General features: G+C 33.9%; 5 protein-coding genes across 21 annotated transcripts; 2 read left to right on the top strand and 3 right to left on the bottom strand.

Annotated features, from left to right (window-relative positions):
* Positions 1–13444: 13444 nt before the first annotated feature.
* Positions 13445–17127, bottom strand: LOC137806608 (guanosine nucleotide diphosphate dissociation inhibitor 2-like). Of its 9 annotated transcripts, none has more exons than XR_011080379.1 (8): positions 16790–17127; positions 16424–16585; positions 16293–16340; positions 15644–15745; positions 15474–15533; positions 14730–14940; positions 14253–14327; positions 13445–13699 (listed from the first exon to the last, which is right to left on the bottom strand). XR_011080379.1 is itself a non-coding variant. In XM_068606819.1 (7 exons), exons 5-7 carry the CDS (start codon positions 14967–14969, stop codon positions 13646–13648), a joined length of 369 nt encoding a protein of 122 aa, XP_068462920.1. In that variant the 5' UTR covers positions 14970–15482; positions 15644–15745; positions 16293–16340; positions 16424–16585; positions 16790–17127; the 3' UTR covers positions 13445–13645. The 9 variants fall into 9 exon arrangements, 1 of the variants encoding a protein (XP_068462920.1); XR_011080378.1 differs by having other exon boundaries at positions 15398–15482; XR_011080381.1 differs by lacking the exon at positions 16293–16340 and adding an exon at positions 16200–16250.
* A 17878-nt stretch (positions 17128–35005) lies between these two features.
* LOC137806607 (ubiquitin-conjugating enzyme E2 2) lies at positions 35006–40542 on the top strand. 4 transcript variants are annotated; one of them, XM_068606815.1, is made up of 6 exons: positions 35006–35281; positions 36010–36143; positions 36268–36293; positions 37023–37112; positions 38913–39001; positions 40257–40542. In XM_068606815.1, exons 2-6 carry the CDS (start codon positions 36019–36021, stop codon positions 40383–40385), a joined length of 459 nt encoding a protein of 152 aa, XP_068462916.1. In that variant the 5' UTR covers positions 35006–35281; positions 36010–36018; the 3' UTR covers positions 40386–40542. The 4 variants fall into 4 exon arrangements, with proteins under 4 accessions (XP_068462916.1, XP_068462918.1, XP_068462917.1 ...); XM_068606816.1 differs by having other exon boundaries at positions 35095–35432; XM_068606817.1 differs by lacking the exon at positions 37023–37112 and having other exon boundaries at positions 35049–35281.
* Positions 40543–41197: 655 nt separating this feature from the next.
* LOC137806606 (probable LRR receptor-like serine/threonine-protein kinase At1g14390) lies at positions 41198–44976 on the bottom strand. 2 transcript variants are annotated; one of them, XM_068606813.1, is made up of 7 exons: positions 43190–44976; positions 42922–43055; positions 42568–42811; positions 42295–42488; positions 42161–42201; positions 41965–42076; positions 41198–41592 (listed from the first exon to the last, which is right to left on the bottom strand). In XM_068606813.1, exons 1-7 carry the CDS (start codon positions 44439–44441, stop codon positions 41359–41361), a joined length of 2211 nt encoding a protein of 736 aa, XP_068462914.1. In that variant the 5' UTR covers positions 44442–44976; the 3' UTR covers positions 41198–41358. The 2 variants fall into 2 exon arrangements, with proteins under 2 accessions (XP_068462914.1, XP_068462915.1); XM_068606814.1 differs by having other exon boundaries at positions 43196–44970.
* A 10167-nt stretch (positions 44977–55143) lies between these two features.
* On the top strand, positions 55144–60909 carry LOC137806605 (protein IQ-DOMAIN 29-like). Of its 5 annotated transcripts, none has more exons than XM_068606811.1 (7): positions 55144–55228; positions 55918–56062; positions 56278–56520; positions 57589–57777; positions 58006–58086; positions 59156–60131; positions 60625–60909. In XM_068606811.1, the coding sequence occupies exons 2-7, from the start codon at positions 55967–55969 to the stop codon at positions 60654–60656; spliced, it is 1617 nt and encodes a 538-aa protein (XP_068462912.1). In that variant the 5' UTR covers positions 55144–55228; positions 55918–55966; the 3' UTR covers positions 60657–60909. The 5 variants fall into 5 exon arrangements, with proteins under 5 accessions (XP_068462912.1, XP_068462913.1, XP_068462910.1 ...); XM_068606812.1 differs by having other exon boundaries at positions 55170–55542; XM_068606809.1 differs by having other exon boundaries at positions 55176–55285.
* A 5000-nt stretch (positions 60910–65909) lies between these two features.
* On the bottom strand, positions 65910–68454 carry LOC137839090 (uncharacterized). Its single transcript, XM_068648219.1, has 4 exons — positions 68401–68454; positions 67019–67285; positions 66678–66755; positions 65910–66589 (listed from the first exon to the last, which is right to left on the bottom strand). Exons 1-4 carry the CDS (start codon positions 68452–68454, stop codon positions 66491–66493), a joined length of 498 nt encoding a protein of 165 aa, XP_068504320.1. The 3' UTR covers positions 65910–66490.
* Positions 68455–71431: the final 2977 nt, after the last annotated feature.

Here is a 71431-nt window from a genome sequence, read left to right as displayed (position 1 = left end):
CCGAACCAAAACAAATCAAGAACACAAGGCAACATGAACAATTGAAAAAGAAGAAAGGAAGGAGAAGAGAATGCTCATGAAGATGGAAGAATGGTTGGATGATCACGCCACTAGAAATATGGATGCTCCTAGATGAGTGTGCAAGCCGCCACTTGAGGAAACCATGGTCGTTCAAGATAAGACTAGAGTAGAAGGCTCAAAAGCTCTCCAAATGCTCACTCCAATTTTGAGTATAGTTTCTTTAGATAAATTCAAATCTGAAAAATACAAAGAGAGCACCTCTATTTATAGCCTAAGGTGCTGAAATATAAGCTACACAAATTCAAAAAACTCCCTCCCAAAAAGCTTCTAGAATTTGCGCCTAAAACAAAGCATGAGGAAGGTGTGACCTCTTCCTTCACTTTGGCACCTCCTTTTCTACTCCTACACCTATCTACTAACACACCCCCCCTAAGACTCCTAACTAAAGACTAAAAGATGCTTTAACAATAGAGGTTTCTAATGTTTCCCTCTAAGCACCTTTCTAAACAATATTTATTTAATACTTGGCCTTGCCCTTCATGGGATGGACTTTGGGCTTTTGTGGGCTTTGGCCTTCTTGGGCTTGGGCTTGGGCTTTATCTTTTGCAAAGATTAACAAGTAAAACTTTAAATATGAAGGCGAATGATCTTGTTCTTCATTATAAAAAGCCACCTTTAGTTGATTCTCATCATACTCCCCGAGTTGGAGAGAATTCGCCCACGAATTCTAAATCCCTACATATAACAAAGTCAGTTTACTTTTACAATCAAAAGTGTAAGAATAAGGAATACATGACTTAGCAGATGGAACCAAAGGGATTGCAGAAAAGGAGGTCCTACAAATCGACCAAGTTGGAAAAATGTGTTTGGGAATGATGATATTTTTGGGAAAAAGACCTCTTAAATGGTGAAACCCATTAGGAGGTATGAAAAAATCATCCCTAACATATTTTAACCAATGTGGTGTTGAAATAGGAACCTTGGGTAATGAAAAAGATAAAGAAGAAGAAGACCTTGGAGGGTCCATTTGAGGTATAGCACGAGTCAACATGATGGATTTAGAGGAGAAAATGGTGTGACTCGGTGTAGTACTTACTTCTTTTTCTTTCTCATTTTCTCTTTTAGTTTTCATTTTTATTTGGTCCTCATGAACCTCTTTGGGAGAGAGGGGTTTTAATATAACCTTGCGCCCTAGGAAGGAAAAAGACATTGTATTGGATAGGCCATCATGTAAAACATGTCTATCATATTGCCAAGGTCTTCCTAAAAGAAGATGAGAAGCTTCCATGGGCACAACATCACATAAAACCTCATCTTTATACTTTCCTATTTCAAAGTTAATGAGGACTTGTTTATTCACCATGATTTCACCTACTTCACTAAGCCATTGTAATTTGTAGGGCTTGGTATGAGAGATAGTGGGTAAGGCTAACTTCTCCACAACTCTTGTACTAGCCACATTAGTGCAACTTCCCCCATCAATAATCAAGGAACATAACTTGTTGTTGATAAGACATTGGGTGTGAAAAATATTTTCTCTTTGAGTATCATTCAAAGATTTTGGAATTGTGCCCAACATACGTCTTACCATCAATAAGTCACCTTCACAAGGACTTTCACTCTCATTTTCACTTGATGGTCTAGAAGGTGAAGAATGCCTAGGTGAATTGGAATCATGCTCACTAACTACAATGCCTTCATGCATGTACATACTTCGTTTAGAAGGGCAATTAGCAGCAATGTGACCATATCCCAAACATTTAAAACACTTTTGACTAGACGATTTAATTGGGGATTTAGGCCTAGAAGTAGATGGCGTAGGATCCTTGGGTTTGAAAGAAGAATCTTTGGAAGGATGTTTAGAAAAAGAATTTTTGTTTCTCCAAGACTTGGAGTAGTATCCATCATTGGAAGCATTTTTAAAAGAGTTTTTCTTAGCAAGTTGGGCTTCCACCTTCATTGCAAGATGAACTAAAGAGCCCAATGATGAATACTCTTGTAACTCAACAATGTCTTGAATATCCTTCCTAAGACCACTCACAAACCTAGCAATCATAGCTTCCTCACTTTCTTCTAATTCAATTTTAAGCACAAGCGTCTCTAGCTCTTTATAATATTCATCCACATTTAGCGTGCCTTGTTGAAACCGTTGGAGTCTCAACATGAGGTCTTTCCTAAAATGTGGGGGCACAAATCTAGCGCGCATTTGATCCTTTAAAGAGTTCCAAGAGTCCACGGGAGGACCCTTGTGATAGATAATGTCCTTTACAATTCCATGCCACCATTTCATGGCATAATCACTAAACTCTAGGGTGGCTAGCTTAAGCTTATGCTCATCTTGGATCTCATGGATCTCAAATATTTGTTCACACTTAGCCTCCCAATCTAAATATACATTAGGATCACTAGAGCCATTAAAACAAGGAAGCTTGACCGAAGGTAGCCTAGCCTTTGCATCTTGGTAGTAACCATTGCCGTAGTGAGGTCTCTCCCCTTGGTTGTGATGTCTATGTCCAAGGAATTGGGGTGGAGTTCTCCTTCTCCTATGGTCCTCTTCACGGCCTATGTCATTGGAAGAACCTCTTGTTGAAGGTCTATGTGAATGATGCCCATCATGGATAGAAGGAGATGGTCTAGCTTGTTGGACCTCCATCTTTTGCATTTTCTCTTCCAAGCGTCTAATAGTTCTTTGTGCTTCATGTAATTCACCGAGGATTGAAGCTTTGGAAGGAGAATTCTGCTTGTATGATGCATCACTTGAAAATCCAGCCATTTGTAATTAAAAACAGCAAACACACAAAAACAGCAAACAAGTTAAGAAACAAAATTAGCAAAAACAGTGAGTTATGGCAATGAAACTGCCGAAGTGAAATGAGGCTGAAAAAAGAGATCACTCTCAAAGAAATAATGTTCTTGCACCAATCTGATCTTGAGGCCTTGGAATCCTCAAATGAAATATGTCAAAGCAAGCACACCAATCTCAAGAGCAACCACCACAAAACCAATGAAACAATAAAGACAAACAAGAAAAGGTATAAGCAAGGAAAGGTAATTGCAAAAGGAAAACTATATGTGAGACAAACTCAAAGAGTAAGAATGAAAGACAATCAAGAAAATAAAGAACTCAATGAGAAAAGTAGGCACACAAAAGAATACTTAAGGAAAAGTTCTAGAGTAGATGAAGAAAACAAAAAATTAGCTACTGGAAATTTTTTTTTTTTAAAAGACAAACTGTGCTTGATATTCACTGATTTAACTGGAATGATGTAGAGCGAACTGGATTATGAAATTTAAACCACAGAAACTTCAAGATGTTAACTCAATAATGGCACTGGAATCAATTAAAAACAGTAAGCCAATTGAGAGAAATAAATTTTTCAAAATCGCTGCCAGATTACCGTATTTTTTTCGGCAGAATTGTATACTTTTTTTATTTTATTTATCATTTTTTGTGTACTTCGTATTTTTGAATGATTCTTTTTTCTATTCTTTTCTAACACTTTGAATATCTCAAATCCAGAATTTCAGAATTTTCCAGTAAGTAAATCAATTGCAATAAGGAAAAACAGTAAGCACTTTTTTCAGAAACAGAGGAATCCTAATAGGAACAAAAAACAGAATTATGAACTAGCAAAGACATAATAGAAAATGATGTATTGGAACTTGTATAGGTCTAGAATACAAGTATGAACTCAATTCTAAAAAGAAAATGCACAAAGGATCAACATCAAATCAGAAAATTATATGACACCAAAGCAAGAAGCAATCAAAACAATAAAAGTACTACTAGAAGTAATGACATATATGGAATAACATGACTAAGACAAAACTTGACATGATTCAAAAATTAAAAGACACAACACAAATTGTAACAAGTGAAAGGAAGCTTAAGGTAAACTCTAGGAAAGATAATGCCATTCCAAAAGAGCAACCATACTCATAAGAATTATGAGTGCCATAAACCTTTCCACAAACACTTGGTGTAAAAGAAAAACAGCAAGAATACTCAATTAAAATTCTAAAACAGAAACTTAAATTGCAAGAAAATTAAAGAGCTCTTGAAATTAAAGTGCACACAACTCAACAATTAAACAAGAATGAACCTAAGACTCATGATACCACATGATGTGATTCCAATAGCCACATAGAACAAGATTCTTGACATTTTTAGGAATCACCTTGAGCTGGAAAATATAGAGGCACTTTTCTTAGAGTTGGATCATGGTTCTAAGTCAAGAACTCACCAATAACAAGTACCAAATCCCAAACTCATTTGGATGAACCAAATATTGTCAAATTGAATCAACAAAGGAATTATAAAATGGATTGACCGAACAGAATTAGGCAAGAAAACATATGAACCGAACATAATAGAAATTAAAAACAAAAACAGAACATAGGTGCTGGAAAATGGAATAGCCGAACCAAAACAAATCAAGAACACAAGGCAACATGAACAATTGAAAAAGAAGAAAGGAAGGAGAAGAGAATGCTCATGAAGATGGAAGAATGGTTGGATGATCACGCCACTAGAAATATGGATGCTCCTAGATGAGTGTGCAAGCCGCCACTTGAGGAAACCATGGTCGTTCAAGATAAGACTAGAGTAGAAGGCTCAAAAGCTCTCCAAATGCTCACTCCAATTTTGAGTATAGTTTCTTTAGATAAATTCAAATCTGAAAAATACAAAGAGAGCACCTCTATTTATAGCCTAAGGTGCTGAAATATAAGCTACACAAATTCAAAAAACTCCCTCCCAAAAAGCTTCTAGAATTTGCGCCTAAAACAAAGCATGAGGAAGGTGTGACCTCTTCCTTCACTTTGGCACCTCCTTTTCTACTCCTACACCTATCTACTAACACACCCCCCCTAAGACTCCTAACTAAAGACTAAAAGATGCTTTAACAATAGAGGTTTCTAATGTTTCCCTCTAAGCACCTTTCTAAACAATATTTATTTAATACTTGGCCTTGCCCTTCATGGGATGGACTTTGGGCTTTTGTGGGCTTTGGCCTTCTTGGGCTTGGGCTTGGGCTTTATCTTTTGCAAAGATTAACAAGTAAAACTTTAAATATGAAGGCGAATGATCTTGTTCTTCATTATAAAAAGCCACCTTTAGTTGATTCTCATCATACTCCCCGAGTTGGAGAGAATTCGCCCACGAATTCTAAATCCCTACATATAACAAAGTCAGTTTACTTTTACAATCAAAAGTGTAAGAATAAGGAATACATGACTTAGCAGATGGAACCAAAGGGATTGCAGAAAAGGAGGTCCTACAAATCGACCAAGTTGGAAAAATGTGTTTGGGAATGATGATATTTTTGGGAAAAAGACCTCTTAAATGGTGAAACCCATTAGGAGGTATGAAAAAATCATCCCTAACATATTTTAACCAATGTGGTGTTGAAATAGGAACCTTGGGTAATGAAAAAGATAAAGAAGAAGAAGACCTTGGAGGGTCCATTTGAGGTATAGCACGAGTCAACATGATGGATTTAGAGGAGAAAATGGTGTGACTCGGTGTAGTACTTACTTCTTTTTCTTTCTCATTTTCTCTTTTAGTTTTCATTTTTATTTGGTCCTCATGAACCTCTTTGGGAGAGAGGGGTTTTAATATAACCTTGCGCCCTAGGAAGGAAAAAGACATTGTATTGGATAGGCCATCATGTAAAACATGTCTATCATATTGCCAAGGTCTTCCTAAAAGAAGATGAGAAGCTTCCATGGGCACAACATCACATAAAACCTCATCTTTATACTTTCCTATTTCAAAGTTAATGAGGACTTGTTTATTCACCATGATTTCACCTACTTCACTAAGCCATTGTAATTTGTAGGGCTTGGTATGAGAGATAGTGGGTAAGGCTAACTTCTCCACAACTCTTGTACTAGCCACATTAGTGCAACTTCTCCCATCAATAATCAAGGAACATAACTTGTTGTTGATAAGACATTGGGTGTGAAAAATATTTTCTCTTTGAGTATCATTCAAAGATTTTGGAATTGTGCCCAACATACGTCTTACCATCAATAAGTCACCTTCACAAGGACTTTCACTCTCATTTTCACTTGATGGTCTAGAAGGTGAAGAATGCCTAGGTGAATTGGAATCATGCTCACTAACTACAATGCCTTCATGCATGTACATACTTCGTTTAGAAGGGCAATTAGCAGCAATGTGACCATATCCCAAACATTTAAAACACTTTTGACTAGACGATTTAATTGGGGATTTAGGCCTAGAAGTAGATGGCGTAGGATCCTTGGGTTTGAAAGAAGAATCTTTGGAAGGATGTTTAGAAAAAGAATTTTTGTTTCTCCAAGACTTGGAGTAGTATCCATCATTGGAAGCATTTTTAAAAGAGTTTTTCTTAGCAAGTTGGGCTTCCACCTTCATTGCAAGATGAACTAAAGAGCCCAATGATGAATACTCTTGTAACTCAACAATGTCTTGAATATCCTTCCTAAGACCACTCACAAACCTAGCAATCATAGCTTCCTCACTTTCTTCTAATTCAATTTTAAGCACAAGCGTCTCTAGCTCTTTATAATATTCATCCACATTTAGCGTGCCTTGTTGAAACCGTTGGAGTCTCAACATGAGGTCTTTCCTAAAATGTGGGGGCACAAATCTAGCGCGCATTTGATCCTTTAAAGAGTTCCAAGAGTCCACGGGAGGACCCTTGTGATAGATAATGTCCTTTACAATTCCATGCCACCATTTCATGGCATAATCACTAAACTCTAGGGTGGCTAGCTTAAGCTTATGCTCATCTTGGATCTCATGGATCTCAAATATTTGTTCACACTTAGCCTCCCAATCTAAATATACATTAGGATCACTAGAGCCATTAAAACAAGGAAGCTTGACCGAAGGTAGCCTAGCCTTTGCATCTTGGTAGTAACCATTGCCGTAGTGAGGTCTCTCCCCTTGGTTGTGATGTCTATGTCCAAGGAATTGGGGTGGAGTTCTCCTTCTCCTATGGTCCTCTTCACGGCCTATGTCATTGGAAGAACCTCTTGTTGAAGGTCTATGTGAATGATGCCCATCATGGATAGAAGGAGATGGTCTAGCTTGTTGGACCTCCATCTTTTGCATTTTCTCTTCCAAGCGTCTAATAGTTCTTTGTGCTTCATGTAATTCACCGAGGATTGAAGCTTTGGAAGGAGAATTCTGCTTGTATGATGCATCACTTGAAAATCCAGCCATTTGTAATTAAAAACAGCAAACACACAAAAACAGCAAACAAGTTAAGAAACAAAATTAGCAAAAACAGTGAGTTATGGCAATGAAACTGCCGAAGTGAAATGAGGCTGAAAAAAGAGATCACTCTCAAAGAAATAATGTTCTTGCACCAATCTGATCTTGAGGCCTTGGAATCCTCAAATGAAATATGTCAAAGCAAGCACACCAATCTCAAGAGCAACCACCACAAAACCAATGAAACAATAAAGACAAACAAGAAAAGGTATAAGCAAGGAAAGGTAATTGCAAAAGGAAAACTATATGTGAGACAAACTCAAAGAGTAAGAATGAAAGACAATCAAGAAAATAAAGAACTCAATGAGAAAAGTAGGCACACAAAAGAATACTTAAGGAAAAGTTCTAGAGTAGATGAAGAAAACAAAAAATTAGCTACTGGAAATTTTTTTTTTTTAAAAGACAAACTGTGCTTGATATTCACTGATTTAACTGGAATGATGTAGAGCGAACTGGATTATGAAATTTAAACCACAGAAACTTCAAGATGTTAACTCAATAATGGCACTGGAATCAATTAAAAACAGTAAGCCAATTGAGAGAAATAAATTTTTCAAAATCGCTGCCAGATTACCGTATTTTTTTCGGCAGAATTGTATACTTTTTTTATTTTATTTATCATTTTTTGTGTACTTCGTATTTTTGAATGATTCTTTTTTCTATTCTTTTCTAACACTTTGAATATCTCAAATCCAGAATTTCAGAATTTTCCAGTAAGTAAATCAATTGCAATAAGGAAAAACAGTAAGCACTTTTTTCAGAAACAGAGGAATCCTAATAGGAACAAAAAACAGAATTATGAACTAGCAAAGACATAATAGAAAATGATGTATTGGAACTTGTATAGGTCTAGAATACAAGTATGAACTCAATTCTAAAAAGAAAATGCACAAAGGATCAACATCAAATCAGAAAATTATATGACACCAAAGCAAGAAGCAATCAAAACAATAAAAGTACTACTAGAAGTAATGACATATATGGAATAACATGACTAAGACAAAACTTGACATGATTCAAAAATTAAAAGACACAACACAAATTGTAACAAGTGAAAGGAAGCTTAAGGTAAACTCTAGGAAAGATAATGCCATTCCAAAAGAGCAACCATACTCATAAGAATTATGAGTGCCATAAACCTTTCCACAAACACTTGGTGTAAAAGAAAAACAGCAAGAATACTCAATTAAAATTCTAAAACAGAAACTTAAATTGCAAGAAAATTAAAGAGCTCTTGAAATTAAAGTGCACACAACTCAACAATTAAACAAGAATGAACCTAAGACTCATGATACCACATGATGTGATTCCAATAGCCACATAGAACAAGATTCTTGACATTTTTAGGAATCACCTTGAGCTGGAAAATATAGAGGCACTTTTCTTAGAGTTGGATCATGGTTCTAAGTCAAGAACTCACCAATAACAAGTACCAAATCCCAAACTCATTTGGATGAACCAAATATTGTCAAATTGAATCAACAAAGGAATTATAAAATGGATTGACCGAACAGAATTAGGCAAGAAAACATATGAACCGAACATAATAGAAATTAAAAACAAAAACAGAACATAGGTGCTGGAAAATGGAATAGCCGAACCAAAACAAATCAAGAACACAAGGCAACATGAACAATTGAAAAAGAAGAAAGGAAGGAGAAGAGAATGCTCATGAAGATGGAAGAATGGTTGGATGATCACGCCACTAGAAGTATGGATGCTCCTAGATGAGTGTGCAAGCCGCCACTTGAGGAAACCATGGTCCTTCAAGATAAGACTAGAGTAGAAGGCTCAAAAGCTCTCCAAATGCTCACTCCAATTTTGAGTATAGTTTCTTTAGATAAATTCAAATCTGAAAAATACAAAGAGAGCACCTCTATTTATAGCCTAAGGTGCTGAAATATAAGCTACACAAATTCAAAAAACTCCCTCCCAAAAAGCTTCTAGAATTTGCGCCTAAAACAAAGCATGAGGAAGGTGTGACCTCTTCCTTCACTTTGGCACCTCCTTTTCTACTCCTACACCTATCTACTAACACACCCCCCCTAAGACTCCTAACTAAAGACTAAAAGATGCTTTAACAATAGAGGTTTCTAATGTTTCCCTCTAAGCACCTTGCTAAACAATATTTATTTAATACTTGGCCTTGCCCTTCATGGGATGGACTTTGGGCTTTTGTGGGCTTTGGCCTTCTTGGGCTTGGGCTTGGGCTTTATCTTTTGCAAAGATTAACAAGTAAAACTTTAAATATGAAGGCGAATGATCTTGTTCTTCATTATAAAAAGCCACCTTTAGTTGATTCTCATCAAAGTCCATGCATTTAGTCATGTCAGACATCATATTTCCTCTACATATACTTTTCCTTGCCTAAAAATAACCAAATTCCTTTGTTTTCATATCCCCAACACTATTGCTACCCGTATTCCTTTCCATGCAATGTTTTGTTTAGTATTGAGACCTATGAGATGGTAGTATTTGAAGTTTTGTTTTAGTTGGTTATGGTGTACTGATCTTACTCCCACCCAACTATCACCTTTTTTTCATATTCTTTTGGCTATTTTACAAGTTAGAAGGAGGTGAATTGTTGTTTCCTCTTGCTCCTCACAAAGAACGAGAAGAGTGACTTCTTCTACAATACTTTATATTATTTCATTAACAATAGTGCAAAATTCAAAAAACACACAACCACCTAGGACTTGTCTAGTCTTTTTACCATACAAGACAACTTTTGTTTCAATCTATATTCAAATATATTAAGTGTGATATTTGCCTTATCATCTCTCCACACATAATGAGAAAAAGTATCCAAGTCATTACTCCTACCAACTTTCATGTTACGGGATTTGAGTTACATAGGTAGATCTAAAGAAAATAGTCTTTTATGTATACTTTGGACTATTAAATAACATAATTCAACCTAGAGCTTACTTAATTTGGCATCATTTATGAGTCTTTGTGTATTTGTGCAAGGATGTTATTCTTTGATATATCAACCTCGGCTTCCTATCCCTATTTTTCCACATATCAACGCATAGACTTCATAGACAAAATTGGATGTAAGAGAATTTTTCCTTTTGGATTCCTGTTTGTTATCAAGTCCATTCATTTACTTAAGCAAAACTATAAATCTCCTTAGCATCCACCCTGTAACTCATAAAAATAATGTTATTTCTCTATATACATGTGTTCCATAGTATAACTACCCATTAATAACTCCATAATTGATTTTCTTTATAATTCAGTTCTAGAGTGCTAAAGTGGCTAAAATGGTGTTTTCGTATAGTGTTGAGTCATATTAATTCCAACCCACTTATTACACCTATCCTAAACACTTTCAATAACCTTACATGTGAAAAATAATTCGCATTTTTTCATCGATTGCCTCCCACATAACACATGTCCTACTCGCATCAGGTATCATTTTGTTAAATAAGTTATTCCAATGGCTACCTTTTTTTTGTATAAGTTTCAAAAAGAATAAGTGTGCAGATGGTAAGACTTTTATTTTCCATTACCTGTTGAACATAATCTGATGTGAGTTGATTTTAGATTGACACATTTTTAGAGGTTTCTCTTTTGATTAGCTTTTTGGGATTAACAAAATATGGTGAGAAACCCAAAGAAGATTCCCACTAGACACGAACTTAACAAAGTGGTTAAGTAAGTGTGAATGTTCACTTCTAGAGGGCAAAAAGAAAAACACAAATATATGGTGTGGATGATGCAATGGTGCAGAATTAAAGACAATGAACAAATAAAGAACAAAACCAAAGCAAAGACCAATTAAAGAGTAGAGAAAGACATATATGGAATGGAAAGTGGTGCAAGAAAAGAATAAAAATGATGAAGGGATGAAACTGATTTAGATTTTATAATAAATGTTTTCAACTACTGATTGGAGTATAAATGTTATGTTTTACGCTCCTAGCATTAACTTTACAAGATCAGTTTGTGAAATCAAGTTTTCGCCAAGATTGCTTTAAGGCTTTGGATATTTCTATAAGAGTGAAGTAGGACTTGCTGTATACTTTGATTTGATTTGTACCAGGTGTGATCAATCCTATTTTTTTATTCATTAGTAATTTTGTTAGTACTGGTGTTCACAGAGTCAAAGGGTGTTCTGATATGTGGTGTGATTGTGGCGTGCCAAAGGAAGCGTGTGTTCTTGAGGGGATCAAGATCACTTTTTTGGTGGTTGTGTGTTTGTAATCTGGTTTTTGATTACTTAGTGGATACCCAGAGGTTTCTGGGAATTGGATGTAGCTCTTGGTGTAAGAGTGAACCAGTATAAAACTGTTTGTGTGATTATTTTTTTAATTGTTTTTATATTCTACTGGTAAAAACAACTGATTGAATTGCAGAAACAACCGGTTGAATTTCTGGAATTCAACTAAAATTGTTTTATATCTTGTGTTCTTTTATTCCTTTGGCTGAGATTCTTCTTTGACTTTCTTCACACCTTCAATCTTTGCGAAAAACATTTGTAAAAAATTCACCCCCCTCTTGTTTAAGGCCTTCAATTCTAACAACTAGCATCAAGAGCTAGGTTCTTGAAAGATATTCAAGTTGATCAAATTCTGAATTGATGGCTGATAAACTACCTTTTGGGGAAGGTGCTTCTATAAATAGACCACCACTGTTTTGTGGTGTGAATTATCAATTTTGGAAGGTACGAATGAAAATCTTTGTTGAATCTATTGACAAAGGTATTTGGAATGCAATTAAAAATGGACTTTTTATTCCTATGGTTGAAAATGAAAAGGTTATTTATGAAAAACCTTGGTCCCTATGGACTGAGCAAGAAAAACCTTTTATTCATAACATTTGTTTGATTAATTCACGAATTGATTGACAATCTACACTTACAATCTTTTATTTGATTGAAAACGACAATGATCAAAGTGGAATTTTTGTTTGGGAATTCAATTAATTTTCATTTTCTAGTTTTCTTATTTTTCAACATATTTTATTTTTAATTTTTCAATTTTGTTTTCATTCCTGCCTTTTGCATTGATTACAATATGCTTTTTTCTAACAATTGGTTTGTTCAAATTATAACAATTTTAATAATAACATCTCCTTCATTTGAATGAGTTTTTCTTGAAATTGGGTGAAAGTTAGCGGAAGCTTAATGGAAGTAGTGAGTCAAGGAGAGCTCCATTGGAGCCATGGATTACTTGCACCCATGAGCCATAACACTCATATATTTGATCTTCCTTTACATGAGCTAAGCACCTCAAAATATAGGAGAGAGAGCTGAACATTTTGGAACCAAAATTTGAAAATTCAAAATAAAACTCTTCAATGGAAGGTGTCATCATGCTTTCCATGTTTAGATCACACCTTCCATGCTAAATCCTCTCCACTCTTAGGCTTCCATGTAGACGTCCATGTGCTCCTTACCAAGTTAATTTTTGTCCTACATTATACCCTAGACATTCTAGGGTTCAATTGGGCTCAAAGAAGTCCAATTGTTACCATAACTAGTCATTTTTAACCCTAACTAGACCTATTCTATTATTGGTCCAAATACAAACCAAAAAACCTATGCTACTTAGCCAAATATTTGGTCCAATTATTTTATGCTACTAGGTTCAATACATGGCCCATCAAATCCTAAATTTTTTTATATAATTTATTTAAGCTAACACTACAAAAAAAGTGTATATTGTGGCGGTTATTTTCGTATAAACTGGCGTTTATAACCGCCACAATATACGCTTGTGGCGGTCTCCCAAACCGCCATAGAACTGGCCGCCACAAAGTTTAATGTGGCGGTTTTACACTACCCGCCGCAACACCCGCCACTTTAAACATAGTGTAAGTAGTGACGGTTTTTATAGGTAAATAATGTTAGTTATAACTGTCACAATTTACATCCATTGAAAAAAATTCCGACACCATATTATACGTAAGTAGTGACGTTTTTAACTGACGTAATTTTAATTCTGAATAAATAAAATTTAACCGCCACTTTTTTATAATCTTTTTTACAATCTGTTTTATACAATTATAAAATTTAACCACTTTTTTATAATATTTTTTATAATCTATTTTATACAATTATAAAATTTAACCACTATTTTTTCATAATAAAATAAAATAATGTATAAAGTTATAATCATCCATTCATTTCATTGAAAATTAAAGCACACATAATAATGTTAAAGAGTTTATATGTAATTGAAAATTAAAGGACACATAATAATGTTCAAGAGTTTATACACATAATAATGTTCAAGAGTTTATATGTAATTGAAAATTAAAACAAATTAAAAGTTCATACATCCCTAATCAAGTTTAAAATTACAACACATAATTATTTGAAATTTGGGCATGATGATATAGTTTCAAGCAATCTCATTCTTCAGCTGCAGCACTTACGGCACTCAGGTCGACAAAAAGATCAAGAATCTGAAACAAAAGACAAAAGTGATGCTAATCAAGACAAGAAAACAAATCCAGACTTTATGACCTTTTCCTTCTTGAATATGATATTTTATTTATGCAACATTATATTTGGAGCTTAAATGTTTTTGTGCATGCAAATGCGGAATTCCAAGATCGTTTTTATCAGGTCCTCTAAAGGTATAGAAATTCTATGTTATATGAGGTAACCCTATACATGCTTTTTAGTTCAAATCTACAAGTGCAGGTACCATTCTATATTCTGGTTAAAATTTAGCTTTATTTTTTAAAATGCAATACCATAAATAAGGAGTAAAAACAATGAAATCAGTGTTAAATTCCAAGCACAAGCTTTTTTGTGTAAATGAAAGATACCTTTTATCAAAAGAAAGTAAAAATTACAAGTTTAGTCAATTAGAAATAGAGATCTATCAATTTCTTGGCCTAGTCGTTTTGCTATACCAGTTTTTTATTTATTTCTTGTTCTCAAACCTATAATTGTCATAGTATGTGATGAGATATGTAATGTGAATTGCATATTAAGTGAAAAGATACAAACCTTTCCAGTGATTTTACTGTACATCCCGACCACGTCTTTAACTGTGATTTCAAAGTGTGTGGTAGGATCATAACTCTGCAAGGATTTAATTTCAGATTATTACAATTAAAAAAAGAATACAAGGAAAGAAATTTCATCTAAATGCTGAAAAAGAAGTGTAATAAGATTTCGTACTTATCATGAAGGACACCAGGGAAAACCGTTGGATTCTAATTGTAAATTTACAGAACATGAGATGTTCATTACTTTATTTAAACCAAAATAACATTTGATTCTTTTTTTTTGCAACATGTCCTGACCATATTCATCAGTGATAGACTTTTGGATATTTACGAAAGTTAAATAAAACAAGCAACTTTGTAATGTGTTTGTATGACTATACTCTAGATAACCCAATCAAGTGCCGTAATGGTTTGGAAATAAGAAACAACCAAAGAAAATAAAATATGCTTGTGAGAGATTCTACTTAATACTTACAGTAGAGATGAAACAACCATCAACCTCATGATCATTGCAGGGTTCAAACCTGTCATACATGTCATAGAATATCTCATTTACAGATCCAAGAAGGTTAATACCAGGCTTCAAATCCTCCTCAGGTTGGTCGGTCTCTACTTCTGTTGTAACAAAAGCGATAAATTTTCCTTTGGGTGCTACATTATGAGCATAAGAGTAGCATAAGAGATACCTGCAATAATGAGGTACATGAGCAAACATAGCCAATAAAGTAGGAAAAAATAATCTTCATAGGTAAGAACTAATTTGAATTAACTTCTCATCAAGTACACCCAAACTCTTTCATATAACTTCTGAATAAGCGCCTATAAACTTAACAGAAATTTGCCTTCCAGTACTAAAAAAGTATAATATAAGAGTTTTAAGTAAAACTCTCACGACTTAGGAGCTAATCCAAACTAGAACTACATTCTACTCACTAATTTTAAAATTTCTAAGTTGTAACTAGAAACTGAATGAACCAAACTAATGGATAATGCATTGTTAGTCGGTAGTTTTTCCCATTGGTGTAGGAAACTATATTTTTTTCTTTTGCTTTTATGATTTTTAAAATGGAATTTTGAATTGAATTTTCCATTTCATAACATATTGTGCAGTATAACAAAACAATATCTGTCAGTTACAAATACTTTGTGCTGAGTGAGAGTCATGGGTTTGTGGAATAGGATGACTCATAATACATATTGCATGTGAAACCTTTCCAACCTTGTGAACCTGTTGAATGAATTAAGTAGTGTCAGATGGAGTGGAGGAGATCACACTTTGCTGCAATTCATGTTTTCAGACTTCAGACATTCATGTAAAGCTTGTCCAGTAACTAAATACAACACTTGAGAAAACTTAGCTCACAGTCCTTGTTATCATAGAAATCTAACCTTATCAGATAAATATGATGGATCACACACAACTTTCTTGCATTTGGTTGTTTCTCCTTTTGAATTCACACCATTGGCTTTCCCATTTTCGTCAAATTCTACCTGTGTACAACAAGGAACTTGAGAGTACTTTTGATTATATTGGTTAAGGAGCATTTAGTACACATTCAAATAGAGGCTTATAGATACTTAAAAAGTAAGTCTAATTGATTTTTCTATTTTAATATAATGTTTGTGATTAAATACTCTCAACTTTTGTTTCCTTAACCCATATTTGAAGAGTACTGAATAGCATTTTGCTCTGTATATCGTGGATTCTTCTATTTAGCACGTCTCAGGAGTTGAGCAACACAAACTAAGGTAATCATCAAGTTACAAAAACTGAAAGAGAACGGAATAACTAGTAAGGACAAAATTAACTATTTTAAAATGACTCCCAAAAAAACTTCAAAGTTAAAATAAAAGCTCTTGATACAAATTTCACAAGTAATTATAGAGCAATTGGTTTATCATACAGAAAATAAATAAAAGAATAGACAACTAAATGTGTATATACCTATATTAAGAAAGCAGAAAGTATATCTTCTCCCATATGCGTATTGTCTCCCTAATTAAAGAAAGAAAAATGAATTCAGACCAATGCATTTACCTCTATTACTGCAGAGGATGATTTCGGCCTTCACGTTATGAAATAATTCTGCGTCATACCTCAGTAAAATTCACTTTTGTGATGATTTTCTTTGATCAAATGAATCAGTTCTTTGAAAGGATTGTTATTACCTTGGGTGAAAGCTATTCTTCACAACTTTCTGACCATACTTCCTCCATTTGTAACCATCATCAAGCAGATCCACATCACTTCTTTTCTGGAAACAAAACTGTGGTTCTCTCAGCTTCATCCTTACTTTCACCTTGTTCTTCTCTGACCCTGAACTTCTCCACCTACCATCACATGAACACAGTAACATTTTTTTATGAGGAAAAAAACTGAATAAATTGCTATACAAAGTTAAACGGCTTTTTTTTTCTAAATCACTTCAAAGCAAGATTAATTAACCTTAAACTATACAAAGTTAAAAATAAAATTAAGAACAATCAAATCAGAGAACACTAAATGAATCGAACTCAAAAAGAATGTGAACTAACCTGAACAAATTCTTCTGCGGAGGCGCCAATGGTAGCGATTTCGGAAAATCGAAATGATTTCGTACAGCTTCGAGCGTTTAGGGTTCGTGACTGTGAGGAGCGTTTAGCATTTAGGGTTCATGACGGTGAAGAGCGTTTAGCGTTTAGGGTTCGTGACTGTGAAGTGTGTTTAGGGTTTCGAGTTTAGGCACAGAGGGAGAGGTTTGAGCGTGAGAGCAATTTGAGCGTGAAAGCGTTTAGGGTTTATTTTGCAAACGTTGAAAGATGTTCGTGAGGAGGGTGTTCGTGAGGAGAGGACTTCGAACCAAATTTTCAAAAATATTTTGGTTACCAAAATCATTTTAAAAAATAATTGAAAAGACAAGGAAAAATTGTTTTTATTTTGAAGGATTATTGTGGCGGTTGAAAATGACATATTTTGAAAGGTAATTGTGGCAGTTGAAAATGACATATTTTGAAAGATAATTGTGGCAGTTAGTCAAATGACGTATTATACTGAAATTTGTGGCGGTTATTAATAATCGACATATTAAAACCGCCACTTTTTACACGATTTTTTGTAGTGTAAAGCTTGGTCCAAAAATAATGTTGGCTAGTTAGTTGAAACTCAGTCTTCTTGTGTTCTTCTGACCAAAGCTCTAGTTTATGTTTTGATGAGTTGGAGATCTTCTTAGATATGCTTTGTACATTCCTTCATCATAGACCCATATTTCCAAATAAGTCCATAAACAGAGTATAAGTCTTCATCCTCCTTATTATGTTGTTGTGTGTGGTTGGGGGCTTTGTCATTATCTTATTCTTTTTATTTTTTGGTTTGATTATTGAGTTATAGACAATCAATGTTTTTTGTCATTGTTTTCTACTTGCTGATAAGTGCCTAATTTCAGTAATATTTCATATTAAAATATAGGCACTTATGAGGATTTATTGCTAATTTACATATAAAATAATCCATAATTTATGAATTTAAACCTTTTTACATTTTTATGAGCTTTATTTGAATAAAAACATTTTATTCCCAAATTTGGTGTTAATTGCAGATTTCTAGGGAAGATTGAAGATTTGGAATAAAGGAGAATAATTTGAGCTAAAAAGATAAAGCCGGAAGGTCCCAAAATGGAAAAAGATGAAAAGAAAGATTGGACCTTTTTTATGTTTTATCATTTAGCCCATTAGCGCGACACAGGAAACAACCTAACCCTAGAAAACTATGATAAATAGGGGGCTAGAGGCTAAACCCTAGTGTGCCAGATTGAGAGGAAAACACCATAGAGTGAATTGTAACCCAATTGGGAGAATGGAAGGTGCTAGAAGTATGCGTGGCTAATTCTACCCTTTGGGATTGGGAGTAATCTGCTCAAACTCTTATGTATTGAGGTGATATCTTATATATTAATATTTAGTTCTTGATTGATTATTGGTATTGTTGTTTTACTTTTAATTTTCCGTGACAAATTGAGAATCTTAAATCTGACCGGGAGGTATTTTTAGGGTTCGGACCTAAACAACAATACTTAACATATTTGAGTGCTAGGAATAGACTTGAAATGTTAATTGCTATTAAACGTCTGAGCTTCGTTCTAAGTTGTTCTTATAATTATGCGAGGGATCAATAGTTAGGGACATTCTTAAGGATTTTATATGCGAGGAATCAACATAAATGATTTTTATACGGGCATCAATTTCAATCAAAGAACTTAATATTGACATGCTAATCAAAATACTTGAGAGTGAGAGAGATGAAACTAATCCTTATTTTTCCAATTGAAACAACTAATTCTTTGTCTGTTTTCTTATTGATCAGTGCCAACACAATTAATTCAAAACTCTTTTAATTGTTCTGTTTTTATATTTAACGATTATTGTGCTCGATAATTCAATGTTCCTTGTGGGATCGATATCCGTCCTTAGGGACAATTATTACTTCTGACAAATGTAGTGCGCTTGCCGTAAAAAGTCATCACTTGCCCGGTATAAACGTCTACAAATAGACTGTCTAACACAACATCTATTAGAGCGTCTATTTTATTTTTCACTATATACTTCTCTTGATTTTTATTCTATTATTGATATCATGGCTAAGAGAAATCTAAGAGAGCTTGTTTCACCTGATGTTAGACTCTATATTTAATATCCCGAGACAAATGTGCCTTGTGAATTAAAATTTGGTTTTCATGGACTTGCAGGTGAGGACCCACACAAACACCTATAGGAATTTCACATTGTTTGCACCATTATAAGATCGTCTAGAGTTCCTGAGGAACATATCAAGCTTAAGGAATTTACATATCAAGCTTAAGGAATTTACATTCTCCCTGTAAGACTTAACAAAAGATTGGGGTTACTACCTTCCACTATGATTAGTCACTAGTTGGGAGAACTTGAAAAGGATGTTCTTGGAAAAAAATCCAAACTTAAGGCATTTCCATTCTCCTTGTGAGACGCAGCAAGGGATTACTACCTTCCACTAGGATTAGTCACTAGTTGAGAGAACTTGAAGATATTCAAGAGACTTTGTGCAAGTTGTTCTCATCACTGAACATTCAATTGGCTCTAGAAGATATTACAGGCGCAAGTCCCCCAGGATACAACGGGAACTTCCCGGTAATTTCTGAGGATCAGAACTGGCAAGTTTCTCTTTAAAAGAGTAATACCCAAATAGAACCCAGAATTATTATAATAATAAAATAATGAAGAGAGAGAAATTGAAAAGGGAAAATGGAGAAGGAAGAAGATGGTGAACGGAGGGTTTGAAGAAGATGAAGAGGTGAGTGTGTGAGATGCATTTTTTGAAGCAAAGGGATGCAGTATTTATAGATGGAGAAAACACACTGCCACATCTTCAAACCCTAAAGGAGCGGTCATGGCCGCCGGAGGTGGAGGAAGATCTGCGGGAATGGAGGAGCTAACCACCCACGAATCTAGCAACGTTCTTAAGATTCCACACGACCTGCAGAGCGAAGGCGTGAGCGTTCCCAGAGGTGCGGCTACGATTCAGGGTGGAAGGGGCAACGTCGCGCGATCATCTCGGAGCAGATCCAGTCTTCGCCAAACCTCCACGATTTCCTCCAACGTCACTGAAGAATTTTAGGGTTTGACTACTTACTCTGTTTTCCATTTCGCAAAAACGCACTCTGTTTTTCGTTTTGCAATATATACAGTTTTACAACAATCCCCCACATATTGCAAAAGATAAAACATAAAGATAAAGAAAGAAAGCTTTTGGGTTCATCTAAGATGTAATGCATCAGAGCTGGTATAGCAAACTATATGAACCAGTCTTAGATTGATGGACTTAACACATAGTGTAGTTGGTATAGCAAGCTATATGAACCAAGACACTTCGTATGTGTTAGAGGTTTTTCAATCACAATACACCCCCACATTACTTGTTGTTATTGCTGTGTTGCGCCATTAGGTCATGCGCGGGCCCGGTATTCATGAGTGCTATAGAGATCTTGCCAAGATCTCATGCAAGCGACCCCACTTGACACTCATATAGGTGATTTCATCAAGTGTATGCTACAAATTATACACCACCCATAGGGATATGAAAATCATTAAAACTTTGTAAATCATTAAAACTTTTTTATAGCTGAATTTTAACCACAAAGTTTATCCTCTCGATGATGCAGTAACTAGCACTTTCACATACACCATAGAAATGGAAAAAATTGATTTTAAATCAATATCAGTGCTAGCAGAACTAACAAGTGACTTATTTTTACCCATATGAACCTTATTCATGGGATCTCCAATCACAAAGGTTGGGTTTCCATCACTTGTTTGTTTGCAAGTGGCTTAAGTCTCATTCCCCTCGATGTTTCTAAAATCATTTTTCTCCCTAGGGGTTTAGTTAGAGGATCTGCCAGATTCCATTCTGACTTGACATAGTCAATAGAAATCATTCCACTCTTTAACAGTTGTTTCACCAAATTATGTCTCAATTGTATATGTCTATTCTTTCCATTGTAGCTTTCATTTTTAGCTATAGCTATTGCCGATTGGCAATCACAATGCATTGATACAGATGGGGTTGGTTTCATTCCTAAAGGAATGTTTGCTAAGAAGTTTTTCAACCACTCAGCTTCACTACTAGCCATTTCTAGAGCAACAAATTTAGATTCCATTGTTGATCTTGCAATAATAGTTTGCCTGGCTGACCTCCATGTAATTGCACCACCCCCAAGTGTAAATACATAACCACTAGTGGACTTTGTCTCATCTGAATCAGAGATCTAGTTAGAATCACTATACCCTTCTAGCACAGCGGGAAATCCACTATATTGAATGGCATAATCCATTGTACCTCTCAAATATTTCATGAGTCTCGCAAGTGCATCACAATGATCTTGACTAGGACATTGAGTGTATCTACTCAATCTACCTACTGCATAAGCAATATCTGGTCTAGAAAAGCTCATTAAATGCAATAAGCTCCCAATTATCTGGGCATACTGAGTTTGAGAAATAGATTCTCCTCTGTTCTTCTTTAATTTAGAGTTAGCATCATAAGGGGTACTCACTGACTTAAAGTCATAGTAACCAAACTTCTTAAGAAGTTTCTCAGTGTATTTTTCTTGGGATAGTAATATACTATCTCCCTTCCTTATGATTTTAACTCCTAGAATCACACTTGTTCACCCATGTCTTTCATCTCAAACTTAGATCCAAGAACAATTTTGTTTGAAAAACTATATCATTGCATGTACCAAAAATTAGCATGTCATCCACATACAAACATATAATGACATATTCACCATTTTCAGATCTAGAATACACACATTTATCAACATCATTGGTAGAAAAACCTTCACAAAGTAAAACATTATCAAGTTTTTTCATGCCATTGTTTTGGTGCTTGTTTCAAACCATACAAAGATTTTAAAAGTTTGCATACTTTTTCCTTTTGACCTGGAACTACACATCCTTCAGGTTGAGTCATATAAATTTCCTCTTCTAATTCACCATTCAGAAAAGTTGTTTTAACATCCATTTGGTGAATTACTAACTTATGGATAGATGCTAAGGCTAGCAATACATGGATAGAGGAAATCCTAGTAACAGGTGCAAAAGTATCAAAGCAATCTATGTTATGTTTTTGAGTAAAACCTTTAGCAACTAATCTTGCCTTATATTTCTCTATGGATCCATCAGGATGGTACTTCTTCTTAAAGATCCACTTACAACCAATGGATTTTGCTCCTTTAGGCAGATCTACTAAGGTCCACGTATTATTTTTCTTAATTGAATCAAGCTCAGTTTTAATGGCCTTATCCCAATGTTTAGCATCATGAGCACTAATAGCTTTTACAAAACTTATTGGATCATTCTCAACTAGATAAGTATAAAAGTCATCTCCAAAAGATGTTTCCTTTCTCTGTCTTTTACTTCCCCTAACATCCTCACTCAAGGTATCACTAGCACTATCTATAGGTTGTTCAGATGTACCACTACTCTTTAGAGGAAACATGTGTTCAAAGAACTCAACGTTTTTCGTCTCTACTATAGTGTTACGTTCAATTATATCACTATTAAGAACTAAAAACCTATAGGCAACACTATGTTCTGCATATCCTAAGAACATACAATTAGATGTTTTAGAGCCTATTTTCCTTTTCTTAGGATCAGGTAACATCACTTTTGCTAAACACCCCCACACTCTCAAGTATTTCAGATTAGGTTGATAACCTTTCCACAACTCATAGGGTGTTTTACCAGTTTTCCTATGTGGTATCCTATTTTGTAAAAAACACGCAGTAAGCAGGGATTCACCCCCATAAATTATCAGGAGCATTAGAACTAATAAGCATAGCATTCATCATTTCTTTAAGAGTCCTATTTTTCCTTTCAGCTACTCCATTAGACTCAGGTGAATACGGTGGGGTTACTTCATGAATAATACCTTCTTTTACACAATAGTCATTGAATAAAACATATTCACCACCTCTATCTGATCTAATTATTTTAATTTTCTTATTTAGTTGATTTTCTACTTCCGCTTTATAAGTTAAGAACATGTCAAAAGCTTCATCCTTATGTTTAATTAAATACACTTTGGTGTATCTAGAAAAATCATCTATAAAAGTTACAAAATAATTTTTACCACCTTTAGACATGGTTTGTTTTAAATCAGCAAGGTCGGTATGAATTAAACCAAGAATTTCAGTTTGACGTTGATGTGATTCCACTAGCACAATTAGAATGATTCTTGACATTCTTAGGAATCATCTTGAGTTGGTTAAGAGATAGGAACTTTATCATAGAAATGGATCAAGGTTCTATGAACAAGAACTCACCAAAACTAGTGCAAAAACACAAACTCATATGGAAGTTCCAATTATAGTCAAATTGAACTGAACAAAAAGGCACAAAAGCTAAGCAAACTGAAATAGAATGCTGGAAATTAAATTGTACCGAACAAAAAGCTGGAAAATGAAGAAGAAAGATGAAGAACAGCAAGGCACAATAAAAGAACCGAAGCAACACAATTAAAACTGAAACTGCCGAACCAAGTTCAACAAGGAAACAAGCTAAGACAAGGAAATAACAAAAGAAGAAAGGAAGGAGAAGAGAGTGCTCATGAAGATGGATGTATGGTTGGATGATCACGCCACTAGAAGGATGGTTGCTCCTAGATGAGTGTGCTGCCGCCACTTGAGGACACCATGGATCCTTCAAGATAAGACTAGAGAAGAAGGCTCAAAAGCTCTCCAATGATCACTCAAAATTTGAGTATAGTTTCCTTTCTCTAAAATTCAAATCTGAATTTTACAAAGAGAGCACCTCTATTTATAGCCTAAGGTGCTGAAAAGTAAGCTACACAAATTCAAAATTCCCCCTAAACATATTCTAGAACCGGCGCCTATTTACAAGGCATGAGGAAGGTGTGACTTCTTCCTTCACTTTGGCACCTCCTATTCTACTCCTACACCTATCTACTAACACACCCCCCCTCCTAAAGCTCCTAACTAAAAACTAAAAGATGCTATAACAAAAGAGGTTTCTAATGTTTCCCTCTAAGCACCTTCAACCAAAGAAATTACAAAAAGAGAAAATAAATGTCCCCTAGCTCCTAAAGCTTTGAACATGCTTCTTGTGAGCCTTTGAGGTGGGCTTTGACCTCCATGGGCGTCCTCCATTTGTGCCTCTACCTCTTCTTGATCTTGTTGATTGGCCTCCATGTCCTCTTGAGCTTGATCTCCATCATACTCCCCGAGTTGGAGAGAATTCGACCACGAATTCTGGAAACCTACAGAAAAAGGAGTTAGATCGCTGACATTAAAAGTATGACTACCTAAGAATGTATCAGGCATATCTAACTCATAAGCATTGTCATTAATCCTCTTGAGGATTTGGAAAGGTTCATCCCCTCGAGGCATTAGTTTGGACTTCCTTTGAGTAGGAAAGCGATCCTTCCTCAAGTGAAGCTAAACCCAATCGCCCTCATCAAACAACAATGCTTTTCTCCTCTTATTGGCAAGTTCAGCATACTTGCCAACCTTCTTCTCAATTCTCTTCTTGATGTCTTTATGCAAAGTTTTCACAAAAGAATCCTTTTCATCCCCATCTTTGCACAAGACATCTCCAAGAAGGGGAATAGGAAGAAGATCAAGAGGTGTTAGGGGATTAAACCTATAGACCACCTCAAAAGGAGAATGTGAGGTGGTAGAATTTACTACACGATTATATGCAAACTCAACATGGGGTAGTAAATTCTCCCACACTCTAGGATTCCCCGAAATAAAACATCTCAATAGTTGTCCCAAAGTTCTATTCACCACCTCAGTTTGACCATCAGTTTGTGGGTGGCAAGTGGTAGAAAATAAAATCTTAGTCCCAAGCTTGCCCCACAAGGTCTTCCAAAAGTGACTCAAGAACTTGGGATCTCTATCGGACACTATAGACCTAGGAATCCCATGTAGGCGAACCACTTCTTGGAAGAAGAGGTTTGCAATGTGGCATGCATCATCCACTTTGTGGCAAGGAATAAAGTGAGCCATCTTTGAAAAACGATCCACTACCACAAAAATGGAGTCCTTTCCCTTTGATGTCTTGGGTAAGCCTAAGATGAAATTCATAGATATATCTACCCAAGGCATTGAAGGGATAGGAAGAGGAGTATATAGACCATGGGGATGCATTTTAACTTAGCTTTGCGGCAAGCTATGCATTTATCACACAAACTATGAACATGTTTATGCATATGAGGCCAAAAGAAATGTTCATGCAACACATCCAAAGTTTTAGCAACCCCAAAATGTCCCCTTAAACCCCCCTCATGAGCTTCTCTAACAAGAGATAATCTAATAGAGCATTGAGGAACACAAAGACGTTTTCCTTTAAAAAGAAAGCCATCTTGAATAAAAAAGTCTTTGTGTCCTCCCTTAAGACACTCTTGATAGATGAGAGAAAAATCAAGGTCATCATGATAAAGTTCCTTAATGTGATCAAAACCAAGATATTGAGAGCTTAAAAGATTTAGTAAAGTGTATCTTCTAGAAAGAGCATCCACCAGAATATTTACTTTGCCTTGCTTGTGTTAGATCACATAAGGAAATTGCTCAATGAATTCCACCCACTTAGCATGCCTCTTGTTAAGTTTGTTTTGGCTTTTCAAATATTTAAGAGATTCATGATCACTATGTATCATAAAATCTTTGGGAAAAAGATAGTGTTGCCAAGTAAACAAAGCCCTAACAAGTGCATATAATTCCTTATCATAGGTGGAATAATTGAGATGACTTCCCTTCAATTTCTCACTAAAATAGGTTATGGGGTGGCCCTCTTGAAGGAGAACAGCCCCAATACCTATGCTTGAAGCATCACACTCAATCTCAAATGTCTTAGTGAAATTAGGAAGGGCCAAGATGGGAGCATTAGTCAATTTTTCTTTCAAAGTGTCAAAAGCATTTTGTTGTGCTTCTCCCCAATGAAAGACCACATCCTTTTTCACTATGTCATTGAGTGGTGCGGCAATGGTACCAAAGTTTGGGACAAATCTTCTATAGAAAGAAGCAAGTCCATGAAAACTTCGGACCTCTTTCAAAGATTTCGGTGTAGGCCAATTTTGAATGGCCATCACCTTTGTTTTGTCCACATGGACCCCTTTGCAACTCACAACAAACCCTAGGAATTCTATATGATCAAGAGCAAACATACATTTAACAAGGTTAGCATACAAATGTTCCTTCCTAAGGGTTTCTAAAACTTGCCTAACATGCAACCTATGGTCATTCAAAGATAAGCTATAAATGAGAATGTCATCAAAGTAAACAACAACAAACTTACCAATGAAAGGTCTAAGAACAAGATGCATGAGGCGCATGAAAGTACTTAGTGCATTAGTTAGGCCAAAAGGAATAACTAACCACTCATATAAACCAAAGTTGGTCTTAAAAGTCGTCTTCCATTCATCACCCGGTTTGATACGGATTTGATTGTAGCCGCTTTTAAGATCAATCTTTGAAAAGATTTTTGAACCATGTAATTCATCCAACAAATCATCTAGTCTAGGTATGGGATGCCTATACTTAATTGTTATGTTATTGATGGCCCTACAATCCGAACACATTCGCCATGTGCCATCCTTTTTTGGCACTAAGATGATAGGCATAGCACAAGGACTCATGCTATCTTGCACCCACCCTTTCTCAATCAAAGCCTCAACTTGTTGGCGAATTTCCTTGGTTTCACTTGGATTGGTCCTATATGTTGGACGGTTTGGTAAAGAAGAGCCCGGTATCAAATCAATTTGGTGCTCAATCCCTCTCAAATGTGGAAGTCCATTTGGAGGATCTTGAAACACATCTTGGAACTCTTCTACCAAATTTTCCAAGCAATGAGGACTATCAACAAGTGATTCTACTCTAAGAGTTCTAGGGATGGCTAAGAAAAGAGGATGATGAGCCACTATTTCCCTTTCAATGTCACGCCTACACACAAGGAGTGTAGGCTTAGAACTCTTATCTTTTTTTATCTTTTTTATCTTTTTCACTCTCCCTCTTTTTCTTCATGATAACTTGGTCCTCATGGACTTCTCTTGGAGAGAGAGATTTTAAAGTAACCTTGTGACCATGGAATTCAAAAGATAGTTTGTTGGTAAAGCCATCATGTAAAACTTTTCTATCAAATTGCCAAGGCCTTCCCAAAATAACATGAGTGGCTTCCATGGGCACAACATCACATAATACCTCATCTTTGTATTTTCCAATGGAGAAATGGATGAGGACTTGTTTATTGACAATTATTTCTCCTACTTCACTAAGCCATTGTAATTTGTAGGGCTTTGTATGAGAGATAGTAGGCAATCCAAGCTTATCTACTACTCTTGTACTAGCCACATTTGCACAACTACCCCCATCCACTATCAAGGAACAAATGTTGTTTTGAATAAGACATCTTGTATGGAAAATATTTTCTCTTTGACTTTCATCAAAAGGTTGTGAAACTTGTCCAAGAAGTCTTCTCACAACTAACAAGCCCCCTTCAAGTGGACATTCGCTCTCTTCCTCACTAGATGCATGAGAATGCAATGAATGCTTAGGATAATCCGAATCATGCTCACTAACTACAATGCCCTCATGCATGTACATACTTCGTTTGGAAGGACAATTTGCAGCTATATGACCATAACCCATACATTTAAAGCATTTAGTATTGGATGTTCTAGTGGGAGACTTAGGTCTAGAAGTAGATGGCTTAGTTTCCTTGGGTTTGAAAGAAGAATCTTTGGAAGGATGTTTAGAAAAAGAATTTTTGTTTCTCCAAGACTTGGAGTAGTATCCATCATTGGAAGCATTTTTTAAAGAATTTTTCTTAGCAAGTTGGGCTTCCACCTTCACTGCAAGATGAACTAAAGAGCCCAATGATGAATACTCTTGTAACTCAACAATGTCTTGAATATCCTTCCTAAGACCACTCACAAACCTAGCAATCATAGCTTCCTCACTTTCTTCTAATTCAATTTTAAGCACAAGCGTCTCAAGCTCCTTATAATATTCATCCACATTTAGCGTGCCTTGTTGAAACCGTTGGAGTCTCAACATGAGGTCTTTCCTAAAATGTGGGGGCACAAACCTAGTGCGCATATGATCCTTTAAAGAGTTCCAAGAGTCCACGGGAGGACCCTTGTGATAGATAATGTCCTTTACAATTCCATGCCACCATTTCATGGCATAATCACTAAACTCTAGGGTGGCTAGCTTAAGCTTATGCTCATCTTGGATCTCATGGATCTCAAATATTTGTTAACACTTAGCCTCCCAATCTAAATATACATTAGGATCACTAGAGCCATTAAAACAAGGAAGCTTGACTGAAGGAAGCCTAGACTTTGCATCATGATAGAAGCCATTGCCGTAGTGAGTTCTTTCCCCTTGGTGAGGATGTCTTTGTCCATGGACTTGGGGTGGAGTTCTCCTTCTCCTATGCTCATCTTCACGGCCAAAATCATTGGAAGAAGCTCTTGTTGAAGGTCTATGATGCTCATCATGGATAGAAGGAGATGGTCTAGCTTGTTGCACCTCCATCTTTTGCAATTTCTCCTCCAAGCGTCTAATGGTTCTTTGAGCTTCATGTAATTCACCAAGGATTGAAGCTTTGGAAGGAAAATTCTGCTTGTATGATGCATCACTTGAAAATCCAGCCATTTTGGAATTAAAAAACAGAAAACACACAAAAACAGCAAACAAGTTAAGAAACAAAAATTAGCAAAAACAGTGAGTGTGTCCAGCAAGAATGCCGAAGTGAAATGAGGCAGAAAAAGAGGTCACTCTCAAAGAAATAATGTCCTTGCACCAATCTGATCTTGAGGCCTTGGAATCCTCAAATGAAAGATGTCAAAGCAAGCACACCAATCTCAAAGGCAACCACCACAAAACCAATGAAACAATAAAGACAAACAAGAAAAGGTATAAGCAAAGAAAGGTAATTGCAAAAGGAAAACAATATGTAAGAAAAACTCAAAGAGTAAGGAATGAAAGACAATCAAGAAAATAAAGAACTCAATGAGAAAGTAGGCACACAAAAGAATACTTAAGGAAAAGCACTAGAGTAGATGAAGAAAACAAAAAAGTTAGCTACTGGAAAAAAAAATTTAATGCAACTGTGCTTGATATTCACTGATTTAACTGGAATGATTTAGAGCGAACTGGATTATGAAATTTAAACCATAGAAACTTCAAGATGTTAACTCAATAATGGCACTGGAATCAATTAAAAACAGTAAACCAATTAATTGAGATAAATTTTTTAAAATCGCTGCCAGATTACCGTATTCTTTTCGGCAGAATTGTACACTTTTTTTATTTTATTTATCATTTTTTGTGTACTTTGAATTTTTGAGTAATTCTTTTTTCTACTCTTTTCTAACACTTTGAATATCACAAATCCAGAATTTCAGAATTTTCCAGTGAGTAAATCAATTGCAATAAGGAAAAACAGTAAGCACTTTTTTTCAGAAACAGAGGAATCCTAATAGGAATAAAAAAACAGAATTATGAACTAGCAAAGACATAATGGAAAATGATGTATTGGAACTTGTATAGGTCTAGAATACAAGTATGAACTCAATTCTAATAAGAAAAAGCACAAAGGATCAAAATCAATTCGGAACAAAAAATTATATGACACTAAAGCAAGAAACAATCAAAAGCAATAAAAGTACTACTAGAAGTAATGACAATTATGGAATAACATGACTAAGACAAAACTTGACATGATTCAAAAAGGAAAATACTCAAACATATGATAGGCAAAAGAATTAAAACAGCAAGTAAACTCAAAATAAGCCTAAAACAGAAACTTAAATTGCAAGAAAATAAAAGAGCTCTTGAAATAAAGTGCTACACAACTCAACAATTAAACAAGAACACACCTAAACTCTTGATACCACATGATGTGATTCCACTAGCACAATTAGAATGATTCTTGACATTCTTAGGAATTATCTTGAGTTGGTTAAGAGATAGGCACTTTATCATAGAAATGGATCAAGGTTCTATGAACAAGAACTCACCAAAACTAGTGCCAAAACACAAACTCATATGGAAGTTCCAATTATAGTCAAATTGAACCGAACAAAAAGGCACAAAAGCTAAGAAAACTGAAATAGAATGCTGGAAATTAAATTGTACCGAACAAAAAGCTGGAAAATTAAGAAGAAAGATGAAGAACAGCAAGGCACAATAAAAGAACCGAAGCAACACAATTAAAACTGAAACTGCCGAACCAAGTTCAACAAGGAAACAAGCTAAGACAAGGAAATAACAAAAGAAGAAAGGAAGGAGAAGAGAGTGCTCATGAAGATGGATATATGGTTAGATGATCACGCCACTAGAAGGATGGTTGCTCCTAGATGAGTGTGCTGCCGCCACTTGAGGACACCATGGATCCTTCAAGATAAGACTAGAGAAGAAGGCTCAAAAGCTCTCCAATGATCACTCAAAATTTGAGTATAGTTTCTTTTCTCTAAAATTCAAATCTGAATTTTACAAAGAGAGCACCTCTATTTATAGCCTATGGTGCTGAAAAGTAAGCTACACAAATTCAAAATTCCCCCCTAAACATATTCTAGAACCGGCGCCTATTTACAAGGCATGAGGAAGGTGTGACTTCTTCCTTCACTTTGGCACCTCCTATTCTACTCCTACACCTATCTACTAACACACCCCCCCTCCTAAAGCTCCTAACTAAAAACTAAAAGATGCTATAACAAAAGAGGTTTCTAATGTTTCCCTCTAAGCACCTTCAACCAAAGAAATTACAAAAAGAGAAAATAAATGTCCCCTAGCTCCTAAAGCTTTGAACATGCTTCTTGTGAGCCTTTAAGGTGGGCTTTGACCTCCATGGGCGTCCTCCATTTGTGCCTCTACCTCTTCTTGATCTTGTTGATTGGCCTCCATGTCCTCTTGAGCTTGATCTCCATCAGTAGGTTTACATAGCATAAATAGGAGTGTTCTTAGTAATTTGAGTAGGGTGTGCTTAGTAATTTGAGTAGGGCGTGCTTAGTAATTTGAGTAAGGTGTGATTAGTAATTTGGGCTTGTGCCAAGTCCACCTTTCATAACAAGTGCTTCTAGGTTTGGGATTTCTTTAACCTACCTTCTAGAAGGCTTCTCACAAATGACACCCATACCCCTCTATCTTGTTCTCCAAGACGTTCTCTCCTATTAATAGAGTGTCTTGCCTCATGTATTGGACACATTCAAATTGAATGAAGTAAAGAAACTATGTGTGAGGATTTTTGTGAGTCTGAGTACTTCATTTATCTGGGTCTTATCTTGAGTGTAGTGCACTTCAAGTGGCGGCTTTGTACCACTTATCTTGGTGACTCCCACTCTCTAAGTGGCGTGATACCATCTCCATATCCATAAGCTTTCTTTAATCTTTTCATCTTTTCCTTTTATTCCTTGCGCCTTTTCCTTTTATCTTTATGTTCTTGTTTATGTCTTTACCATTTGGTCATCTTCATTCATTCTTTGCTTCAATTTTTCTTTATTTCCACACCATTGCATCATCCACACCATATATTTGTGTTTTTCTATTTGCCCTCTTGAGTTCTCACCTTAAATTGCTAATCTCAAAAAGCATAAACAAAATAGTAACCTATAAAAGTGTGCAATCCTAAAATCAACTCACATCACCTCTTGAGGTCCACAAGTATTCTTACACCTCTTGAGATCACCAAGTATTCTCCACCTTTTCAGGTACACCAGTATTCTACACCTCTGCACATACACTCATATTTTTACCCCTCTACAGGTTACCAAGTATTCTCTACCTATCTAGGAAACCAATCCTAATCTCCCCCTAAGATTAAGACCTCTTAATAATGAGAAAACCTATTTATTGAGAGAACAATGAAAACTCACAAGATATACTTCATAGTGTGAAAGATTTACAATGGTTTAGCTCACAACCTAATCTCACATATTCACTCTATAGAACAATATGTAACTGTATAACACTATTCTAATCATACAATTACGAAACATATTTATGTACTCTTAGAAAACTTGTATATCAATTTGTACACTTTGTTGTTGTGTTCTTCATCTTCAAGGTCTTTATATAGTCTTGAGAAATGTGATTGTTGAAGCATTATGTTCTTCACTCTTCAACATAGTCGTTACACGCTCAATATAGAAACAATTGCTTCTGATTTGATCTTTGCATGTCTTGAACGTGTAAGGAATTTCAAATACTTTCTTTATCTTCTTCTAATATGAACATTGAGGATTTAATCTTCATTAATCAAATATTTGCTCAAATCTAGCACATTGTTTTTCTTCTTCATTCCGCTAGACGCTTGAAATGGAAACTTCTAATCTAATGCATTATGTGTGCTCTTCAATCATTAAAAACATTTCAAAATGCTTCTATAACTATATTTGATTTGAAAGTTAAAACTTGAATCAATTATGCACTTGGATATTATCTTTCCAATTATATTCATCATCTTCCATGTGATGCTCAATATGGAAATATTGGCTTTGATGAAATATGTGTGTCTTTAACATGTATTTGCTCTTCAAACAACTTTCTTTATGTGTATGAACTTTGTCCATTGAGGTTTGAATATCTCTGGACTTGGATCTTTTCATTTTTCATTGTTCATATCCTTCTTCGTATCAGGCGCTCAAATAAGAAAGTTCTTATATAAACCTTTGATGCGTCATATCACTTGTATATGCTTTAATTCTTTTGTCTCTTTGTATATCTTTGTTTGTAACCGCTTGATATTACTTTGATATTTATCTGCACAATCTCGCTTCTCAGCTTCATCTCTTTTTTATCAGACGCTGAAAATGGAAGCTTTAGCTCTCTACTCTACTCGTGTCTTTATTTCCTTTGATAATTTATAAGAACAATATTATTATCAATGAACATTATAATTAACAATTTAAATAACGGGTATCACTAAAACAATATCTTTATAATATCTTCGAATTATCGAGACTTTCTTTTTTAAGATATTTTATTCTATGATTTTGAAATATGAAATAAAACTTGATAACCTTAAAACAGTGTTATAAAACATTCTAAGAATGTAAAAGCTTAATATGGACACTTCCGTGACGCAGTGGTTCATTTGACGAGTAGAAGATACTTGTATAGTTGATATGTGCAATCTTCAGTGTTCCTATGATGATTTTTAAGTAAGTGCTTTGATATCGTCTACCTTGTGATATCCAAAGAGTTCGTCTAATAAGATCTTTTGATGAGTTCATGAGGACTAGGATCGTTTGATAAGATCTTCTTAACTACTTTGTCTGATCCATTCAAAAGGGATCGTCTGACATAGTTTCTCGATATCATCTGACTCGTTTCTTGATATTGTCTTACACGTCTTTTTACCGTAATTGTGTGTCATTGGTTCATCTAACAATATTTTACTCTTGTATCGTCTGATGTGTTAACATTAGCGGGTCTTACTTATCTTCTCTTATGTTTTTGTCTAATATTATACTGCATATGAGTGAGCTTTGTTATACCATAACACATCTTATAATGTTTGTTATCATAAAAGCACATAGAGAATCATATAATGAAATCGTCTGATGGATATTAGATTGTTGAAACTCAAACCTTGTTGACTCAAAGAACCCGAAATTCATTACTTTAAGGGACACAATTAATCTGTGAGAAAACCCCCTCCCAAAATCCAGCATCTGGTCTCGCTAGGAAAAACGCCATGAATGATTAAGGACGTCTTCAATACCGGGAATTGGTGCATAAAAAATTGGATAATCTAGTGGGGCTTTTCCCTTACTCTGTCGGTGCTTACATTGTCTCTTTGAAGATGGAGACGTCATTCCTACAAAACTGAGACAATTTTTTTGGAGGCAATCACTGAACATTTGCATACAATTTTATTATGACAACCAAAACAACCATATAATAAATAAATAAATAAAGCCACATATTGGTTGGAATATATTATATTTAAATTAAAAGGAACTTTCAATTCATTCCATAAATAATATTACAGATCCAATAACAAAACACAATTTTTGCATAATTAAATACAAAAACAATGTAGATAGTTCAGGGAGTCTCAGTCATTATTTTAACGAGCTTTCTCATTCGTCACTCGAGAGACATGTCAAAGAGTTGTTTTCCACATTAGGGTGAGCAGACAAGAAGTCATAACAGTTATCCAAGATATAGTCATCCTGTATGTTCATCTACACAAACATTTCCTAGATATCAAATTCAGAGTACTGAAAAGCTGAAATGTGACAAAGTGTGTTCACGAAATATTTCATTAGGTTCTTCTTCTGCAACTCCATGCCGTCGGTTGTATTGCAGATTTTCTTTCGCAGCATGAGTCACTCATTGTGATGACATGGTTGATAGCTCCGATGAGATGACTTGTCGCTCAACAATATTTAGAGTAAAAAACTTTGACTGAGTGATTTCCTGAGTGTTCAAAATTCTCTGAGTCTTATCTTGCTAGATGCTTCAAGTGACGAATCTCTTTATCACTTATCTTCATCTCTTCAAGGTACTCAAATGCTCACAAACTCAAGATCAAGCTCAACAACTCCTTTCACACATTCTTCACCCATATTTAACACCATCAATGTTCTCACCTATACCCCTGAGCCACACAACACAATCAAACTCGCCAAGAATCTACACTATTCATTTGCATGCATGACAACCAACTTTTTGTGCAAGAATCTCACTATGCACTTGTGCAAGGAGTCACGATTTTGAATATAAAATAACCAAGGGTACAAATGTAAAATATTAATTTCTACTGTCTTTCCTCTCTTTTCTTCATGCATCAACGAGGAACTGATTTTGGAGAATGTACGCCTTTTCGCGATCACCATTCACTTTAAATCACTGGATACAAACGACGTGCATCATCAGAAATTTGTTTAGGTAAATAGTAATCATCTGGATCCAAAAATGCGTAAGAGTTATTTAAGTCTAGTTAATTACATAAAAATACTTTCTTACTAAAATTCAAAATAGTAATACTTTTTTAATTATATTTTTATTACACATTATTCATAATTAAATGTAATGAATATTTATCTTTAAATTTTTTTATTTTTTACCTTATTATCCGTATATATTTTATGTTTTTAAATTGATAAATGAATACAAATAATTTTTTTGGTTTTCAATAGTTGGTGATATTTTGAAGGTAGTGTAAGTGAGTGTGTATGCATAATAAGGTCTCATGGGTTGTTGGGAGTTTGTAGCAAGTTGCCAAGAAAAGCAGACATCACCACAAAGAGAGAGAAAGGGAGCGCATTTGGGATTGGGACCGCTCAGCTGACTGACCATTCTATAAAATCAAAATAATTGGAACAAAAGATTCTCTCTCTCTCTCTCATAGGAACCATTTCCTTCAAAATTCTCTATTCCCATTCTTTCTCTTCCTTTTCTGGGTTCTCCTCAATCCATTCAAAGCTTCAATCTTTTCTTTTCCTCTGCCCCCTGCACCTCCCCTCAAACCCTTCTTCACTCACAAGTCAGACCCCTTTCTTCCTCTCCTTTCTCTCCTTTTTCTGATTTCTCCTAAAAATCCGTTTTTCCTTTTTTGTGTATGCTTTTTTTCTGAAATTAATTCATACCCAGATTGTTAATTACTTTGGAATTTGTTTCAAAGAACCCCTTGTCTGGTGGGTAGCTTCTTGCTTGTTAAAATTTCTTTTGGTGTATGTTGTGGGTGAAGTGAAGAAATCGATCTGGGATATCTGATAAGGATATCGCTTTTGCAATTGTGTAAATAAAGTTTCTTTGGTGTTTAGAGACCTTTGATTTCTGTTTTTTTTGGTTTTGTTTTGGGCTTTTTAAGATGATCATATCCTCACTTCGTTATTCAGTTTGCTGGTGAAATGGTTTTTTTTTTCAACTCATTGATGCATGCCCTTAGGACTGTCTTATGAGTTCAGATAAACTCCTGGTATTAGGTTGTTAAATTTTGATTGTTTTTTGAAAGTTCTGGATTTTACTCAAAGTATTAGTCGCTTTATAATTGTTAAGCTCTGAGAATGTAAAATCAGCTCTAGTGTTCTCCTTATTTGCATTTTCTGAGCCCTTGATGTACTTTCTGGATATTATAAAATATTTTGTTGTTTTTCTAATCTTGTCATTCACTCGGTCTCCCTTTCTTTCTCTTAATATTTTTTTACCTCTGTATATAAACATGTCAATGGCTGATTGCTATTGTTTGAATTGTGCTTGATTGAGATATAGGTGGTGAAGATGTCGACTCCGGCGAGGAAGAGACTGATGAGGGATTTTAAAAGATTGCAACAAGATCCTCCTGCTGGCATCAGTGGGGCTCCCCAAGACAATAATATTATGCTTTGGAATGCTGTTATATTTGGGTGTGTAGTAGATTACAAATCCTTGATATTTTGTTTTCTTGAGTGTGTTTCTCTTTTCTTTGTCGTTTTGGAGATTTAATGTATAGTAAATATCTAATTGTGCTCATCTGTTTCTTTTTTCCAGACCAGATGACACCCCTTGGGATGGAGGTACAATTATTTTCTACCTTGTGTGTAACCGAGACTTTGTATTTAATTTGAATGTCTCCACATGTTATAATAATTTTGTCTGAGTTTCTAGTCTGTCTTTAACTGTTTGGAGATAGCATCTGTCCTGCTAAGCATTGTTATGATCAACATTGAATGTAGAGGATCAACCGGTTTTCATTAAAAATTATACAGATATGATTAACAAAACATATACATATACATTAAAAAATAGTTGATAGAAATGAAAGTTAAAGTATTGAACTGCATATCCAGTTCTATTATATATATGTATATGTTTTGTTGCTGCAATATTATTTAATCAAATAGTTTTTTCTTCTTGATTTTAATATTTTTTGGAGATGGAAGTTGAAGTATTGAACTGTGCATCTGTATATGTATGTTTTGTTTCTGCAATATTATTTAGTCAAGTAAGTTTGTTTTTTATTTTATAGAGTGTCTGCTTTGTGTTCAATTTGTATTTTAGTAACTAGAAAGTAGAACTATTCAAATTACTATTCAAAGTGTCTAATATGATGTTATTATTTTTTTTGACTCATACAATCATGCGTTCAATTTGTTGGCATGTCACACAAGGTTTAGCTTTTGATGTATTTTAGGTGCATGAAGATAATGGTTTAAATTGCCATGTGTAATGGTAATTTAGTTGTCCCTCGGTACAGATTCTTCTTATTACTGGATGTTTATATGACTGTCATCCTTGTCTTTCAGGTACGTTTAAGTTGACACTTCAATTTACAGAAGATTATCCTAATAAGCCACCTACTGTGCGCTTTGTTTCTAGAATGTTTCATCCGAACAGTGAGTACAAAACTACCCAGCAATTTCATTTCAGTGTTAGAAACTTAGAATTAATAATGAAATATTTGTACAATCAATACAGAAGTGTTATTGTTAACTAAAAGCTTCAAACAGAAGTGGGAAGTTTTTTATTTATTTTAAATTTACATAATTCATGTAGCTTTTGGAAGTCATTATTGAAACAACTTCTGTGTTGATTTTATCTACCTGGAAGCTGTTTTAAAGAATACTATGCCTAAAATATGAAGCATTAATTGTTTTATACTTTCAGTTCAGGCTTGAAACTCTCCTTCTGTTAAGGACAGTGAATGCATTTCCCCCTTTGATTTAGTTTGTCTTTTTGGTTATGGCATCATGTAATGCTATCGCTGGTTGAAAAGAAAACTTTTACATTCCAGATATTTATATGCTTGCTAAACATTTTTGTAGGAAAATCAAAATTTGTCTATATAGGATGAAGCTGTGTTCTCATATATCTGTTGTCTCTTTCATGCACAAGCTGGTTTTGGTATTGGTATGATTAAAATAGAAATCTTGAAAATTCTTACATGTGTTAATCTGTCAGGATATTCTTAACTTCCCAAGGATTTGATATTGTTCCGTGTTATCAAATGGTGGTTATGGCAGTGCCATAAAGGTATGGTATGGAGGTTTTGCCATCTCGCCATCTGCCATATGCTATTTTGAAGGATATAATGTCTTCTGCCATGGTGCCTGCCATGGACATGGGGTGCTGTGGCAGTTCATGTTGCTTGATATCAGCTTTTTCCTTTGTTTTTCATTTTTCAAAAACATGATTTTGGGCTTGGCCCCTTTTTTAAATAACCCCTAGCATTAAGATTGGAGAGAATGAGCCATCTTTTAGGAATGAGAACTTCCTTCATGGAGCGTGAACCCTATGCTGTGAAGGCATTAGAGAATGAGTCTTCTCCATCGTTGAGTCTCCTTTGAGTTGTCTATAGCAATAACTTACTCCTGCAACCTGAACCGGAGCGGTGACATAAGCTCTGATGACCTAAATATTGAAATCAAGCTTTTTTTTTCCGTTTGTGTTTTCTTGTTCATTCTATTTTTTCTTCCTTTCTTTCTTTGCCATTTGTTTTTGTCTCTTCTCCTCTTTTCACATGTTCATTTTCATCTTGTTGCTGCTCTGTTTTATCGATCTCTGTTTGTGTTTTTCAAAATTTCAGAACCAATTATTTATTTATTGTTCTTATGTTTGCTTAGAGAACACTGTTCCCAATTTTTTCCACTTAAAGGATAATGCAAGCATCCAAAAACAAAAAGCAATGCATCCTAAAGCTACTAAATGAAATATTAGTGTTTTTATGAGTTATGTTTAAGACATTATCTGATGACAATCATGAGAATTTTATAAATGTTATAAAATTAGTTTCTCATTACACTTTTTAATATATTTTTTCATTTTGTAGTTTTTTTTGTGTGTATAATTTATATAAGAATTTTGTCTGTCATGACTTTCCACCATATGCCGCTCTGTCATCTGCGATATTTATGTGGCAGATTTTTGGCTTATTGCCATAGCCTGTTATCTGCTATTGATAACATTGATATTGTATAATAACCTCAGATTTTTTTCCAGCGAATTGATCATTGAATTGTATCTTGTTAACAATTTAATGTGTTGATCTTACAGAAACGTGATCAAGTGGTGAATATTTCATTTGTTTTAAAAGCATTTTCTATTGTAATTTAAATTTGATCAGAACACCATTTTGTATCTTTGCACACTAATAACTTTCAATCTAGTTCTAAGCCCCTCTTAATTGACAATTATAGTTTATGCGGATGGAAGTATATGCTTGGACATTTTGCAAAATCAGTGGAGTCCGATCTATGATGTAGCTGCAATTCTTACCTCAATCCAGGTAATTGCGATTCATTTAATATTTCAGAATTGCATTGAGACCATACATGCTAAAAGTGTTTTGACTGCACCCTGTCCATGATTTATTTAGAATACATTTGATATTAGTGTTTTGGGTATATTATAGGAAAAGGGGTTGTGTTATGCCTTCATAGCCAATGGAAAACTTGTTGAAACCCCAAACATGGATCAATCATGATGCATTATGTGTGCTAGTGCTTGCCCATTATTTGCAAGTAATGCACTGTGTTAAATGAGCTACTACGTTGGCTCCAAAATATTGTGTTAAATGAGCAAGGGCCCTCACATTTTTCTTGACAAATGTGGGTATTTGAGATATTAGTACTTGGACAGGAAAGTATTTGGAGGTAGTAGGCACCGTGATTTGAAAAAAATTTAACAGTGTCTTCAAGAAAGCGAATGATTTTCTGAAGAGATAAGGGGCTAGATGGGAGGAAAGAGGATAGAAAGAAGTGGTGTATTATTGTGTGTAAGAACTGATAAAAGAATGTGGTGGGTGTAAAATAGTTTGGCAACAGAATCTATGAATCTAATCTGTTAAATTAATGGATGTATTGTTTCCACAGATAGAATCAGAAGTGCTTTTTTAAGAAAAGTTTTGGGAAGATTTGGTAAGGTTGGTTCAAGGCTTTCTACAAGAAATTATTCTCATAGGCTGGGATCTGAGTGGATATGATGGGTTGTAAATATTAACTGCATTTTTGCTTGAATCGGGGCAATACATCAATTTTAACAAGGAACAAGGAAAATGCTTTGGAGGTAAAATGAGAGATTCCCATATGACAAGTTTCTGTGGGAACCCTCATATCAAACTCCAATTTTGTGGAGTTAAGACTTAAATCCAAATGTTAAGAGATGTACTGGAAAAATCAAAGTTATATATTAATGTCAGCCATTTCAATTATTACCCCCACTTGTGATCTGTTTGGCAAGGCACTTGCATAGTATACTTGCAAATAACCTACCAATTAAACGCAAGCCCCCACATTGTTGATACTTTGTGGTCCCACAAATTTAGTTTCTAATACTCTTTCTCTTATTCGGTGAAATTCAAGTAAGTCCCCACTAATTATGTAGGTTGAATTCCCTAATTAGTGGGATTCACATAAATTTCATCTAATGAGAGAGTGAGTTGAAAAGAGTGTTACTTCCAAACCCAGATACATTGTGTTAGATTATTTGTGTATTGCTCTGGATTCTTGTTATTTTCCACTAAAGTGGCTTTCTTGTTGCAGTCATTGCTGTGTGATCCAAATCCTAATTCTCCTGCAAATTCTGAAGCTGCTCGGATGTTCAGTGAGAACAAGCGTGAGTACAACAGAAGAGTTCGTGAGATTGTTGAGCAGAGTTGGACTGCTGATTAAATCATCATAGATAAAGATAGGGTCTCTGTGGCAATCAAAAGGTTGTCGAAAATGATATGATTGAATAACCAAGACTTCATAAAGGACCATTATGATTTTCTAGTCCTTGACTATGTGTTTGCTCAAACTGAGTTAATATTCCACCTTATTTACTCCATCCTGTGCTTCATTTATGTCTTTGTCACAACTTTATTTCGTTACCAATAAGCATAATGCTCCTTATCCTTAGAACACCCAAGGAAGCATCCGTACACGCCGTTAAAAGTATGGTGCAAACTCATTAAAGAGTCGACTACTATTTGAGGACCACTATTTTATGGGGATGAGTTTCTACAGGCATGAAAGAAAGAATCATTCCAAGGCAGTGAAGATAAAAATAGTTAAAAGGATTAATGATTTAATTTTAAAAATTTAGAAGTGATTTTAAGTTTGAGTTGTGAGAGTATTAAATAATTGGAGTGTCTATGAATTTTTATTAGGAATTTAAATTTTTTATCAAGAATTAAATTTTAAGTTTAACTAAGATTTATATTCGATTATATATTATGAAATCGTTTATATATTATTATGAAATGTTGTTCTTTATAGTTGATGTGAGGTTCAGTGTCAAATTGTGTGAAAAGTATATATTAATGGTCAGTCTTTATTATCTTTATCTGTCATGTGAGATTTCCAGCAGTTTTTAAAAATTGTGTAAGTTATAAAAAAAGATTAATACTACGGTGAAATGAACTATATATAGAGTTGTGCTCGTGATGTAAATCCTGTCGAAATCATAGAAGAAAGGAAATGATATTTTGATAAGACCGTAATTCAATTTTGGAAGGACTTTAATAACAATAAAAGTATGGAAAAATGCAGGCGAAACAGTGTTTTTGGGCCTAAGAGAAGAAATTACATATTTACATCACCATTTATTCATTATGATAATGAACTTATGAAATGTAAACAAACATTTTTATTGACAAGTGGTTTAGAATTTTGTGCTGAGGTTTCCGCTGCTGGTCCATGACTCTTGAACTTGCATTGAGTATTGTAAATTCCAAAGAACATCCTCTATTGAAGGACGCTGGCTAGAAACCTTGGAGAGACAGTTGATGGTAATCTGAACTGCAGTCTTCATTGATTCATATGCATAAGTTCCCCGCAGTGAAGGATCAATTACACTTTTAAGAACTGATGTTGCTTCTGATGAACCATTCTCCAGCTGAGCATAATATAGAGACAGTTAACGCTAAGAAAAATAATATTACTTGATTTGGTTACCACACATCTTTGGTATTCGGTGGGGTTTGGAACAAACTTTGTAGGTTGTGAGCATTGTATTTGTCGTTACACAGCTTAAGAAACATTTTATCACATCAATTTCCATTACAAATTTACCTTATTATATTGTATAGTTACACCTATACATCTATTATTAGTACATTTGTTTCTTGAGGATATTATTGAAAAAAAAGTAATCAGTATATTCTTAATATTCCAGTGACGTAATTTGAGGCAGAAAACATTCCAAAAGTGACAATTAAAACGAGAGGCAGGGATATATGACTAAGAACGAAAAAGTTTTAATGCATACCTCATCCTTCATCTCCTCTATTTCACTTGGTGAAGCAATTTGTTTGCCAGTGATAACTTCAAGAAGAATAACACCCAGCTGATAGATATCTTCTTTTTCTGCATTATTTGTGCTGCACATGGGTTTAACAACAAATTATAATTGGGATATAACTGTGGAATAGAAGAGATGAAAAAAATTGTAAAAGGAGAAATACCTGCCAATATGATTGGTGGCAGTGTGTTCATTATGTGCACTCTGAAAATTGATCCATGCAAGTTAGATTTATAGATTCAATTCTATTGTACAATATTAATGAGAGAATGATCAAATTATGTAGCCTGTCTAAACCTTGGATGGCAATGGAATGCTGTATCTACTGACTTTTGTATTGAGACTATCATCCAACAGAATGTTCTGAATCTTTAAATTGTTGCCATATATGCCAGGAGCAACTCCTGTGTGTAAGAACTGGACTCCTCTTGCAATGCCTATGCTCATTGCCATTCTTTGTGGCCATTTCAGCATTTCCCTCTTCCTCCCATCTGTTGAACGAAGACTCAAGTTATTCTACATTTTTGCGGCATTCATATATTTCATTACCATTTCTTTCTATGTGAATACCTGCAAGTTGATCCCTCAATGACACATTTGAGATGTGCTCAAATACGATGAAGACTGTGCTTGTTGGTAGGGGATGATCCTGTTCAGTAATGATACAGTGTCCTAGAACACTGACCATATGCCTGTGCCTCAAATTGGATAATACCTCTATTTGCTGCGTGATGCTGTGGGGGAGACCTTTCTGCCTTATTTTAATACAATTAACTAGGACCACTGAACCATCTCTGAGCCAACCTTTATATAGCTGTATGAACATGATAGTAAATGCATGTCACTACCCCTTGTACTTGTGGGTTCCATCTCATTATAAAACTCAAGATGTGAATCCATAAACATTATAGAAAAATATCTTACCTGTCCCTGTGATCCCTCTTCTATTAAATTTGATGGGTCAAAGTTATTTGTTGAATCTTCAATTTCCTCTGATGTGAAAATACGGTATGGTGGCAGTCCAAGTGTAGCTTGCTTCATTGCCTGAGGAATATGTCCTACTCCCGCGGGAGAAACCAGATTAATGCATCACTTAAATGAAGCAAGCGAATTTTAAAGAAGACTTTAGATTTTTATGATATCATATAGAATCAATTAACACTGATAGAAAAGAACATAATTGTCGCCTTACTTGTACCATTTGGTCTTGGAGATGCAGTGGCAGAATATTTATTTGCAACAGATTTGTCCATTTTATGATTTGATCTTTCTCCATTGGACTTTCTAAAGATGAACACAATTAGAAAAACCAGAAGTCCAGCAATTACTACAGCTCCTCCAATTATTCCAATCACTAGGCCTAGTTTGGCACCCGACTTTGATTCATTCTGCAGCTTTTTAGCTGGAGGCTTAACAGCCAAAGCTCCCTCTCTCTTGCAAAAAGAAGAGGGATGTTGTTGATTATTTAACCTTTTGGTTGACAAACAATTTCCAGAATACAGTACTGTGGCCTTTGAAGACATTGAGCCAAGGCAGGCTGGCAATTTTCCTACCAGAAGGTTATGTGAGATATCCACAAATGTTAGTGAAGAACTGCATGCCATATTCACTGAGAGGTTCCCACTTAGATGGTTTGAGGCCAAGTTTAGGGAATGAAGGGAAGACATAGACATCAAAAAGGACGGGATGTTTCCAAAAAAGTCATTGGAAGAGACATCAAATACCTGAAGTTTGTCAAAGTTCACAATTTGTGGAGGAATATGAGATCTCAGTGAATTACTTCTCAAGATAATAGTGACAAGATTCTTTCCGACTGAAGGGAATTCTGGACCCAGTTTGTTACCTCCCAAGTTGAGCTCTTCAAGAGAAGTTAAACTTTGGAGATCAGGGACACTTCCATTGAAGAGATTATTAGCCAAAACAAGACTCCTTAGATTCATCATTGAGGATATAGATGATGGAATTTCCCCATAAATTAAATTTGAGCTAATGTTTAGCATTTCCAAAGACAAAAACCTGTTGATTTTGGATGGTAAAGGGCCCCACAAACCCAAGGACACTAAGGACAACACCTTCAAATTTGAAAGCTTTGTCATGACAGTGAAGAAAGAATCGATGGAGAATTTTCCTGAAAGTGTTTGAAGGGAAGTCCAGGAACCTGCCTTGGGAGTGTGTGAAGATGGGGAGGTCTTGTTTCCAATGATTGTTAGTTCTGTCACATGACCATTTGAGCAAACTATCTTGAGGGAAGAAGAGGGAGGGAGGAAGCACAAGTTGGTCCATCTTGTCCAACCTTGAAGAGCTTGAGGATATTCAAGAAGCTTCTGAACTTGGAATAGAATTCTATTCTCACTTGGTGATAGCTGAGCAACCGAGGAAGGAGTAACCAGAACAAGAATGATTGCAGGAAACAGGTAAGGGAAACAAGCCCTCAGGTTCTTCATCTTATGAGGCTAAAATATTTGTACTAAGATAGAGACTGGTTAATCACACACAGCACACTCTACTGCAGAGTTCAGTGTTGAAAAAAATGAATTAACATACAACAGTTGAATTTCTCAAAAGATGGTATTGGCATGAGTTTCACTGAGTAGAGCTACACAAAACAGAATAATCCACCATGGTCTTTCTTGGCTTTGGTTTTTTAGTTTTTTCTTACTTTCCAGTTGTCCAAAATCTAATAATTTGCAAAGAAAGTCTTTAAGCAGAAAAAAGTATTTGTCATGGGATAATGATTGCAGGAAAAAAGTTTTTTGATGGGAATTATGGGAATAAAGAATTTTTCAGTAATGTGGAGCAGGTGGTAGGACAATGGGGGAGAGGAGCCAAGTTTGTAAAATGGATCTGAAATGAGATCTGAAAAGAAAGAGATTTCAAAATGGTGAGTGAAGCCACCAAGAAAGTCACCACTAGTTTAGTTTAGTTTAGTAAAGGAGCTTTTATGAGAGATGTCACATGGAAGTGTGCAAAGACAATAAAAAGGAAATTCTGATGAAAGCATTGTAGTATTAAATAGCCACTTGGTTTGTTGGCTGCTACATGTCCCGAGAAATCCAACCTCTCAAAGTCAACACAATGCTGCTCAAATCAACGTTGCAAACTGCACAAACTTTGGTGCTCACCATTTTATTATGGACCTGCATGTACGTTTCCTCAAGTCAAGAATTGTTCATTTAATAAACCACGCGCCATGGCACGTGATTGCACTGAAGGATAGGTGTAGCCTCTTTTATTTTATCCAAATTTAACTCATGTTCCTGCATTATCCAATTATCAACTCTAAGATAAGGTTATTAAATTAAGTGTAAAGTTATCTGATAAAAATTATTTCTACAATATTTATTTCTCTAACTATTAGGTGAACTCATAAATTATATAGTTTTACATGAGATTATAGTAATTAAGTTTAAAATTAAAATATATATAATTGCATTAAATATTTACATCAACAATTTTATTGTCTTCAAACTGTATTTTTCAGCTTAAACATAATTTTCTCAGTGAAGAATACATACATTCTCACTAAGAAGTTATCTTGTTATTCTTTTTATAATATCTGAAAATTTTAGTTTACATCTACCTACTATTTTACCAACAACATCAATCCATTTTTATGTTTAGAATGAGTGTTCATAAGTTGATAATTTTGTACCATATTATAATTAAAAAAACAAATTTTTATTTAAATAAAATAATTTTAAAATTATATTGACTAAATCATAGTTCACTGTAAGAAAATTATTAAATAATAACAAATTTTAGAGAAAAAAATAGTTAATCATTATATTAATTAAATTAGATACTATTTTAAAAACTAAAAGATTATTGGTATATAAAGTGGTTTTTATTATTAATAAAAATTTATAAAATAGTATTTAAATTGATATATAAATTAGCTACCAAGGTTTTAGCTACTAATATCTTAGATTCTAAATTAATCTCTAAAAGACTAATAGAGACTAATTTACAATAAATAATTAGTATATAAAATCATAGTAGCTAATGGTTAGATACCAATTTAAAAGTTACTTTATAAATTTTTATTAATAATAAAAACTACTTTAAATACCAATAATTTTTTTAATTATAAGATTTTCTCTAATTTACTCTTTCTAAAATTAGTTTTTATTTCAAATTTCTTTATAAATTGATGTTTTCCAAAATAATATGTAATTTTTAAATTAACATTTTTATTTAAGCAATATTAAGTCATTTGATGTTGTTAGAAGTGATGATGTTACATAGGGCCTCATAATTAAGCTCTTTTTATCCACAATAATTAAGCTTTCATTGTCGATGATAAAGCCATAACTGCCCAATGGTTGGGTGAGGTGAGGTTTGAATTTGGAGGTTTGTGGTGGTGGGGATCTCTGTCGGTGAGATGTTTCCTCTGAAGTGAGAGCAAAGTGAAGACAGAAGACCAAGCTTGGCACAAATTCTAGGTAAATATCTTAACATACATTGTGCAGAAAAATCTTTGTTAGTTTTTACTCTGAAAATTTATTGAATGAACACAGTGATATTATTTCCACCTAATCCTTTACTAGTTAATTATATATTATCATAGCATTAGGGAATAGGTGTTTGCAGCACATAAAAAAGTGGTGGACAACCTGTCATAAAAATAAAAATGGAAGTAAAGACAAGATCTGAAGAAGAGTTTAGCATCGGTTTCCCTTGTATGCATGTTGCTGCTATTGATCAGAGATTAGAAAAGTAATATGCAACATTTGGATTGTCGTTTTTCTCACAATTTGATCATTATAATAATTCTGGTAAATCATAAGTATAATCCCTTTTTTGTTTTGTTTGAGTGTGTGTATGGTGATGGAGAAGTCAATTTTGTTCCTAATAATGAAGAGGAGAACTTTGACTTTGAAGTATTGGGTTGATATTTTATTGAAACCGAGAATGGAAAGTTTGCATGGAGATGAATGAACAGATAATGCGTGTGTTCAGATTTTGTAGAATCTTGCTATTTGTTTTAAGAAGTTTGATATTATTTACCAAAAAAGGTCTTGAAAAAAGTGATGGAAGTGTTCAGAGTGTACTAATCTTGTGGAAATGGTTGGTTTTCATTGACAAAAATAGATTGTGTTTAGATGAATCTTAAAATTGTGAGGGACTTTGACATGTTACAACGTGATGATTAAGGCCACGTTTCTCCATAAGTCATAGTAATTTTTAAAAAAGTAAATCAATTTCTACATGCAATAAGTATGAAATTTGAAAGAAAAATATACAATAGGAAACTTATAAATATTTATAAGTTTATTATATTAATTATAAAATAACTTATAAATATTCACACATAAATGTAAAATATAACTTCCAACGTCAATTCTTGCTAGGTACATAAGAACTTTGAGTTAACAAAATTTTCATGGAATATCAAATGTTAAATACATACATACATACATATATATATATATACACATATATATACATATATATATATAAAGGATTTTTGCTCGTCCACAAAATAAATTTATTTTTACATATAACTAAATTATCAATAAGATTTAAAATAATGAAAGACACAATAAGTGAAAATATTATTATAAAAACAAAAATAATATCATAAATGATATATATATATATATATATATATATATATATATATATATATATCCGAAAAGTAAATAAAATGGTGGCAGCACTTGACAGAGAAGCATAGAGAGGGAATCTTGTGTGAAAATCGAAGAATTAGAGAGAAAAAAATAATAAAGAGATAACTTATACGAACATAGATTCATATGTATTATTAAAAGTATAGATATGTCACATGCGAATTTATTAAAGATAACATAAAAGAGTATTTTGGAAACAAAATAAATTTACTTTACAACATTATGAATAAAGTATATAAATTAGGTTAGAAGTCACATAATTCGTGATGTAGCAATTTATATTACAAATTTGTACTATTGAATTTATTTATTCTGCTATATTTATTATTATAATTTTCTTAATATTAAATTTATTAGTGAGCTTTAGTTTATTATTTGAAATTTAATAAAATGATTAATATATTATTAATAATTTTATTAAATTTTAATTGTGGCATAATTTAGAATATTTATTCTTTTATATTTGATATATATATATATATATATATATATATATATATATATATTAAATCTTAAAGTTTCAGTAAACGTGCATCTTGTTTGTTTGTTTGTTTTTACTGATGTAATCTAATCTAAGTTTATGTTATGTATATGCAAAATGCTACTCAAAATGGTGAGAAGGATGAATAAGACTTTTTTTTAATATGTATTGATAAAATATAATTTTTTTTTCTCAATTAAAGAAGGTGACAACTTTCAAACAAAAATGATATTGATAATATAAGTTGTCTTTTACTATAATATTTTGAAAATTAATTGAAGTTTGATAAATTTAAGTTGGGTGTCTAGAAATTTAAAAAACAGTTGAACAATTGAAATGTCCAATTTTTTTTCTGTTTTTTATCAAACAACAACCAAAGATTTTACTATCTATGAATCCTATAATTAATGTATAGTATCACAATACTATAGTAAATGAGGTAAATCAATGTTGATAATTACAATAATTACAAGGATTGACACAATCAAAGATAATTATTGGAATCTACACATTAAGGGATCTTGTCTCTAAATTCCCATTTCAAACTGATGGGTGAGAGAGTCACCCCTAGTTTGTCTTTGAGTTGGCTGAATCATGTATGAGTTAATGATTTATTGAGACAATAAGCTATTTGATCAGCTGATGGGACATAGGTTGCAACAATCTCATTTTGCAGTACTTAGTCTCTGATGTAGTGCACATCAATTTCAATGTGTTTGGATCGAGTATGCGTAACTGGATTTGAATTTAGTGCCTTAGTGATGTGATTTGATTTTAGATTTATCCATTTTAAGGGTGACACTTTGTTTATGATTTGAATTTTTAGCAAATATAAGGTGAAACCTAGGGAAGATCCTCACTAGACACGAACTTAACCTAGTGGTTAAGTAAGTGTGAATGTTCACTTTCAAAAGAAAAAAGGGAAAAACACATTGTATGATGAAGATGATACATATTGCAGAATTGAAACTCATGGAAACCAAAATGGAAAAGGGAAGCAAAAATAAGAACACAATTATAAAGAACAAAGGCGTAATGGAACAATGGAAGAAGAGATGAAGGAAATAAAGCTTATGGTGATGGAACACTCCATTTGGAGTGTGGATTCTCCAAGATAAGTATGGAGGGCCGCCACTTGAAGAGCTCTCAACTCTCACAAGATAAGACCTAAGCTAAGAGAACACAAGTCTCACACAATTTGTGCAGAGTTTTCCTTTTATATAAAAATTCAACTTGAAAATACATAGAGTAAGACACCTTATTTATAAGAATGAGTGCCTTGGAAAACAAGATGAGCAAGGATAGGATGGTAAATGTATGAGGGGCTGCCGTTAGGGTTTGACTAAGTCAAACCCGCACCTTAGGCTTGTTCTTCTAAAAGCTAGGTCAACTTTCCTTCCTAAAGGGTTAGGCACAAGCTAAAATGATAACTACACTCCCTATTATGCTAAAGGCACCTATTCTAGCATATTTTGCTATTTGGACCCCTAAAATGAGTCCAAATTATTTACAACATGTTTTATTTTTAAGAAGACCAGAAGAAAAAACATCTGGTGTTCTGGTCTATGCCCACTTCTTCTTCTGGTGAGGTCCGCTAGATCTTTGGTGGGGTCTTGATTTGATTGTTGAGATGAATGCTCATAGTGTGAATGGTCTCTTGAGGCCTTGGTCATCTCCTTGTTTACTTGGATTGTATCACTTGGCACTCAAGTTATCACACCACAATGTTGGTTCTCTTGGTAGAGGGAGTTTCAATTCATCAAGAAGTGAATGGGTCCATGCTATTTTATCAGCTAAGTCAGCCAATGCTCTATATTCTGACTTTGTATTGGATCTTGAGGCTGCCTTTTGCTTCCTCGAAGACCAAGAAACAAGTGTTTCACCAAGGAAGACACATTGACTAGCCATGGATTTTCTATCATCCACACTTGTTGCCCAGTCTGCATCTGAGAATCCTACTAAGTCCAAGTCTGTTGATGGTTTAATGTGCAGGCAGTGTTGAATGGTACCTTGAAAATATCTCAGTATTCTTTTTATGCCTCGCCAGTGATCTATAGTGGGATGGCTCATGAATTGCCTGAGTTTGTTAATTGATAATGCTATAAGAAGTAGTGCAGTGGACCAAAATCCTTAAGTGAAAACACATCATTGAGTTGTTTGATGAAGGATTCCAAGAACTTGGTGTTGTTCCCTGTGGCAATTATATCATCCACATATATAAGTAGGAAGGTCATGTGATCTGTACCTTTTAGAATGAATAGTGAAGAATCACATTTTCTGTTCTCGAAACATCAGTTGACTAAGGCATTTTTTAGATTGTCAAATCAGGCTCTTGGGGTCTGTTTCAATCCATAAATTTCCTTGGATAACTTGCAAACATGTTCTGATTTAGTTGAGTATAGAAATCCTTCTGGTTGATGCATAAACACAGTTTCTTTGAGATAGCCATTGAGAAATGCATTGTTTATGTCCAACTTTTTGACCTCCCAATTGAGGTGCATTGCAATTGAGAGTATGATCTGAACTGTATTGACCTTGACAATTGGACTGAAGGTCTCTTCATAGTCCAATCCAATTTTTTGTTGAAATCCTTTTGCTAGTCTTGCCTTTCTCCTTTCAATTGTCCCATCTGCTTTGTACTTGGTCTTGAAGACCCATTTAGAAGCAATGATGTTTTCTTAACCTTGATATGGCACTAAGAGCCAGGTTTGATTTGACATGGGTGCCTGATACTCTTTTTCCATAGCTTCTTTCTATTGTGGTCTTGTAAGTTCTTCTGTGACATTTTCTGGTTCCTTCTCATCTGTGATAGTTTCAACAAACCCAACATATGGCTTATTTAGCTTGTGAATTCCAACCTTGCTCTTGGTCCAATGAGTGTTGATGTTTGTGTTTTGTTCAACAAGATCTTGGTGATCTCTAGCAACTGTTTCTGTGAGATCAGGAATTGGAATGTTGTTTGGTGAATTATTTTTAGAAATTAGACTGATGCTTGATGAATTATTTTTAGAAATTGGATTGCTCCTTGTTGAATCATTTGCAGCCTGATCTCTGCTAAGATTAATTACAAAACTCTCAGTTGGATTGGATGGTTCTTGTTTGTCACCAAGATTGTTATTATCTGGAAGTGTGGTTTCTCCAATATGTGAGTTACTTACAGTAGGCAAAGAAAAAGGGAGAGATGAACTCTCAGTTAGTGTTTTCAAGGGAATTCTTGTATTGAAAAAGTCATCATGGAATGGAAAATGTTCTTCATTGAAAACAACATGTCTTGAAGTGAAGATTCTTCCATGAGAATTTATGCATTCGTATCCTTTATAAGAGTTACTATAGCCCAAAAACACACATCTGGTTGTATGGAATTGTAGTTTGTGCTGATCATATGGCTTGAGACAGGGATAGCAATCACACCCAAAGGGTTTTAAGGAATTGTAGTCATATTCCTTTCGAAAAAGCAATGAGTAAGGGCTTTCATTTTGAGTGACTAGAGAGGGAAGCCTGTTTATGAGATAAAATACTCTGGAGAAAGCTTCCCATAAAAAATGTAGGGGCATTTTGGCTTGTGCTAGCAATGTCAAGCCAAATTCAACAATATGCATGTGTTTTCTCTCAGTTCTACCATTTTGTTGTGATGTGTAAGGGCATGACATTCTGAATTGTATCCATGCTTGTATTGCATGGTTTTGCACAACTTTATATTCACCACCACCATCACATTGGATTGTCTTAATTCTCTTGTTAAACAAATTTTCTGTCATGTTTTAAAACCGAATAAAGGCTTGTGCAGTATCTGATTTCTATTTCAGATGATAAATCCAAGTAAATCTACTAGGTGATAGTTTTCACATTACAACTTTTCAAGACTCTATCTAGGACTATATTATTTGGATGACCAAGCCTTCTATGCTAGCTTTCCTTGACAGATACATAAGCACACAAGTCACGTTCAGTCTTTGAAAGCTGATATAAGTCATCTTTAAGTGTCCCTTTTAGAATTGCCTTCCTTGTTAACTTGTCCTTCACAAAGCAACAATTTGCATCAAACTCAACAAAAATGTTATTGTCAGCAGTTAATTTTGACACACTTAATAGATTTTTGGTATTGTTGGGCATATATAAGACATCATGCAAGTTGAGTGAGTTTAGTTTTAAGGCACATATAAGACATTAAGAGTCTAAAACATTCAAGAATAAAATACATGACAGAATCAACTGAAGAATTAATCACAAAGCATTGAAGGTTTAACATTCACATTAGATGATTAAGAGAAAACAATTCAAATTGTTTCACATGTTCAAAGACGCACAATGTAAGATCAGAGCAGAAGTTGCCATATGTAGCTTTTGATGAGAAGAAGATGATAACAATTCAAAACAATGAAGGATATGATAAAGATAGTCAAGATTACCCCATTGAAGTATCAACGTTCACATTTGGACAAAGGAAGAAACAATTCAAAATATATTTAAAGTCCAAGACGCAGAAGAATCAACCAGATCGAAGAGTTTCCATATTGAGCGTCTGACGATTATGTGAAAAAGAGAAGAAATCAAAGCTTTGACAATCATAATCTGAAAGCTATATAAAGATCTTGCAGCTGAAGAAGACACACAACATCACGTATATACAACATGATCAATATCTATAGTGTGAATAGTCTTATTGTGATTATACATTTTCATACTTGCTAGAGTATCTATTCTTTGGGGAGTGAGCCATATATTGTAAATCCTTCACTGTGTGAAGATAACCCTGTGCGCTTTTACTGATGCTCTCTGATTAAAATGTTTCTCACTTGTTTAGAGGTCTTGATCTCACAGAGAGAATAAGATTGGTTTCCTTGGAGAGGTGTAGAATACTTTCATGGAATGATGCTCAATACTTGTGTTACTAAAGTTGTTAAGCAGGTTACTTAAGGAGATTGAACGTGGTCCTAATTATTGGATGAACCAGTATAAACTTTATGCATACTTTTCCTTATCCCTTGATTATTATAATGTGTTTTAATTAAGCGAATTGAGTTCAAGCTCCATTCAACCTCTTTTGAAGCCAATTGTACCTAAATTAACAAGACTTCACAAATCAAAATTATAATAATCTTATTTACATAATAAAGCTAATTAAGAAATCAAACAAATCTTCATTATTAACAATTAACTAAGACAAGATAATTCTTGTCCAACAAGAACAATGCTCTCTATGGACCCTATTAATACATTAACGTCATCTGATTGAATGTACGTTTTTCTTTCCCCAGTGATTGAATGTACGTTTTTCTTTCCCCAGTTATTACTACTCTGAATACTGAAGACTAATTAAAGCGTTGAATTTTTTTTAGGTACAATCTCCATTTCTTTTCTGCAGAAAACATCTACGAATACCGAGCCCGAAACGTGTGTGAACAAAATTTGGAGAATACTGAATAATATACGGTTCTATACGTAAACAATAATAAAATATCTCTTCATAAAATCCGACTTCCTAACCCATCACAGATTCATCGCTTTCCAAACTTTTTCTTTCAGAGTTACAATTCTTGATGATTAAAAACTTGCAGTTGTTCCATTTGTTCACATACAAAATAATATATATAATATATATATAATTATTTGTAAAAAAATTAAGTATATTATAATTATTCTTAAGTACATTATTTCACCCTCCAATATTATTGGTATTTTTAATTCGTAAAGATAGTGAAATATATTATTTTATTGCTTTCAACATGTAAAGTGAAATAATCAAAATGAATGAAGTCACATGCGATATTTTAAACTACGTAAAAGGTTTTTTATGTTACTACTATATTCAGTTTACTGAAGAGAAGAAAAATAAGAATCTACTCTATTTTTTTTATGTGATGGATAATAATATTTAATATGAAATTTTTTATAAATAAAAAATAAAAAATAAGTAGTTGTATTCTAACCTGCCATCATGGTTTTTTATTTTATTTTTAAAATTTAAATATTTAAATATTTAAAATAAAAAATTAACTTTTAAGAATAATAATAATAATTCTATTTTAACTTATATTTGACCTTTTTTTTACTCATTTCATCAATTTTTAATTTGATTACTGGATTTTATATCTATTTTTTCAGGTTAGTTTTTAACCTTTAATCCGCTTTTCAATTCCAGGAAGTAAAAACATGCAGTGCAAATCCATTAAAATAGTATTTCAATTACTATTATTAGTAATCTTTAATTTTTGTTGGGTACGGATAACAAAGCACGTGAAATATTTCTTTTTCCATAAATAGTATATTTAAAACAAAATCTTGAAATTGACTTTATTTCTCTTAGTAACACTGATCACTGTTCAAAGTGAAAATCCATTACGGGAAAATTGAATCTCACATCCGTTCTAGATTCCTCTACTCTACCATAATTGTTTTTTTAAGTGTAATTTCATTTGATATTTTTTATAATAGATAATTTTTTTATTCCTGAATTCAATAAATCGTGTATATGAATACGATTTTAATGTAATTTAATATAATTAATGTGAATATAACTTCAGTTTAATCATTTTAAACTAAAACTGTACATAACAAATATAAGTTAACCAATTTTAAAATATTTTTGTTGTCAATTTAAAAAAAATATTAAATAAAATTACATAAAAAATATTAAATAAAATTACACTATCTGTGGAAAAAAACCACCGTAATAAAATTCGGCGCTGAAAGCGTAATATGTTATGTTCATATAATGAATGTCTTGTATAAAAAATTAAAAACGTGAGATAATTTTAGTAACAGTACTAAAATATATAGCAGCAAAAATAATACTCAAAATTGATCCATTTCCAAAAGATGATCATAAAAATTGCCTTCATCATTGCAAAATGACAAAAGACACCTCAGTCTTGAAATGACAAATGATTAGATGGATTTCAATTATTATAAAAATAATAAAAAATATTTATACAAAGAAAATGTACAAAAAATATATATTGTAATTTAATAATATGAAATATGTTAAGGCATAATAAACATAAAATATGTTTAGTATCTGGTTTTGGGAGATATATAATAATCAGGGACCAAAAATACATAGACTAAAATAAACATGGATGTGTTTTTGTTAGATTTGAAACATGAAACCTCGAGGGAGGTATCTTGCAGTTTGCATTACAGAGTCTCTTCAATTCCATAGGACACTGTCACTTCTGTCGGTTCCTTAATGAGTGCCACGTTTGTTTATTTATCTGTCTCTTAAATTAGTTACTAATATTTTCTTTCTAAGTTTTTTTCTTCTCTTGGTTTCTTCAAATGCTATGTTCATTCATGCATTGCATTCCACCATTTCTTAACTCTCTCCACCTCTTCCTTTCTTTCTTGTTGGCATCAAACGTTTGTGGTTTTTCTACTTCACCGTTTTCTTATGGGAAGTCGTGCACCCTGAAGGTGACTCTTCTTTGGCATTGTGTACGAGAAGAACCATTTCTGCTTCTCTTTGACTTCTACTTGTTGTCCTTATTATAAGAAAATAGGCATTGCAGATTATTTTTTTTGAATTACTTGTGGTCATTTTTGTGTGCATCACTGTTTAAATTGTGATAACAACAACAATAATAATGTGTTACTTATATGCCAGAAGAAATTACAGTGTGCTGGAGCTAATGTAATTATTGCTTTTTTTGTTTGTTTTAATTCTGATTTTATGTTTATGGTTCACGGTCTTTGCTTGGTCGAAGATATTGCTGGAAGAAACGATTAGAACATAGAAATTATCTTGCTCAAAATGTTTTGCTGAAGCTTCCTAATTTAAGGGTTCTGTTCTGTTATATATGATGCTTGCAGATTTTGATATTGGAATTCTGTGCTTTCTGAAGTATTGATATTTGCCGTGATGGGAAGACAGAGTCCTGGAAAATGGATCAGAAACTTCCTTCTGGGGAAGAAATCATCATCAAAGTCTAAGTCTTCTAGAGAGAAAGATATTTATGTAAGTTTTTCTATTTGGCTTTTGTGATTGGCCTCAATCATTGTTTATGACCGATCTTTCTCAATGTCTATATTAATATAAAAGTAAAGGGTGTGTTAAGGACAAGAATCTTTAACTGGTGTTTGTAGATTTGCTACTCTGGTGTTTATTGGCTGTAACTGTAATGTAGACTTTCTAACCTGCAAGTTGTAATTGTGAATTCTGTTGTTGTAAAGAAACCTTCGAGTAACAAGGATGTTCTGGTGGTGTCTTCGGAGACATCCATGTCTGCTCCTATATCTGGTGCAAATGCTACTAAGCTATCAGAAAAGGCATCAAATGATGGGGTAATTCTTGCAACTGAAGATGAGCAGGCCAATGCACAATCTCTTGATAATTTTTATGGTGAGAACCATAATGAGAAAATCAGGCTAGTAGAAACAGCTATAACTATTCAGGCTGCTATTAGAAGTTATCAGGTATTCACTTCTTCCATTTATACAATGTCCTTTGGAAGTTATGTTCACTATCAAACTTTTTGTATGGAACTTGTTTGTACGAGCTTCTCCATATTCTAAGAAAATAAAGTAAAAAAAATGAAATTCCTTAAGCTAAAATTAAGTGATACACAAGTTGAAAATAAAAATTTAAAGAAGCTATATGAGAGAGCTTCTGCAAATTAGTTTGTCTGTAAGTTAATTTTAGTAATGAAAAAGTTAATTTCAATTTTTCCTCTTATTTTTATTGTCTAAAAGGAGATAATGGAGAAACACTTCCAAATAGGATTATAGTACACGTGTTATTTTTCATTTTGAACAAATTATTAGGAGACCATTTTGTTCAAGTAAATGCCGTGACCACATTTTTCTGTTCAAAGTTTTTTGTGCTTAATGTTCTTTAGTCTGTCTTTGTTATTTGACCACCCTTTTTCGGTGAAATTTCAGGAAGATAGCAACAATTTTCTGTGGTTCGTAATCTTTTTAGTTAAATTCAACAATTGTATTTGAGTTCTGGAGTTCTTAGATAAGTTAGAGTATTTCTACAACCTGGTTTGCATCTCTTTGAAGGCTTTTGAGAAACAGAATGTTACTTTATTTTAGTACTTTTTGTATGGAGGTATCCTTATCGCTTACTGATCGTATTCAACGCTTCCTCTGATTATTTATGCTCAAATTATTCTACTAATTTGTTAATTTTCTTTAAAAGATTTATATGAATTGCATCCTGTTTCTTGAGTTTGGATTACTATGAATTGAATTGGAATTTGATACATTCTCTTTTTCAACTTCATCCTCGGAAATACAAGAAACGCATGTATACAGTGATTATAGATGCAAGTAGTCCTTCTGCTTATGATTTTTGTATGAAATTTAATAGAATGATAGCTTGGAAGTTTTACAAATATATTTGGCCATGCATTTGCAACATGCTTTGATTCCTATAATTTATAAACTATCACTGCAGAGTGCAAATTTCATAAACACCAACTCTTTTATATGAATTGTTCATGAATGCCATAAAGTAATTCATATCTTATTCAATTGAAGGCAGGAGGAACTTATAAAGCAGTAAAAGGTATCATTCCACTGCAAGCTTATATTCGTGGCCAGTTGATTCGGAGACAAGCTATTTCTGCTTTGTATTGTGTGAAGTCAGTAGTTAGATTTCAAGCATTGGCCCGTGGTTACAAGGTTAGGCACTCTGAAATTGGCCTCGCAGTCCAGAAAATTTTTAAGGTAAACATACTTGAACTAATTATATCAGCACAATCATCTGTGTTTTGTCTTAAGTTTTTCAATAGACATGTTAAAGGTTTTTCATTTCATCAATATTGAAAGATGTTATAATAGAATGAGAAGGTACTAGTGATTTCTGCTTTACACTTCCTAGCTTAGATCACATGATTACTTGCCCTTTTACTTGTATGCATCAACTTAATGCTTCTCCAATATCTTTTTGCTCAGGATACTAAATTGTTGAAATCTATTGGAGTAGTTACATCTACAGAGGCTGTGAAGCTCTCAGATAATATCTTTGTTAACAAGGTAGGGAAGTATTTATGTATTGTCTAATGTACAAAGTGTAACTTTGCTCTTGTTCGCACTTGACATGATATAGCTTATTCAGTTCACTTCAAACTAGAATTAAGATGTCATTATCAACTTAAACTTTTACCGTTCATGAAAGATTGTTACGCTAAGGTTGGTGTTCTTTCTACTCGCGTTCTTTCTTGTTTACTTTGCTGAAATAGTATGCGTCAGTTAAACAAGGACAAAAATCAACCCATTGTTCTGTTTTGTCTTTTTTTCTGTCATGTTAAAATATCCTACATGATTTTCATCGACTACCACATTTGGGTTATATGGCTCTGTTCATCATCATGTTTCACACACCACATTTTATATTCGTTATTTGCTTCAACTTAAGTTTCTCTCCTTCCTCTTATCATATCGGATAAGAGTTCCCATCTTTTACATGCTCTGTGAAGCATGACAATAATGTGCGCCAAAATTTTCTTGGTATTTGTAAGTACATGTTCTAACAAGTATCTTTTTTTATCAATGACCTGATATTCGCCTTCGGTCTTCGACTGTTGGTTCCAAGAGGTGAGAGTATACCTGTAAAAGTTTCTCCAATGCTCAAGTTAGCACTCAATATTCGAGGACAATAAATGCTATCATAAATGCTTACCTTATCTGACTATGCTTAATTGTCTTTAAGGGTGGTCTTTATAGGTCAAATTACTAAATTCTTACATTCATTTATGGATATGACTTATTGAAATGAATTACATTGATTTTGTTAAGAATTCAAGTGTGAGTTCCATTAAGTAAAAATGCGAAAGTTGTGCAATATATAAGAAAAAAACTCACAAACTCAGTGTTGTAAGGTATTGGAGGGTTGGAGGTGGTATCGTAAACTTTTATGTGTTGACTTATGACTCATTAGTGTTGTAAAACTCTTTTACTGATACGAATTATGAATTGCATAACATTGAACATATGAATTGCATAATATTGAACGTAAGGATGTTTGTTCTGTTCTTGACCCTTTTTCTTATTGTTTTAAAACTTACGTTATTTTAGATAATAACTTATGATATATGTCTTTCAGCTTCTGGCTTCATCACCCTCTGCTGTTTCTCCACATCTCAAATATAATACTGGGGAACCTAACTTGGCTTGGGAATGGCTTGACCGTTGGACGAAATCACACTTTTGGGTACCACTTAAAGAAGGGCAGAGATCTGATTCAGTGTCCGATAAGCAAATGGAAAGTTCTCAAACTGTAGAAACTAATAAGGGACAAGTTAAAAGAAATGCCAGGAAAGCACCTGCTTTGAGGGTTGGTCATGATTTAGTCTCAGATTCCAACAAACATAAACGGTATCCAAAAAAGGATTCAAACCCCGCATTGCATTCAGCTAAGGAACATCCAATAAAGGAACTTGAAAAAAGGAGTTCTAAAAAATCTCAAACTCAGAATGTTTCTGATAAGTCGGAGGCTTCTAATGAGAAGAGAACACACAACACAAGAAAAGTTTCAGATCAGACAAAAGCCAATGATATTCCAGAGGAGGATGGTGGTGCTTCATCAGAGAAGAAGAAATATCTGGCAGTGCCAAAGTCAGAAGAGTGTGATCTTGAGGAAAGTCCTGGACAGGAAGCACAAGAGCATGATAATAACGAGTCATGTAATGGTTTTAATTCTCCCTTGCAGCCTAGTTTGATGAATAGTAAAGATGGAGGAGTCATTGAGGAGTTCAATAATGTGAAGTGTAAGAATTTCCAGAGAAGAGCTTCCCTTCCTGCTAATTTTACAGATCTTGAAAATGTGTTGCCTAATAACACTCCAAGAGTTCCAAGTTATATGGCTCCCACTGAATCTACAAAAGCTAGGCTAAGAGGACAATGCTCTCCACGGTCTGTTACTGATCTGGCAGATGTAAGTAGTATAACTCGCCGGCTTTCACTTTCATCATCGCTTGGTGGCAAGCTAGGTTCGTTCTCTCCACGATCAGATAGATTTGCTTCCTTGAGCCACAAGATAAGGACTGATAGATCTCTATCATCTTCAAGGGATGGAACTGGTACCAATTTAGGATTTTGCACCCTTTTCACCTATTCATGAGATAAACATTTTTTGTTTTACTTTCTTTTACCATTTCAATTGATAGTAAAGTTGTAAAACATGCCTTTGGAAATACAATTACAATGACTTGCACAGACACACATTCATCTACAGAAAACATTCTCAATATATGTACATGCGTATAGTTGCTTTTGTTATGCATGCTTATTTTTCATTCTTTTTCAGGATTAGGACAACTTGTTTTAAAATTATTACTTATTTAGTGCTTGATTTCACACATATATACAAGGGTTCACCAGTTTTCATTTTAAGAATGAGAGAGTTTTAAGTCTGAGACCTGCAATCATAACTTATTTAGTAGTTACATGATCTCTAAAATAGTCGCATTCTCTACATATTATGTACTTGAAATAAATACAATAGTAGTGAAATCTGCTTGAAGCCTTACTTTTTGACATTCATCAGTGTTGTGTGAATATTATCAATTTCAGATAAGTTGATTCAACCTCAGTGGAGAAGGTGACGTTACATTATCCTTCAGATCAAACATGCTGCAAGGAGGTCCAACTGATAGAGTGAAATAAATGCTGACTTTGCCCTTCTTTACTCATAATTCTTATCTATGATCATAAATGTTGATGGATACATCTTGTAATAAGAGTCTGTGTATCAATTTATTTTATGTATGATACTATGAATGTGTTGGTGGGGCTATATTTATGATATTGTACCCCTCAAACAATTATTTCAAGGAGATGATTTCAAATTTTTAGAAATCTTCGTATCAAGAGTGTAATCTTTAATGTTTTCACAGGTAAAGTAGCAATATGGATGTGTATGATGTTATGGCATATATTAGTAAATTTTTATTTACTTCGGATTTCCATTACTCAAAAATTTTGGTTTTGCTTCTTTCTACTATAATGTGATGCTAATTAATTGCTCATGCAACCTTCTTAAGTAACATTAGTTAGTGCTTGTGATACAAGGTTAATATTAGATATTTCTAAAATAAATATTATTTATTTAACTTAAAAAACACTGAAATTAAAAGCAGTTGTTTAAGATTTTTGAAGGGATTAAAATCAAAGAAAAGTTTTGTTTTATATTAAATACAAATCATAATGTCTCATTTATTAATTATTTCTTACAATATATCATTAACCATGAGTCATTTTTCTATGTTCAGTGAATATTAAAATGGAATACATCATAATGTCTTGTATTTTGAATATGCATAGTCAATAAAAATTAAAACAAATGATAATATTTTCTCTATCTCTAAATTATAATTAATTCATTATCATTAAGAACATTGCTTAATTTAGTTAATAATATTTTTTTTATTGTCTATTTTACTTGTTGAATTATTCTGTTTTACATGACAAATTAATTCAATTTCTTTAAGAAACCTTATTTGCTTTGAAAATTTTGCAAGAACAAAAGGTGGAACTTGGGGCATAAAATGAAAGAGTGAAAATTCGCTCAACAAATTCTATTGAAGGAGCAAAAATGGAAAATGGAGTAAAGAGTGATAATTGTACAATGAATAATTTAGTTTAAGGAATTATAATATGATATGCAAGTAATGCTTAAAAAGAAACAAAGAACAAATATTTATCTTGAACTTTTTTGAGAAAGAGCGAGAGGAAAAGAAGATAAGGGAGAACTCCATGAAGCTACATAGGGAGATCGTGAATGAAAGATTTTACCATATTCTTATATAATTTGTTTAGGGTTTATATTAATCATCCAATTTAATATGTAATAGCTTTTGTTCATCTAAAATATATTCAGTTCTCTACCCTTCTTAGTGATTCTCTCCTATTCAATGTTTATGTGCTTCAAGAATGATAGTTTTGAATATTAATCTAGAACAATAAAGTAATAGAGGTAATAGTTAAAGTTATTATATTTAACTTTATTCTTCACTCATTTCCTACTTATCGTAGTATATAATAATTGTTCATTGAAACATTTTAAAATTATCTTTCAATATTTAATGTATTAAGAGATAATAATACTAATAAGTTTTAATTTTTAAAATAAAGCTCTTCAATTTTCAAATATTCATAGAAGAGACAAAAAATATTATTTGACTTAAATAATCAAAGATGTTTTAATAAAACAAAAGTAATTAAGACAAGAGACAACTAAAAAAAATAGTTTAATTGCAACAAGGAATAATAAGAAAATTTGAACATTTGATCTTATTTAGATAGACGATTTTCAAACCAAAATTGAACTAGGAAGAACATAAAAACAAGATACATGAGTTTAAATATAAAAAAAAATTAAATTCTTACTTTATATGTGAATTTAAAATTTCTTATTTAAGTAATTCAATTACTCTCCTAACATAATTTTAAAATTCCGTACCCAAACAACATAATTTAATTGTTGTAAAGTGTTTTAAATTCTCCGTATATAAATGAATTACACCCTTACAAATTTTCATCCAAACACACTTTTAAAAAAATATTTGAAAAAAATAACAAGTATGTTCCCAATATTTTTGTAACATATATAATTTAAGAAAATTATTTTCTTAATCCTTCTATTGAAGGGTTTCATTAATTAAATTTTGTTATCAATGAAAAAACAATAATTACTTTTGTAATTTGTGTTCTATAAATTACCTTAATCTTAAAAAGAATTTCATCGAAAAAATATTAGAACAAGTATAGTCTTTTTAGTGTTTTTGTGTGATAATGAGGCTATTTTAGTAAAATTGAATACTATTAAACATAAGATTTATAATTAAACACGAGTGTTTAACCTCTAAACTCAAGTTGAATTATTTTCTTTTCACATTGAAAGTGAAAGACATGCTAAAATATTAAGGTAAGAGTTAAATAGAGAAACACTAGGGTCCATCCATCTATGCACAAAAGATGATTCCGAAGCATGAGAGGATGGGAAGCTAGCTCCACGCAAAGATACGGTAACTTTAACGCTGGCCAAAAATCTAAGGTTGACTACACAACCTTCTTCTTTTCCAATTTTCCTCATGGGTTTGGGGAGCTGGACATGCACAAGGTTTTCCAAAAATGGGGAAGAGTGAAAGAGGTCTTTATTGCTCGCAGACTGAATAAATGGGGAAGGCGTTTTGGGTTTGTACGCTTCTTTGATGTGGGAAATGTGGTAAGGTTGGAGAAGGAGTTAGACAAAATTTATATAGGGAATTGGAAGCTCTACGTAAACATTCCGAAGTACCGGAGGTACGTGTCCAATGTTAATGGGGAGCCCTTTAGGGCACACAAGAATTCTGATTCAGAGTCGATGGCAGGGGCAAGGAAGTGGGGTTCAGAAGGGCAAGGGGGAAAAGGGAGGGAGAGGAGGAAGGAGGTATGGGTGAAAAAAAGGGAATCAATCCTTTGCTGATATAGTTAAAGGAGGTCCTCAAAAGGAGGTGAAGGGGTCGTTCATCTCAAACCAAAAGTTGGTTCTACCATGGATGAAGTTCAGTGCTATTGGCCACTTCAAAGAAGAGTTGGACTTCGAACAGTTAGAAGAAGAGTTTCTGAAAGGTGGTATGAGTATGATCAAAGTGCGTTAACTGGGTGACAACCTAGCCTTGCTCACACCAAAGGAAGGGGAGAGATTGGAGGTCCTGATAAAACTCAATAAGGCATGGTTCGATAGTGTTTTTGGCAGGATCGATCCATGGACGGAGAATTTTGTTGTAGACAATAAGCTCGTATGGGTAAGGTGCTATGGCATACCCATCACCCTCTGGAATAAAGACTGCTTCTCCAAAGTGGTGGGTGAAAGGGCATCATTAGTTTCCATTGATAACTCTACTATGCTATGGGAAAATCTTGAGTATGATAGACTTCAAGTTAGGGTGCAGAAAAATCATTATGTAAGACTAGCGAAATGTATGAGTATCAATGGTAGCCGAACGCCTACCAATGTGAATGATGTCCGAAGTTTCCATGGTCTTGCTTCTTTTTATAGAAGATTTGTACCCAACTTCGGTACCATAGCTGCACCTCTCAATGATATAGTGAAAAAGGATGTGGTTTTTAAATGGGGAGAAGCACAACAACATGCTTTTGATGTTTTAATAGAAAAATTGACTAATGCTCCCATTTTAGCCCTTCCTAATTTTGCTAAAACATTTGAGATTGAATGTGATGCTTCAAGTATAGGCATTGGGGCTGTTCTCCTTCAAGAGGGTCACCCCATAGCTTATTTTAGTGAGAAATTGAAAGGAAGTCATCTCAACTATTCCACTTATGATAAGGAATTATATGCACTTGTTAGAGCTTTGTTTACTTGGCAACATTATCTTTTTCCTAAAGAGTTTGTGATTCATAGTGATCATGAATCTCTTAAATATTTGAAAAGCCAAAACAAACTTAACAAGAGGCATGCTAAGTGGGTGGAATTCCTTGAGCAATTTCCTTATGTGATCAAGCATAAGCAAGGCAAAAATAATGTTGTGGTCGATGCACTTTCTAGACACTATGCCTTGCTCAATCTTTTGGGTTCTCAATTTCTTGGCTTTGATCACATTAAGGATCTTTATCATGATGACTTTGATTATTCTCTTATCTATCAAGAGTGTATCAAAGGTGGACACAAAGATTTTTTTATACAAGATGACTTTCTTTTTAAAGCAAAACGTCTTTGTGTTCCCCAAAGCTCCATTAGATTATCTCTTGTTAGAGAAGCACATGAGGGAGGATTAATGGGTCATTTTGGGGTTGCAAAAACTTTGGATGTGTTACATGAACATTTCTTTTGGCCTCATATGCATAAACATGTTCATAGTTTGTGTGAAAAATGCATAGCTTGCCGTAAAGCTAAATCTAGATTGCATCCCCATGATTTATATACTCCTCTTCCTATCCCTTCAATGCCTTGGGTTGACATTTCTATGGATTTCATCTTAGGATTACCCAAGACATCTAAGGGAAAGGATTCCATTTTTGTGGTAGTGGATCGTTTTTCAAAGATGGCTCACTTTATTCCTTGCCACAAAGTGGATGATGCATGTCATATTGCAAATCTCTTCTTTCAAGAAGTGGTTCGTTTACATGGTATTCCTAGAACTATTGTGTCCGATAGAGATTCCAAGTTCTTGAGTCACTTTTGGAAGACCTTGTGAGATAAGCTTGGTACTAAACTTTTATTTTCTACCACTTGTCACCCACAAACCGATGGTCAAACCGAAGTGGTAAATAGAACTTTGGGACAAATGTTGAGATGCTTTTTATTTCCGAGAATCCTAGAGTTTGGGAGAATTTACTACCACATGTTGAATTTGCTTATAATCGTGTAGTAAATTCTACCACTCACTACAAAAAAAAATGTATATTGTGGCAGTTATTTTCGTATAAACTGACGTTTATAACCGCCACAATATACGCTTGTGGCGGTTTCCCAAACTGCCATAGAACTGGCCGCCACAAAGTTTAATGTGGCGGTTTTACGCTACCCGCCGCAACACCCGCCACTTTAAACATAGTGTAAGTAGTGGCGGTTTTTATATGTAAATAGTGTCAGTTATAACTATCGCAATTTACATTCATTGACGAAGATTCTGCCGCCATAATATACGTAAATAGTGGTGTTTTTAACCGACGTAATTTTAATTCTGAATAAATAAAATTTAACCACCACTTTTTTATAATTTTGTTTATAATCTTTTTTATAATTTGTTTTATACAATTATAAAATTTAACAACCATTTTTTCATAATAAAATAAAATAATGTATAAAGTTATAATCATCCATTCATTTCATTGAAAATTAAAGCACACAATAATGTTCAAAAGTTTATATGTAATTGAAAATTAAAACACATAAAAAGTTCATACATCCCTAATCAAGTTTAAAATTACAACACATAATTGTTCAAAAGTTCATACATCCCTAATAAGTTTAAAATTAAAACACACATCCCTAATCAGTTTGCTTCCGCTTCCGGCACTTGATCCTATTACTTGATTAGGTGATGTGTGACCATCTGCATTGATGAGAAGCTTTTCATTGTGTAGATTCGGTGAAACAGCAATCTCGCACTTGGAACCATTGGAAAAATCCTCTTCCTCCTTAATCAGAGTCTCCCCAGGTTCAATTGGTTGAGGAGAACTTTCAGCATTCAAATTTTCACATGAAGCTTCGACTGATTTCCACTCCCCATCATGTTCCTCACTTTCTTTTTCTGTTGAGAAATTAGTGTGCTCATGGCAATCTCCATCATCCAATAAACATGTCCCATGTTTCAATTGTGGGGTTGAAGGAGCCGGATATTTATCACATGCAGATTGCTCTTTGTCATCATCACCAAACCTGGACACATTTTCTAAATCAATTGACATCGTCCTTTTATGAGTTTTATCTTGTTCATTGCTGTTTGGAGCTGCAGCCCGATTCTAAAGATTCTACAGATTCTTTGACAGGTTTTAGTGATTCAGACAGACCATTTGCCCCAGCATTAAAAGCCTGCATGAAATTTAACCACATTAAAAACTACTTTATTCATTGTATTCTAACAATAAATGTCATCATAATGTTGTCAATGCCGACAAACCTTGTGAACAACATGCTGCCAAATATTTTGGAGCTTGTCCTCAGATAGTGGTTTACTGAGGAACTCAACGGCCCCAAGCTTAAAAACAAGAATTGTAAGTAATTAAGAAGTATCATTGGTTAGAAAATTTAAAGCAAGCACAACACAGCCTTAAAGAAAACTTTTTTCTCATATTCCCATTGTCATGCTTCCTCGTAGATCATTCATCCATTTCAATTGTTTAAAGCTTAAAAGGAAGAAAAGAAGTCGTTATATCATACAAAACCAAAGCAAGCAACAATCACAACACAAGCAAAAGAGATAATGATTCATCGTTTATACTGAAAATAAAAGTTCATTACCTCCACTATGGCAACATGGAAGCCGTCAAGACTACTCCATATTGTTGACAAAGCTTCATTCTCGTCAAAGAAGATAGAAACTGTGCAGAAATTTTCAGGTTTACTTAAGAAACTAAAGGAATAATAAGAATGTACAAGGAAGGGTGTATTGAATGCTTTGAATTTAATGATAAGTAAATGATAGACTTGAAACAATGATAAGTAAAGCTCCTTGCCAAGTACTGCGTAGAAAATGAGCTTGGAGCAGATTATCAAGGCAGATTTAAACTAGTTGAATACTAATCCATCTAGCACATTTTAATAGGACACTGGGGCTTTGGTCCATGTTGATACCCTGTACTTCAGAGTATAACCTTTTATCCTTTTCAAGTTAGAAATTTGAATTGCTACGAAGGTTCGCAAAATAGATACATGTCACATGTGCTATATGAAGTTGAAATAAATTTCAAGTATACCTTCAGAGTGCAACACAATATTGCATCTGTGTCATTACGCTACTATTGTTTTCATGTACAGCATTTAATCTAGGAAATATTTCACAAGTAGATTATTGTCAAACCAAACTTGAACTTGACTAACAAAAGGCCCAAATACAAATCATTGAAACAGAGAGTACCTAAAAATTCACTTAAAAGATAAAAGAAATTATCATCATGTGTATGGCAAGAAGAAAAAAAATAGGAACCTAAAAGTATAATTTATAAGTTGCATAACCTCAATTAAATAAGGTACAAAGAAAATATTTCCTACACTCAGTTGCATAAATTATAAAGAAAATATGCCACAATATCGAAATATTATTTAATAAGCAAACTAAAGTAAGAAAGTGAAGACATTGCTCAACACTTGATTATATATTATACTAAGCATCCTAAACTATATAATAGTAGGAAAAAAAAAGTATCTCCTACATTACAAATATTTAGTAGCTTTCTTAAACATAACAAAATAATAGTGAAGACATAAAATTGTCTTCACGTGTAATTTTAGTCATTTTTAGTGTCAACCATATCCTAAGCACATAATAATAATATAATAATAATAATTTGAAGGATACCTCATGTATATATATCTAGTCATCCCATAAATGTATTGGTATAGGATGAAATGATACTTTGCCATTTTCTATAACGTTTCCAGTTTAATTTACCTGCCCTTTTGATGACCTTCTAAATTTATTTATAGATTAAGAATCAAATTACAGGTATGAACAAATTTTATTAATGATATACTAAAGTACGTTTTCCATGATCAAACTAAGTGTTCCTTACGAAGCAGTTTATTCAATATTCTTACTTCAGAAACTCTGAATAATAGAAGGTCAAAATATACATCCTACAATCATTTAAGAAAATCTCCATAATAATGGATAAAAATACTACCTCATCCGCAATCCTCTTTACTTTTGGAATGTTGGTGCTGAAAGTTTTTTGCATTGCAACCCCAACATCAAACCTTAAAGTATAGTTTGATGGTGCTAAATGGATGGGTCTCAATAGACTTGTTTTATCCAGTGGATAGACTTGTTTTATCCAGTCTTGCCACTGTTCAGCCTCATAATGGGTACGAGCTAAATATAAAAGTATTTGAGAGTCTCTGTTATGATAAAACTTCTGCAAGCAGTTTTAGTACTGCATATAATAAAAAAAATTCATCAGCATTTGATTATTGTCATAAAGACAAGGAACTCTTAAACAATAAAGAGATGGAATCTAAAGAAACGATAAGTTCACCATTTTCACAGCCAAAGCAAAATTCCCCTAAGAAAATGAAAATACAATTCAAATCACATTTGTATTGAACCTAACACAGTGAATTCATAAAGAAAAATTAAACTCATGATGCACTTAAATTGCAGCCGCTATCCCCATGGCACATCATGTGCAACATTGCTAATTTGGTAGAGCCTCAATTTCATTTCAATCAGGTAGTTACAAAAACTTAAAAATCTTATAATATATGAATAAAAAATGAAAAATATTAACAAGAAGCAAATAATCGAATTGAATATACAACAAAAAAACGAGACAATTACTGAACATAACGATTACAAAGAATACAAGGCATACTTGATCTTGGAAATGGAATGTGTGGAATGGATTAAGCGCGAAAGCAATGTCTTCATTTTACGATAATTAAAAATTGAGTTGACGCCTCAGCTCCTGGTACCAGTACATGTCCCTCATCACCTTCCTCATCTACGAAGGCTTCTCTCCTCCCACCATTGAGAAATCAGAAGCATCTTTAGCGTGGAACATAATCGTCTTATCGCTGTCATGCAGGTCCACAACTTCCTCATCATACTCGAATGATACCGTGCAAGCCGACGGCTGTTGCGACAATGACGATTGAAATCGTTGCGAGGATGCGTCCTTTAAGCCGGTAGCGATGGCGGACAAAACAAATGGCGATGTGTGAAGGGAAGGTTTCGCGGAGTGTTAGGTTTTGCGGAGAGTGAGGGTGAAGTGAGAGAGCGCGAGGGTGAAGATTTCGCGGGAGTGAACATTTCGCGAGAGTGAAGGTTTCATGACGGTGAAGGTTTCGCAGGGGTGAGGGTTATGTGTTTGTGGTAAGAGTGAGGGTTTTGAGCAGAGTGAAGAGTGAAGGGAAGAGTTTGAGGGTTTAAGCAGAGAAGAGTGGTGAGTGAAGGATTACATGAGAGTGAAGGGTTTCTGAAGAGTCAAGAGGGTATGAGGAGAGTGAGAGATTCTATTAGTGAAGAGGTTCCGAGACAAATTAATGAGGTTTTTGAAAAAAGAAATTAGAAAAGAGAAATTATATGGAGGAAAAGAAAAGGCGGGAAAGTGTGTATTTCAAAGAAAAATTGTGACGGTTCAAAATGACACTTTTTTAGGATAATTGTGGCGGTCATTAAAATGTCGTATTATACGGATATTTATGGCGGTTATTAATAACCGCCATATTAAAACTGCCATTATATACACAATTTTTTGTAGTGCACTTCACATTCTCCTTTTGAGGTTGTCTATGGGTTTAATCCCTTAACACCTCTTGATCTTCTTCCTATTCTTCCTATTCCCATACTTGATGATGTCTTGTGCAAAGATGGTAATGACAAAGCTTCTTTTATTAAAAAATTTCATAAAGACATCAAGTTGAGAATTGAGAAGAAGGTTGGCAAGTATGCTGAACTTGCCAACAAAAGGAGAAAAGCATTATTATTTGATGAAGGTGATTGGGTTTTGGCTTCATTTGAGGAAAGATCGTTTTCCTACTCAAAGGAAGTCCAAACTAATGCCTCGTGGTGATGGACCTTTCCAAGTCCTAAAGAGGATTAATGATAATGCTTATGAGTTAGATATGCCTGATACATACCTTGGTAGTCATACATTTAATATCAATGGTCTAACTCCTTTTTTTGTAGGTCTCCAGAATTCGTGGTCGAATTCTCTCCAACTCGGGGAGTATGATGGAGATCAAGATCAAGAAGAGGTAGAGGCCAAAGTTGAAGAGGCTCAAGAAGACATTAGCTTACCTCAAAGGCTTACAAGGAGCAAGTTTAAAGAATTAGGAAGTAGTGATAGAATGTTTTCTCTTTTTATAGTATCTTTTGTATAAAAAGTAGAATGTTTAAATATATAGTTTTTAGGAAGGTGCTTAGAGGGAAACATTAGATACCTCTTTTGTAAAGCATCTTTAGGCATTAGTTTAGAATTTTCTAGAAGGTGACTCTTCATGTCTCACTATAGGCGTTAGAAGTGAGTAGCATGAAAGGGACTTTTTGGTTAGCTTGTGGTGCAAGCTTTGTAAGCTTCATGACCGATCCTTGCTCCTATAAAAGGAGGGCTTAGGTCTTTCAAATAATAGAATTGATTTTTGAAGTAATGAAACTCTCCCAAATTGGTGATTGAGTGAGTGAGAATTTGCCTTCTCCTCTTCCTAGTCTCATCTTGAGTGCCTTGGTTCCTCAAGTGGCGGCAATTCACACTTCAAGTGGTGTGTTCATCAACCAAGTTCTTCAACCACATAAGTCTTCTCTATTTTCCATCTTTTTCTTTCATCTCCATGTCCATATGAACTCTTAAAACATGTCTTAGGTTCTTCCTTGCAATTATATTCGGTGCTTTAGCTTTATTTCATGTTTTGTTCGGTTCATCTTCTTCTTTGCTAAATATAATCGGTTCATCTTCCTTCTTTCTTGCTTTTGTTCGGTGCATTTTAATTGTTAGGCACTTTAATCGGTTCAATTGAATTCTTATGCATTTTAATCAGTTCAATTGACAAGAAATGGACTTCCATATGAGTTTTGGTGTGGTGGCTCAAGTTTTGGTGAGTTCTTGAATCAAGAACATTGATCCAATTCTAGAAAAGTGCCTATTCCCTTTCCAACTCAAGTTGATTCCATAAAATGTCAAAGAATCATCTACATCTTGCTATTGGAATCATATCATG

The sequence above is a fragment of the Phaseolus vulgaris genome, chromosome 3 (genome assembly GCF_000499845.2).
Source record: "Phaseolus vulgaris cultivar G19833 chromosome 3, P. vulgaris v2.0, whole genome shotgun sequence".
Classification (NCBI taxonomy): domain Eukaryota; kingdom Viridiplantae; phylum Streptophyta; class Magnoliopsida; order Fabales; family Fabaceae; genus Phaseolus; species Phaseolus vulgaris.
Note: the sequence above shows the minus strand (reverse complement) of the source record. Positions and strands in the feature narration are given on the sequence as shown.

Coding starts and splice junctions, on each gene's coding strand:
- LOC137806608 (XM_068606819.1), bottom strand. CDS start 14,969: ATGTTTGCTCATGTACCTCATTATTGCAGGTATCTCTTATGCTACTCT. Junction 14,328..14,729: donor ATGGTTGTTTCATCTCTACT/GTAAGTATTAAG, acceptor AAATCCTTGCAG/AGTTATGATCCTACCACACA. Junction 13,700..14,252: donor ACAGTAAAATCACTGGAAAG/GTTTGTATCTTT, acceptor CTTTTGTTTCAG/ATTCTTGATCTTTTTGTCGA.
- LOC137806607 (XM_068606815.1), top strand. CDS start 36,019: ATGTCGACTCCGGCGAGGAAGAGACTGATGAGGGATTTTAAAAGATTG. Junction 36,144..36,267: donor TGGAATGCTGTTATATTTGG/GTGTGTAGTAGA, acceptor TCTTTTTTCCAG/ACCAGATGACACCCCTTGGG. Junction 36,294..37,022: donor TGACACCCCTTGGGATGGAG/GTACAATTATTT, acceptor CTTGTCTTTCAG/GTACGTTTAAGTTGACACTT.
- LOC137806606 (XM_068606813.1), bottom strand. CDS start 44,441: ATGAAGAACCTGAGGGCTTGTTTCCCTTACCTGTTTCCTGCAATCATT. Junction 42,812..42,921: donor AAGAGGGATCACAGGGACAG/GTAAGATATTTT, acceptor ATGTTCATACAG/CTATATAAAGGTTGGCTCAG. Junction 42,489..42,567: donor ATTGAGGGATCAACTTGCAG/GTATTCACATAG, acceptor TTCGTTCAACAG/ATGGGAGGAAGAGGGAAATG.
- LOC137806605 (XM_068606811.1), top strand. CDS start 55,967: ATGGGAAGACAGAGTCCTGGAAAATGGATCAGAAACTTCCTTCTGGGG. Junction 56,063..56,277: donor CTAGAGAGAAAGATATTTAT/GTAAGTTTTTCT, acceptor GTTGTTGTAAAG/AAACCTTCGAGTAACAAGGA. Junction 58,087..59,155: donor ATAATATCTTTGTTAACAAG/GTAGGGAAGTAT, acceptor TATGTCTTTCAG/CTTCTGGCTTCATCACCCTC.
- LOC137839090 (XM_068648219.1), bottom strand. CDS start 68,454: ATGCAAAAAACTTTCAGCACCAACATTCCAAAAGTAAAGAGGATTGCG. Junction 67,286..68,400: donor TAAAGAGGATTGCGGATGAG/GTAGTATTTTTA, acceptor GTATTCAACTAG/TTTAAATCTGCCTTGATAAT. Junction 66,756..67,018: donor TCCATGTTGCCATAGTGGAG/GTAATGAACTTT, acceptor CTTGTTTTTAAG/CTTGGGGCCGTTGAGTTCCT.